Source organism: Trachinotus anak, unplaced genomic scaffold (genome assembly GCF_046630095.1).
Source record: "Trachinotus anak isolate AG129_WGS33_773 ecotype Australia unplaced genomic scaffold, CSIRO_AGI_Tana_v1 ptg000032l, whole genome shotgun sequence".
Taxonomy (NCBI): domain Eukaryota; kingdom Metazoa; phylum Chordata; class Actinopteri; order Carangiformes; family Carangidae; genus Trachinotus; species Trachinotus anak.
Window position 1 is genome coordinate 16754712 of NW_027273883.1, and position 62566 is coordinate 16817277.

At 41.9% G+C, this 62566-nt stretch overlaps 2 protein-coding genes across 3 annotated transcripts; both read left to right on the forward strand.

Annotated features, from left to right (window-relative positions):
* Positions 1-2163: 2163 nt before the first annotated feature.
* lars2 (leucyl-tRNA synthetase 2, mitochondrial) lies at positions 2164-31616 on the forward strand. 2 transcript variants are annotated; one of them, XM_071470060.1, is made up of 21 exons: positions 2164-2222; positions 5462-5706; positions 7154-7285; positions 11605-11696; positions 11781-11841; positions 11958-12047; positions 12395-12538; positions 15919-16026; positions 17746-17905; positions 18492-18596; positions 19134-19249; positions 19404-19687; positions 23272-23370; positions 25297-25434; positions 25522-25625; positions 26237-26416; positions 26608-26777; positions 27904-27981; positions 28089-28200; positions 29463-29590; positions 31318-31616. In XM_071470060.1, exons 2-21 carry the CDS (start codon positions 5473-5475, stop codon positions 31495-31497), a joined length of 2715 nt encoding a protein of 904 aa, XP_071326161.1. In that variant the 5' UTR covers positions 2164-2222; positions 5462-5472; the 3' UTR covers positions 31498-31616. The 2 variants fall into 2 exon arrangements, with proteins under 2 accessions (XP_071326161.1, XP_071326160.1); XM_071470059.1 differs by having other exon boundaries at positions 2171-2333.
* A 6258-nt stretch (positions 31617-37874) lies between these two features.
* LOC139613209 (Wilms tumor protein 1-interacting protein) lies at positions 37875-55845 on the forward strand. Its single transcript, XM_071469643.1, has 8 exons — positions 37875-39709; positions 44422-44523; positions 48601-48668; positions 49812-49874; positions 50671-50801; positions 51855-51906; positions 53657-53725; positions 54371-55845. The coding sequence occupies exons 1-8, from the start codon at positions 38470-38472 to the stop codon at positions 54503-54505; spliced, it is 1860 nt and encodes a 619-aa protein (XP_071325744.1). The 5' UTR covers positions 37875-38469; the 3' UTR covers positions 54506-55845.
* The last annotated feature ends 6721 nt before the right edge of the window (positions 55846-62566 follow it).

Consider the following 62566-nt stretch of genomic DNA (forward strand, 5'->3'; position numbering starts at 1 on the left):
ATAAAAAGGAGTCGTTCTTGTACAGATAGAGTTGAATATCAAAATGAAGTTGAACTGGAGAAGCATATTTTCCAAATTTGTCAGCATTTCTGTCCTTGGATTGCAGTAAGGTTCAGTTTTGAACAAACTGATAAAACACAGTTCACCAGCACCTGCAGTCCTCCATGAAATACAGTAATGATGAGGAAGTGAGTATCAGATTCATTCATTAGGCTTTATGTGGAGAGTTATGGTCTCAGCTGTATCAAAAACCCATTTCCCTGTCTCATTCCTCCTTCTCAGCCACATCCTGTTGTGCCCAGGGTGGAGGCGCCCATTTAACTCTGATATACGACGGCAGGCCAGATCAGAGCCCCAGGTTTAGCTCACTGACGTCAGACTGAGGAACTCTCTCTATCTCCTGCTAATGACACCCCACCCTCCTTTCTCTCCTCCCTCACCGGCTCTGACTGACTCCTCTCCTCTTTCTCTGCTTCTGTCTGCACATGAGATCAAAGGTGAGAGCCACAGGGAGAGCTCATAGAGAGGAAAGGACTGATGAGACGCTGCTCCTCCTCATCTTCCTCCTCAGTGTCTCTCTGCTCTGTGATGAAGATGAAGTGAGTGGATGTGCGCTTTCAGTCAGCAATCACTTTACACTGGAAGTTGGCGTCAAAGAAATAGTGCACCTCCAGAAATCAAATGAAAGCACCTCCTGAGGATACTTGTAGAGCTGCTGGCAGTAAATTTGTGTCATGGAATTACTTCAGTCATGTTTTATGGTAATTCTTCTTGTGAGGGACTTTGCTTTGGTTTGGGCTGCATTTGACCCTGGAAAATAAGTGAAACCTTAAAACAACAAAAGAAAGTTAAACTTGAAAAAAAATTAGTTTAAATCTACTTTATCTATGGTCCTCAATGAAAGATAAAGGCAACACTTATAAGGGGATTATAGTTGGTAACCAACAGCTTTATGAATAGTTAATAAGCAATGTATACTGTTTAAATATCAATAATAAGTAATAAAAACAACAGTTGGGTCAACAGGTTGTGAAACATCTCTTCTCCTGCAAGACACTTTGTCTTTTTGAAAAGCTTTATGTAGCCTAATGATTGACCACTTACCATCGGACCAAAACTTATTAGATTTAACTGCCACCTTGATGACTTGTTGGAAAGATAAACACTATCCCACAATGGAATTTTTCACAACCTGATAATTGTTAATTATTGATCTATAAATCATTAATGAATAATTTATTTACCATTAATAAAAGACAGTAATTAAATTCTGTAAACTCTATTTAAAGGCCGCCTTATTCAAAAGTGGTACTATGAAACAGAATTGCAAATAAAGCAGAGGCTCTTGATGCTGAATATCATCTGACCTGTCAAATTTGGATATTTCAGTGATTATGTGTTATGGTGATGGCTGGTCACATGGTGGTGCAGTGGTTAGCACTGTTGCCTCACAGCAAGAAGGTGCTGGGACCTTCCTCTGCGGAGGTTGTGGGTTTCCTCTGGGTAGAGGCAGATTAGGTTAACTGGCAACTCTACATTGCCTGTAGGTGTGAATGTGCATGTGAAAAGTTGATTATCTCCATATGTCAGCCCTATGATAGACTGGTGACCTGTCCAGGGTGAAACCCACCTCTGCCCCTCCCTTGTGACCCAAGGATAAGCAGTATAGCTAATGGATGGAGGTTATTTCAGCAGTCGACAATTTTCTGTGTCTGTGGGCAGTAATTTTATGGAATAAAAAATAGATTGGATTTTTTTTTTCTAAATGAAAAATAAAAATAAAAGGAGGATATTACAGGGTTGCTAGGGTAACGGGCAGAGCCATCACTCGCTCAAGTCACTAAAATCAACTGTGAAGCTCAGGCAAGCAGACATTTAAACACACACACACACACACATATATTATGGTCTTTAGATTCATGTAAAGACACTCATTAATATGATGCATTCTCTAGGAAATAACCCTAACTTTAACCATCACAACTTAATGCCTAATTCAACACTTACCCAAACCCCAACCTAAACTCAATTCTAGCCTTAACACTAAAACCAAGTCCACACACACATATATATATATTTCTATAGGAATTATAGGAATATCAAAGCACTTAATTTTTTTCTAACCCATGCGGGTTTGTCGTTGTCGCCCTACGACGTGTTGATAAAGTTTATTGAAAGCAAGATGGCGGCGCCTATGGAGGAGTCGTGATCCAGGAAAACAGGTCATTTACAGCGTGTATAAAGGCTGGATGTAATCATTTTAGTATGGATTATTGTTTTTATGTCATTTGGACCATAACGCGGAAACACAGGACCTGGAACTAAAACAGGAGGTATCTTTAAATACATTTTATCTGTCGCTAACAGGCGACTGGTCGGTCTTGTGTGGGCAGACCAGGAGGTTACATTTCTTATGAAAAATAATGCCATGCTTATACGAAGAATATTTTTTAAAATATTGGTACCCTGTAACTAAAGACAGCATGTAGATAATTTATGCAATTTCAAATATTGATAAGTTACATTTGCGTTTCGTTTGATCCTCACTGTGTTTGACTGAAGGGTGATTTCACCTTATACACCTGACACAGACCTGTCATGAAGTCCCCACATAAGACAGTAGCTCTAGGGCTGCAACGATAAGGTAACAATATAATAAGAATTGATGAATGTGAGAACATGTGAAAAATATAAGTTACAAATGTCCAAATGCTTTTTTATAAAAATTCAGATAGTTTTGTCCGACCAACAGCTCAAAACCTCGAGTATATTCATTTTACATGGATTTTTGTCTGACTAACTACTTAAACCATAGTTTATTATCGAAATTGTTTCCACTTCATTTTCTGTCAGTCAACTGATTGATTAATAATTTCGGTTCCGTTATTTATTCACCGTGAACAGATTGTTTGTACTGTGGATATTATGACCAGATGGAGAGAAACATTTAACATCTGTCACACTATCAGAAGAACAGAAATCCTACATCTGTTTAACCACAGAATTGATACTTCATCAATAATATATTATCAATCATGGATGAATTGGACATGAGTCTGGTTCTGGGTACCAAGAGTTTTTGAATTCAGTACCAATATGATACCTAAATTTGTTTTTTATATACATATTTAAATTATACCACTGTTTTTGATTGTTTTACAAAGATATATCTTAAGGTTACATTTTATTTAACAGAATACAACTTCTTAAAGCCAGACTTCAAGAACCTTTTCCAGAAGAAGATAAATTAAAATGAGTGGGTAAAAGAGGGGTAAAATTTTTTAAAAAGGCAAAGAACCTGAGCTGTTAATGTTATAAATCAGTGCTTGAAAAGTTTCTTGGTCTGTACCGAAAAAGTAAAGCAATGCCACAAATCTCCAGATGAAGCCTCATTTCCCTCTGAGCCAGCGTGCTGTTTGCAGAAGTTTTCAGTCACTCTTTACAGGAGACACCCGGACAGATGAGCCCAGTCACCATAGAAACATTTTCTCAGTCTCTCGCCTCAGCCCACTCACTTGCACCATCAGAGATGCACACAACCTTGAGTGCTCGGCTCTCCCAGCCTCAGCCTGAGGGAGGAGCGTTGGCTGCTGCGATGCTTAGGTTATACTAAAAACGCATTCCCACAAGCAGGTGGGTGGTGGAGAGGACGAGAGAGGAGAGAGCACTTTTCGCTGGTTTACACTCATTTGCTTGAACAACCTCAGCGTTATCCCTCAAAGATTTGTCCACCCTCGTCAGTCAATCCTCGAGGCTGGTCAGAGTCTTACTGAATGATGTGGAGGCTGGTAGTTTCTTGCACTTGAGTGATACTCTCTTCATTCAAAAAGTCTTGCTTTCTTAAAGTCTGAACTCAAAAATGTACTTATTGTGGCTAAAAGTGTCTTTCACGGTGCGTCTTTTGATCTGCCCATGAAAATTATTATAAGGATCTACCTTTATGTCCCCACTTCTGCTCTTACTGTTTATGCTATTTCTCTCCTGTAATCGTCTGTTTTCATAACATTATAGAATCACCTTTTCACTGGGTTCTCTGTGGCTTTAAGATAACCAGTCAGAATTTTTGTTTACCTCATTTGCATCATTATCTCAGTCTGGTGTCGGGGCGTGCAGATTATCACTTCTTCCATTCAGCAGCTATAAAGGTCTCGCTGTCTGAGGTCCAGATGCGTCACGGATGTGAAAATATTCTCTTGACAGGTTAGGTTAGCAGCATGTTGTCCTCTGCTACAGACTGTACAGATATCTTAGGTTACCTTGGAAACTGTGTTTATATACATGTCTATGTATCTGTGTGTGTGTGTGTGGTGTGAAGAGGACAAATCTAGGTCAAATGTTTGTTTTTCTTTCTGGCATGCAATTGACTGTTTGACCAACATCATATGAAAGTCTAGCCTAACTGTAGTCTCTATAAAGAAGAGAGTAAAACTAGCCTAAATAAACCATTTTTTTCAAGTTGTTAGTTGTAGGACTGATTAACATTTATCATTTATTATCCAGTAATCTGAATAATCATATGATGCAGTAGTTCACAGCTAGTTACAAAACATAAAGGACATACTCTGGCAGCAGGGACTTCCATCCAGGTTAACGCAAAAAAAAATAAATTAAAACTGCAGGGCAGGTTTGCAGCAGAGAGATGAGTGAACAATTGAAAATCGTTTGATTGAAAATGTCATTCTCACATCTGAGCAGGCAGACGGTGTGATAAGAACAGGCTGTCCAGAGCCTCACTGCGAGGCAGAGCATAATCACATCACGCTGAATAAACCTCTTATTTCACAAAATCAGGCTGTTGTGTGAGTGACGTGGTGCAAAGACACAGACTTTGAAATGGTGGTGGGAGAAAAAAAAAAAAAGATCACACGGAGAGCTGCAGAGCAGAGCCATCAGGACACATGTACTGTAAATTAAATCGCCTGGACGCAGATGTGCTGACTGACTGAGTGAATGAGCGCAATGGCCTTGCTGCATTTGTATGGCACGAGGGCTCTGCATTAAAACTATTGTGAGTTATCATCCCATTGAGACACATTTGTGTGGATAAGATGGTGACCATGGCCATATCTGCCTTGCAGTCAGCAGTGTTGTTGTTGTCCATTTTGTATGTTCACGTTTCACTTGAGCTCTTAACTTGTTCAAGAGTAGTTTTCCTGGTCTCTTAAAGGCTGAAAAGCTATTAAACCCTGTCAAAATGTTGTTAAAGTTTTTGTTTTTACATGTTTTTTGAGATGATAGATATGGCACTGGAACACAGTCAATTTTGGACTACAACAAACAATTATTTTGAAATCCAACAACAATCCAAGACCCAAAGATAGTCAGTTGACAGCGATTCAGAAAAAGAGAAAAACATTTTTCTACCAACTTGCCAACACCACCAGCACGCTGCCCCCCCCCCCCCCACCACCACCACCACCACCTCCGCCTGCTCTGATTCAAGTGTCTGTCTCTGTTTCAGGTGACAGAACCATGCAGGTGTCAGTGAGAAGGCTGGCTCTGTATCCGCTGGCTGTAGCCAGGTCTGGCCGAATCAGGGCTCCTATCCTGAGTCCAGTACCTCGCCTCTTGTCCCCCAGCACCCGCACCCTGTTCAGTGAGACAGGAGTGTGGGAGAGAGACTATCGGACAGAAACCCGACGCAGGGTGGAAGAATGGTGGCAACCACGCATCATGGCGCAGTGGCGGAAGGATGCACTGGAGGAGGTAAGAAGGCCTTTGTTACTATTCACACAGGCCTGCTATATGATCATTAGCATGTTGACATCAGGCCAATGGAGACACACTAATATCTAATCACTAATCTAACAGGTCAAATTACTGTGAGAGTGTTGACCTGTGCAGTAGAGTCCAGGTGTGTGTAAACATCATATCCTGGTTTTAGAAACCAGGATGAGCCCTTAACCAGGTTTTGAGAAACTTAGATCAACTAAGAGTACTTCAAGAGAAAAAAATCGACCGTACATTTGGTCTAAATGTAAAGTCTTCAGACGCCTGGATTTATCTGAAAAACAAGATCAAAACCAAAAGATATTTAGTTTACAATAATGTGAAACAGAGAAAATCAGCTAATGCTCATGTTTGAGAAGCTAAATATTTAGCATTAGTGACAAAAAAAAAAGAATGATTATTTGATTATCAAAATATTAGTCAATGAATTTTCCCTCGATCAGTTAATTAGCTAATTGTTTTAGGTCAACCTGCAGCAGAGGTTAGGCAGCCATGAAAAAAAAAAATCAGAAACGTGAATATTGTTATAATGGGTTCCCATGTTCAATGTAAATGTCACATCCCAAATATGATCTGGATACTAATGTGTGTGTGTAAATGTACAATGTAAGACTTTTAGGTTTTCAGAAATTCTGTCATGTAATGAACAGAAGTGCTGGCCTTTCCCTTTTTGACATCAGTGAAAAGAGTTGACAGCACTGTTGAGTGAAAATGGAAACTGAAGTAAAACCAGGGTTCCGCAGGTGTTCTCTTACCTCGGTGAAAAAATAGAGTGTAGAGAGTCTAAATCTGTTGGACAAATCTATTTATGTATACGTGTGAAAAACCTTTAGCCTTTTTTAAGATTAATTGATTAATAGGTCATTAAGCATCCTGCCAAATGACTGTCCCTGGCTGTTGAAGTTGATCTCAGACCCGGAGATCAGGCTGATTATATATCCTAATGGTCGGAGCGTGCGACTGTCTAGGACAGGCCGACAGTGATTAAGTGCATTCATGACAGCCCTGGTCCTAATTAATTTATTGAAAAATTCATGACTCAGGTTTCCTGTAATCATGTATAGCTGGATGTAACCGGTACTTACTGTGCTGCCATGGTAACTGTTGCGACCGTAAACCATCCATAATCAGTACGGCCAGCGTTCAGATTCTGACACTATAATCAGATGCTGATAGAGCTTCATAACAGTAATACACCAGAAGTCATCAGTGCGCTCGCCCTGCATGTGATGAGTTATTATTTTTTTCCTTATCTCATCACATTTATGTAGTGTCTTTTATATAAGACTCATTCAAAAGAGAAAAAAAAAGTGATAATGGAGAGAAGAACTACACTGTTATATGAGTCTCTAAGCATTCAAGTTTTAAGATCTTTTCCTACAACGTTATCTCTCAGCCCTGTACATTATTTTGTTTCTCTCAGGGTTCCAACAGGAAGAAGTTTTATGTCCTCTCCATGTTTCCGTACCCATCGGGGCGACTGCACATGGGCCACGTGCGAGTGTACACCATCAGTGACACCATCGGTCACTTCCAGAGAATGAGAGGCCATCAGGTATGTCTGCTGTCCGGCCTGAAACAAGCCACATCAAGACACTCTGTGCTGGTGATAAAAGTAAAATAAGCCATCAAAGTTTGTTTTTTAACTTAAGAACTTAGAAAGCAAAGTACACAGGTTATTATTCTGTAAATATACAACAAGTTACTGCTGCTTTCTTCTTTATTATATTTCACATTCCACTTTTTTCCTTGACAGAATATTGATCATGTTACAATAATGTAATATGACATAAAAAAAAAACAACTAAAGGCTGGTTTTAAGAATTTGTTCAAGAATTCACAAACATGGCACAGATCAATGGAATCAATTCCTGACTCATTGTTTATGGATATTGGAAATAAACTAAACTAAATCTAATCACAATATGAAAGCTATATTGAGCCAGTTATGACTATGCTTTTAACTTGTAATATGTGCTTGGGTTTACTTTATTGTTCATTTTCTGCCCCTCACCACAAGTCTGCAGGTTTTTCTGTAGAAAAACTATTGCCTCTCTGTCTCCTCCTGCTCTGCATCATCATATATATTTAACACATTACAAAGAATATCTGTTTACACTCCCTCTCTGATCTGTGATGCTTCATTTTTCTTTGCTCGTCTTCTTCTTACACAGTGTACTGTATATAATAAAGTGTACTAACGATAGCCTTGATGTAAGTTCCATCAGCAGCATAATAATATGTCCTTGTGTCACTATCTTTCAGTTGCACATCCAGAGTTTACACTCTCTCCTGGGAGCATGCAATTAGATTTTTCTCTTTGTTGTACATGCTGTATTGATCATGCTTGTATTGATTTCAAACAATGTACATTTGCATGTCATGCACATTAGTTTAATAGGTTCATTGTTTTACTTGCACTTTTCTAATTGTTCATATTGGTTCATATAGCTGACACTCTGTTGTCCTCATTAACATGCTTTTTCTGCTACACTGACTTAATACTCAAATGTGTCATCCTTTTGTTTTGCTGTGTTTTTGCTGAGATTGAAGGATCCGTGAGCATAGAAATGTTTATGACTCCTTAGACCTATTGAACTTTTTTATACAGAAGTATTGAACATAAAAGCAAGGAAATGTTTTCCTCTTTCTTGTGAGCTGACAATAGGAGAAAATAGAAGATTTTAAACCTGTTGTGATGATCTTGAACCTTCGCATGAGGTCTCCTTTCATGGTTAAAATTAGGTGTAAATAAGGTAAAGGTAAAATCCATACTCTCGATCTCAAGCACTCCAGTGTGTTATTGACTCGACTCTGTTTCAGATCAAAGCGCTGCGATCGATATTCAGCACTCTGTTTGGGTCCAGTAAACGGTGACTGTAGATGAAGCTGTAACCAGCGTGCAGTCACACACACACGCCATCTGACATGACGGGGACCATCCATCCTTGTATTTATCCTGACAAAAAGTTGGTGTGAGATGAAGCTCGCCTTTCTTTCTTTTTCTTTTCCCGGTGGATTTTACACTAGATGGTGCGTAACTTCTCCCTCACCTGCAGAGAGAATCCCTTCTGCGTCTGCCTGGTTTCCCCTGAACAGAAACATGGTTTCACATGACTGGCACCTACTTCCTGCCCAGGAGTTTACTCTCTCTCGGCATCTGTCAGAATGCGAACCTCGTTCTGCTGTTTGCACACAGTCTGCTCTATTCACTAGTTAATTAAGGAGGGTACACTCTGTCGATGGTCTCACCATAAAAGTATTTCATCTGTGAGACACTGAGAAACCTTTTATCATAAAGTTCTTGTTGTTCTACGTATCAATAGATCATCAAGAGTAATGAGAACTCTTCAAATTAAAATTGAAATTTCAGTTCTGGAACTAAAAGCCATTGACATCCATTGTAATGTGATGGAGGCAGAAATCAGACACATTCTTTTGGGCATATATGATGAAAAAATGAATGGCTCAACAAACATTTTGGGAAATGCATTTATTTGCTTTCCTGCCGAAAAGTCGATACCACTCCCGTCTCTAGCATCAGCAGTGTAGTTAGCTTAGCTTATCATAAAGATGGAGACTGGGAAACAGTTAGCCTCTGTCCAAGGGTAACAAAAATCTACCAACCAGCACCTCAAAAATTCATTTAAAACTATGTTTAATTCATCAAAAGAAGCCACTGCACCCAGACAAGAAATTAATCTGACATGCAACCCCACAACAAGCAACAACCACAATGTGATTTTCTTACACTTTGGTTTTTGTATATATTAAACAAACAAGATACAACAGTTTTAGAGGCACCACCTCTTGGCAAGAAAGCAAACGAGCATATTTACATTTACGCTTATTTATTTGGCCGATTCTTTTCTCCAAAGTGATGTACAAAGGAGCCACAGTAAACCAAGCAGGTATTTTGCTAAATGTCAAAGTGTTCCTTTGAACCAAATAATTTTCTTTGTAATATTGACTTGAAATGACCCTTGTAAACAAAAACAAAAAAAAGTTTTGTTACTATCAGTTAGCGCTATAAGAGAGCAGACAAGTGTCGGAGTTGTATTTCAAAGCTGCTACAGATGGAGAGAAGCTTCTAGCTGGAACTGTGTAGGTGGACATTTGCACATAGCTGAGTGGCTCCACATTCACAAAACCAGACTCCCAGCACTTGTGTCCTTCTTGTTGTCAGCGTGAGGAGCCCGGAGCTGTGGAGGGATGTGTCTGTCTTCGGCTGGCGCTGATTTGCTCCACATTACAGCGGACAGATTGTCATAAAATCAGCCTCCACTCACTCCCACGTCTATCTTCCATTGCTTCTTGTCACTCACGCTCTGAAATGTGCTGTAAGTCTCCGTGATAACAAGTCGGATTAGTCTTCACATTTTCTGTGGACATTAGGATAAGTGGAGCTGAGGCTATTAGCGGTGAAAAGATAATGGGCCTCTGTTGCTCTCCTTGAACTTTGAGGATGGAGCTCACTAACGCAGCCTGTCCATCACAGCCGGTCCCTGTAATAGCATCTCTTGAATACTGTCTTGGTTTAATGGGGTATTTACACTGAATAAACAAAATAGTGGTGTATCCATCCTAATGAGGTGCATGTTTTTTTTCTGCTTTGTTATTTACTATCTTTGGCTTGCTCCTCACTCTCAGTGTGCCTGTATTCCTCCTGAGCAGTCACAGTGGTCTACTGCGCTCAGCTCTCTTAGCCTAATACCATCCAGCACTCGGCTTTACAAATGAGGCCCATGCAGTTACCAAGGATACCAATTCGTCTGAAACATCAGACCCGTTAGAGTCCATACAATGATCCTCTCCGGTCCTCGACTCCTTGTCACTCTGCTTCTCCTCTACTTCACTCACGCCTTCCACTCCTGTGCTTTCATCTCGTTTCTCTCTCAGTGAGCAGAAAAACACAGACGAGAAGCTGAAGGGAAAAAGAGATGAGTGAAAGAGACATAGTCTCGAGTCGAAAACGATTCATCTCAAGGAGAGTGTGGGTTACAGGGGGCCAATAAAATAGATGTGGATACAAAGTACAGAGGGATGGAGGGAGAGAGCAGACCTACAGCAGAGAAAATGACAACAGATTTTGATGTTGTTTAGGAAATTATGAGAAAAACAACTTATTAAGTAATTTGCCTCACGCTGGTAAATACAAAGCTGTCACACCCTGATCTTCCTTCCTTCCAGGCTTAACTTTGTTTTCCATTTGCTTTTTATTATATAACAGCTGCTGTTACATGAAAATTGTCTGTCTGCATGTATTAACCACAGTGTGTAATGGAGTTGAGCTTTCAGCAGGGAACAGCACATTAGCAAATACAGGTCAACGTGTGATGTAGAACCCAGCGTTATTTTGCTGAATACATTACCTCTTACAGTAAATATTTTTGATTTAACTGGTATGATTTGCATTAATGCTGCAGTCACACAGCAAATAAAATAAGCAAAGGCCAAACCCTGGAAATGTCAGTCATTCAAAAATGTGTTTTTCTTATTCTTACTTCACTGTCATGTCTGAGCTTCACGTAGCAGAATGATGTGTGAGCAGAGTTTGACACTAGCAGGCTGTTTTCATCCACTGAAGGTGGTGTATGTGATTTACTGACATCACCACTAGTTGGGAAACCAATTGTAACCAGAAGATAATCTCATATATTTTGGATTTTTCAATGAGAGAGAAGCAGATTTGATTATAAGAATTTTTAATAGGATAAATGTTTTTTTTGTGAAGTGTCTTGTTAGGTCTATATCTTTCAACAGTGTGGAGGTGTAAGATTGGACTTGATACATACCCAATCAGTTGTCAAAATTATTGCTGATTAATTTATTGTTGACTCACTAATGATTTCCCCACTAATACTCCATCCACAGGTGCTGAATCCGATGGGTTGGGATGCTTTTGGACTTCCAGCTGAGAACGCAGCCATTGAGAGAGGTCTAGACCCAGAGGAGTGGACTAAAAGGTACATTATATACCACATCTGTTCTTATAAGCGCTCATTGTTTATACATACCCTAATGTGCCCTGTTGTGTCTCCTCTCCTCAGTAATATTAAGTCCATGCGGGAGCAGCTGGACAGCCTCGGCCTTTGCTTCAGCTGGGACCGGGTGAGTAGATACGAGACCTGAGCATCAAACAGAGCGCTGTGCAGCTTTTAGGACTGGGTGACACACTTCTGCATAACACCTCACACTGCAGACCTGACTCTGGCTTTTCCTCACAGGAAGTGACCACTTGTCTTCCAGAGTACTACAGGTGGACACAGCATCTGTTTATCAAGCTCTTCGAAGCAGGACTGGCGTATCAGAAAGAGGTAGGAATGGCCTTTGCACCAAAGTGCTAATCCTGGATTTCTTCTGAAAGGAATAATATGAGTGGTGAAGTTAGAGGTCCCTGACAGTTCCAGAAATGACTGAGGCAGCTGACTTTTGGAAGAAAATGAAATAAATTGCAAAGCTGAAATGAATTGAGAGCTTGGTAGAAGCCCTTTGATTATGTTTAATGAAATGGGACGACATTGAAATAAGCCTTTGGTCTGTCTATTAGCTACTTCCTAAGCTCTCCTTTTTCATTTTAACTGTGTGTGTGTGTGTGTGTGTGTGTGTGTGTGTGTGTGTGTGTGTGTGTGTGTGTGTGTGTGTGTGTGTGTGTGTTTTCCAGGCTGTGGTGAACTGGGACCCTGTTGATCAGACAGTGTTGGCTGATGAGCAGGTGGATGAAAATGGTCGCTCCTGGAGGTCTGGTGCTGTGGTGGAGCAGAAGCTGCTCACACAATGGTTCATCAAGACCACAAACTATGCCAAGGTACAGCTCTGAGGTGTGTGTGTGAGTGAGTGAGTGAGTGAGTGAGTGAGTGAGTGAGTGAGTGAGTGAGTGAGCAAGCGAGCGAGCCCTGTATATGTGTGTAGTATGTGACAAGTGGCGTCTGAATGGCTGGCTAGCGGCGTCATGCGGGCCAAAATGATCAGCGGCCCCCTCTGGTAACAATCATGGCTGACACTTCTGTAGCAGCAGCTGCAGCCCTGCCTCTTCAGTTCTGCAATCAGACCACAGGAGACCTTCATTTGTAGCCTGGCTTCTCCAACCAAGGAGGGAGAGACTGGTGGAGTCAGGGTAATACCATCAGGTGGCCTGGCTGGCTGATGAGAAGCCTCCACCTATTCAGCTCAGAAGTGAACCGGCTTGCTGCAGGTCGGAGTGACCCCCTCTGGACTTAAACGTGAATAATCCACTGGAACGACGGTTCATGCATTATACATGTAGCACATGCATGTGCATTGTTAGAAATGAAGGCCAGCATGTGCAGACACAGAGAGGTCCTTGTGGAGAAAAGTGTGGCTGTAGAAAACTTTTATTAGTTTGGCACAATTGATCAGACCTTTGACTAGAAGACAGTGAACAGACATCCATCATTTAAACTTGACTTTGTCATTTTCTAAGTTGAGAATATTTGGGTACAGTTGTCTAAATGTCTTGTTTCTAGGGCGGAAACTAAAGATTATTTTAACTATCAATTCATCTATTGTATATTTTTTCAATTAACTGTTCGGTCTACAAACTTGGAAAAAGGACAAAATCTTCAGATGTCTTGTTTTAACCAACAGTCTAAAAACCAAACACATTCAGTTTACGGTCATATAAAACAGAGAGAAGCAGCAAATCATTGTCTTTGAGGAGCTAAAACCAGCTCAGAAAATAACTTGAATGAATTCAAAATAGTTTGAAAATTACTTCTCTACCTAATTAATGAACAAATCATCTACTTGTTCCCATCAAAATAATGAGGCAAACTGATGCCATGAGGCAGAGCAATAGCACTGGCAGGTTTTAAGTTTCTGTGAGTCTTTTATAGTGTATTGAAATAAAACAGAAATCAGTGCCTAGGAAGTGTGAAATTAATCTAAAAACTTCTTTTATGTGAGCACTAGTTTATCCTCTGAGGGTTTGTTAATTCCTTTGTCAGTTTTGTCATTTTGATTTAAAAAAAAAAAAAAAAAATGTATTCTGCAGTCAGGCATCACCCAGTTTTAGCCACAGTGCTGAAGTCGCCCATGCTTGTCCATGTCAGAGGTGTGAGTGGAGGTGGAATCAGCCTACGGTGACAATGTGTTCCTGCATGTCTAATTTTCTCTTGATGAACAGAGAAGTGGGAAGGAAGGAAGAGGAAGGTGTTAAGGAAAAGAAGTGAGAAAGACAGATGGAGAGAAAGGAGGGCAGTGTCAAACCGGAGCGGCCCAAATTAAAAAGTGCTGTAATTGGACTGTGATTTCCAGCGTTTCTCTGCTCGCCTGTACACGTGTTCGAGTCCGTTAGACAACATTAACTTCAGACAATATTTCCTCAGCGGTCATCAGTTCAGCTGTCAGGTTGTTCCGCGTTGCACTGACAGAGTTCGCTTATGAACTGTAACCATATTGTTTCGTCCAGGACACAGATGACTACATATTATTACCTAAGATGGATTTTTAGATGTGGAGCTTGCAGGATGCTAAATTACCACGTGGCAGTTGCAGAGTTTTCAATTTCATGCATAATCACGCTTGTTGCACTCAGGCACACATGCCGGCTGCCTGTTACATCGACTGACATCTAAATGATTCACAAACTGAGAGCTCAGTTTATTCTACTACAATAAGACTGTGCAAATATGAGCATGGCTTGTGGAAATGTTTTGTGTCATTTAGGTACATTTACCAAACAAACAACTTGTGACGAGGAGTTTCAATGTGCAGATCCCTGGACCAGCTCAGGAAATGCCTGTACTTGCATTGAGTGACATTTTTGTCAGAAATGTACTTGATGTCTTTCATTCTGTCTCTCTCTCTCTCTCTCTCTCTCTCTCTCACACACACACACACACACACACACACACACACAATCACAATCACAAATCTTGGTTATTGCTATATGATGCTTTTTCTCTCAAGCTTTTCTTGGTTGCCATGGAGACTCCTTCACTTGCTCTACATCTTCCAGTTACCCCTGCCTCTGTGCCAAACTATATTTTCTTCTCCAGTAAAGTAAAAACATTAACTGCCTCTTGCTTTAAAGCCATCATTAATTATCCATCAATACTTTTTCTGTTTGTTTTTTTTTTTTTTCTTCATTGCTGGTGTCATCTTTGTTATTGATGTGTCTCCCCTCAGAGTCTCTCAGTCATGCTGACACAGATTCACTAGGATTTACATTACAGATCAAAAGTTTTTGTTTTTAATTGAAATTTCTGCAGTCAAAGCCCAGTGAATAACCTAAAATTGTACAAATAATGTAAAAAACATTTTTTTCAGTGTTTAAGAAATGTGTTGACTAACAGTTTTCCGAAGCAAACAATTCCTTCACATGCCCCCATCGTCATTGATGACTATCAAACTCTCTGTCTGTACAAAAGATAGTGTTGGAACAAGCTGCGTTACTGCATCCTCTGATGCATGATTAGGACAACACTGTACTACAGGAAGTAGTACAGTACATTGCTCTATGCTTTAATTTCAGAAACACTGAGACATTGAATTATGTAAATAAACAGCTGGAAAAATGGATGACGTGTGCTCAAACTTTTTACCCGTGGTGTGTGCCTCTTCTCTCTCCCACTCTGGACCAAATCCATAGCTGACACATTCTGAGTCATGCTAGTGGTGACTATAGCTGGTGTTTATGTTTGTATTGATATCACGATGATGAGGTACTGCATGCTGAGTGGCACAGTGAGGGGGATTGTGGGTAATAGATTGTGACAGACTGAAAGGGAAATGGAGAGTTTTAACATCTCTGGCTCCAGCCCAGCAGTGACTTTTTAGCCTGAGCCTCGTTGATATGCATAGCTTTCCTTTAATCACGCAGAATAACTGTTGTTGTCGTGTGTGTGAGTGTGGGAGAAAGAGTGTGTGTGCACTTCATAGGCGATTGCTTTGTGATATCAAGGAAAATAGGGCGAGTGGAGGTCAGGATTTTTGAAAATCCCACTTTGTCTGCATAATGTGACCTGGTCGGCACTGCTGCTTTGTCAAAATAAATTGGCTGGGTTTTGAAGGAGTCCACACTGAGCTGGAGTCAATTGCATTATCCTAGACAGCCACGTACTTATGAGGAACTGGTGGCAGCCTCACAAAGAAGTGAGGTGGAAAACTTGCTCTTTTCAAACTTGTACAACAAAGCAAGCTTGAGTCTTTGTCTTCCTCTTCCAGCCTCTCCTGGACGCCCTGGCAGACCTTCCAGAGTGGTATGGTGTCAAAGCCATGCAGGCAAACTGGATTGGAGACTGCACCGGCTGCTACTTCGATTTCAAACTCAAGGTGAATCTCAGCTGCCTTTTCCTCCTGCTCTCTCTTTATTCATTCGTCTTCCTTGCTTTCTTTCAATCTCTTTTTCCACTGAGTGTTTCCCTGTGGTTTCTTCCTCCCAGTCTCTCTTTTTCATCTCGTTCTCCACAAGCGCTGATTGCTTTCTTTATATTTTAGATTCTTAGACGCCTCTGTTTATTTGTATGTTTCTATTAAAAATCATGTACCAAAACAGAAAAATCTTCACTTTGTTCTTCACATTCAGGCAATTTACCCAAACAGATGACGTCACAAATGAGTTCTTATTGAGTTTTGAGAGAGCCGTATTTACAGTTCTTCATGTGTCTGACGTTTCATGCAGAGTGGTAGCAAAAAGCTCATTGAGAGTCTTATGAGCATCCTTATTAATCCACTCGCTTTTAAAAAATGTTGCTCAATTCAGTCGCTTGATTTAAAAAGTCTAAAAAGACTTTTACAAGATGTTACTACAAGATTACATTTGTGTGTCTTTCTGTGTATAAATGGGAGGGGGATTCTCTGTCAGACAGCATGGCTGCTTGTCTTATGTTACATCATCATACATTGTCACGGGAGCTCTTCACTGAATTATCTCCCCAGGGGGCTGAAGATATGTATTAGTATGTCTTTTGTAACATGACCAACAATAATTACCCCAGACCCCCTCGACAACAAGTGTGTCATCTCTAAATAATTATAGGATTAAAGACACTGTTGCCTTATTATGTGTCAAAGAGCTACATACAGCACGTTACACATCTCACAGTCCCAAGATGTTATTTGTTGACTTAGGGCTCCAGCTCACAATGGATCTGTTAATTTGTCAATAATTTCTTATTTATAATTTTAAAAAATCATACCTTGGAGCCCACAATTGATGTCTTAAAACGAGATACAGAGTCATGCAGCCACGCTAGCAGCTATGTGTGGCTGGTTTATCATTCTCTCACAATAATCAGTAGACACAGGAAGTGCCCACGAGGAGAACAGATAAGTAGTCAGGCTCAAGTAGTATTCAACTGCATTTCGTATGTATGGATGTGCTTTGTTTCCATTAAACATAAATCTTACTAGTGCAGTGCTCTGAGCTATATGCTAACATCAGCATGCTAACAGGTTTAGGTGATAAGAATGCTGGCGTGCTGATGTTTAGCAGGTAAAATATTTACCATGTTCAGCATCAAAAACCAAAGTAATTTTGGGCAAATTTGCACTTGTTGATGGTAACAAAGGAAAAGTTACTACAATTCATCATGAGCATGTGTGCCAAGTTTATTGGCAGTCAATCCAAAATTCACTCAAAACCACAAATGTCAACCTCATGTCAGCACTGAAAATTGGCACTGAAAGTCATTAGGGTGGTGGTACAAGAAGTATTCAGTAGCAAAAAGAAAGCCGCTCTGTGAATTTAAGATGGTGAATCTGGCAAATATGTGAGGTTTTTACCTAATAAACTTTTTAAATTAATAAACCATCATTTCTATTGTGTGTCCACCAACTAATTGATGACTGTGTTATTTCACCGCTGGAATGCTTCAGTCCATATTACAAAACCAAAGAGGCTTCTGTGCCTGAAACTGTGAGACATGACATTAAAATAAATAGGTGACAGGCTGAGGAGACAGACAGTTCTCCTCATTAACTCAGCTCCGGTGCAGCTGTTTGCTTATGGACGCTGAGAAATTCCCACATGCTTCTTCTCTAATCTCACAGGTGAACGGGGAGGAGACAGGGGAGACTCTGTCGGCCTACAGCTCCTCCCCAGAGGCGGTGTTCGGAGCGGCCTACCTGGCCATCCTGCCCTCCCACAGACTGCTGCATGGAAGCAGCCCAGTGCGCTCTGGCCTGGAGAAGGCCTTTCAGCCGGGCAGAGGTGAGCTTCTCTCTACACTGGCCCCAGCCTGAGTGTGGGTCGTCTGTCAAGGTGTATGATGATCTCCTGCTTTTTGAGGACTTTTTTTAAAGACACGCATTTAGACTTTATCTTAGCAGCAGCATAATGAATTACTCTTTCAGGGGTGAAGTGGCTCTACACCTGCATGCTGTCAGAACTTGAAAAGGTTATTTGCAAAGGTTATGATCCTTTGCATATTATGTGTGTTCATTATTGAGAAGTGCCTAATTAACAACAGCAGTGCAACAATGAAAAATCAGTCCTCAAATGAAAGAACTATATGTTTTTTTGGCATCTCAATAAACATTTGTAAAGTGTTTATCTACATATATTCCATTTCCATAGCACCTTGATGGATGCATGTTTGGGACTGTACTGTCTGTACTCATGTAAATATTATTTAACCACACTGTCAAGGTATGGCTGCAGTGGTTGTAGTTCACTGAGTGTATGTTAATTGGGATTCCCTTGAGGTTTTCTATCTCAGTGGTTAATGATTGTTGATAATGAGCTAGCAGGGGAAGCAGCGCTGCTTCTCTCATGTCCCCTGTCCTCTGCTCTCCAGACTCCCTCACAGAGGTCACCGCTCACAGCCTGTTCACCGGCCATGAGGTTCCCCTGGTCATCTCACACAAAGAGGCGTTTGATGGCTATCTGGACACTGTGATCGGTGAGTTATTGATGGTGTATGTTTGTGGGTGTGGGTGGGTGGGTTTCACAACCATCCACAAACTAATTACTAAGTATTCTTGCAGCCTATACTCATGTCATTGATAGTATTGACATGAACTATGCAGTCATGTGATTAAGTGAAACCATATAAAAGTCATTATCCCAAAAATGAGGAGCTGTATATAAAGATCAAGCACAGAAAGATGTTTGAAATTTTAACAGACCTTGCATTTGAAAAGGTACTACCCCAATTTTCTTAACATTTAGATAATTCATTCAATGCTGTATGTCTGCATCACACAGTATTATTGTTGCTGTGATGATGTGAAACCAGTGGGTGTTTGTCTCGTAGAGTGTGGAGGTGGAACCCAGGGGACTGTTAACGGTTTAGTAGCATCACAACATGCTTAACATCACCACAGGGTTTTGTTCTCCCTCATGAGATCAGTTATATATATGTGTGTGTGTGTGTGTGTGTGTGTGTGTGTGTGTGCTTGTATGTTCACATTTGTGTTTTTTTTACTGTGTCTGACAGGTATCCCAGACTGTAGTGAGGAGGATCTGTCTGTGGCCAGAGCTCTGAACCTGAGGTGGACGACAGTGCTGAAAAGTGACCAAGATGAGACACAAACTTTGATTAACTCTGATGAGGTTGGCACCAGTGATGATGACCACCCCATCAATAATAGACAAAGGACTCATGATTATTAAACTATGATGAATTGATTAGTCTAGTACACCTACTCTCTTTAAAATGAAGAAAATAATGCTCTTGGCCTCCTTTTTTGTCTCCCTCTTTTTGTAGTTTTCTGGCCTCAGCAGAGAGGAGGCCTTTGACTCCATTACCCAGAAGGCCATAGAGCTCAAGGTCGGTGGCCACCTTACCAGCTCTAAGCTCAGGGACTGGTTGATATCAAGACAGCGGTACTGGGGCACCCCCATCCCTGTGGTGCATTGTGGGTCTTGTGGTCCAGTTGCAGTGCCTGAGGACGAGTTACCAGTTACATTACCAAAGCTGCCGTCTCTCACAGGAAAGGGGGCGTCGCCTCTGGAGGCTGCTCATGACTGGGTCAACTGTAAATGTCCCAGGTAAGAATATTGTGATGCATAAAATTTTTTGTTTTTATGTTTTATTGGAGCATTACAACTAAACTCATCTGTTCACTTCACCTGTATGGTTCTCCTTTAAGTTATCATCAGTGTGTTACATCCCAAGGAAAACCCTGTTTTATTTATGAATCTGTGTCAATTCTCTTTCATTATCATATGAGAATACAACATTTGATTTTTTTTTTTGGGGGAGGGGGTTACACATTTTTTCAGTGGCACTTTTTGCAGTACTTTTTTTGACCACTTGTACTTACTTGTGAAATGTTTGTCGATTTATAATTATTGATGCGCTATAACAGCTAGTTCTGCTTGTCGGCTGCAGCTCAATAGCCGAGAACAAAATAGTGTATTTTTCTTCAAGCTGGAGGTCACCTTGGCTCAAAGTCAACAAAAGTATGAGATGATGATACAACCAGAAGATTTACCAGCCGCAAGCTAATGAACAACAATTAAAGTAGACAGTGCGCTGATCGGTAGTTCAATTCCTTTTGAGAAGACTGTCATGTGTCGGCTTGTCACCTTCCACAGCTGACTACCCTTCAAAATAAATCACTCTGGAATATGAATTATGAAAACACTTTAAATGTAACTACAAGTCTATGCGAGTGTTGCCAAATCCATCAGAGAGACAATCTTCAAGATTAGTCTTAGTTTTCTTTGTGACACACAAGATGAAATGGAAGGGTTGTGAGAGAACTAATAGGACAGCAAAGAAAAAAATGCACTCTGAATTTTTATTTATACTTTTTCATGCCCGTAACAATAACTTAAATCTTTAGTTAGACTGTGAAATTACTCTTTGGTGGATCTGGTCACAGCTCACTGGTATGAGCCAAAAATACTGGGAAGCACTGACTTAAACAGATGATTTTGAAATGCATTTAAAATAGTGACCTCTGTGTTGTCTAATTTTGAGTATTTACATCTCACCAAACATGACCCTAAAATTTGAAACGCCTGGCCCAAGTGAATATGGAAACCCCACAATAATGTCTTTTACTCACATGGATGAAGCCTTTGCTCAGGTGTGGATCTTAGACACCATTTGCACAGTAAGCAAACCATCCTGTTGAAGTGCCCTTTAGCCGGACACTGAGTCACCATCACCTCTGTAAGCACTGTGACCTTAGCAGATCAGCTGCCGCTCTCAGCTATGTGATGTTGTAAATAGGAAGCAGAAAGGGTGGAAGAAGTGTTATTTCTTTTTGGCACAACATAAGCGAATGGGGAAATGATCCTGTCCATTACGGTGTTGGCAGAGTGAGAATTGAATTATGTGTAAACCCTCTCCAGTGACAGCCGCTCCTCCGTACTTCCTGTATTTCCTCAGGAGACCAGCACTGACATAAATGAGCTGGCTGTCATGCAGGCTGAGAGGACTGACAGCTTTACAAGAACACAGAGAGCACTGAGAGCGGGCCTGTGAATTGTGTGATTAATACTTTTGTTCTGACGGGGTTATGTAATGAGTGGCATCTGTGACGGGAGCAGCATGAGATGATGATGACGGAGGTTACATAAACCAGCTGTGCCTCGAGAGACGCACACAAATGCTGCACACGTGCACACACACACACACACACACACACACACGTACGTTTACCTTTTGTAAGTGTAATCTCTCTCACACACACATACACACACGCACACCTCTCACCAGTAAGTCGTCTCAGAGAATGTGTTTGAAAATGTTTCTGACTGCAGAATGCACACTCAGCCGGCGTCTCCAGAGTCCCTCACTCACATGGGAATTCCTCTCTGAATAAGACTAATCACCATCATGGCACCATGTTGATTAAAACAATGGCCCACTCAGTCGCAGATGGCACAAGTCATCAGATTGTGTTCACTCACTTCCACAAAGCTACTATAATTCCTCCCATCAGCGGTGATTGATGGCTATAATCAGAAAGACGCTGTTATCACTCGTCTTCCCATCTCCCCTCTGTTGTTAAGTGTCTGCGAAATTTGTTCTCTTCACTCGTCGACCATGTCCAATTAAAGTTTGAGTGGAACACAGACGTGCAGAGTGATGAGGGATGGGCGACAGAAATGGAGTTTTATCTGTCCTTGAGGAAGTCATTTCCTGTGCGCTCGTCTCGTCTCTGACCCTCCGCACCACTGGAAATTGGCCTGCCAACTGAACCCTGCCTCAGCTTAGCCTGGCAAGGAAGATGTGCATGCACGTGTGTGTTGTTCCATGAATTTGCAGGTAAAGTGCGAGATCACCTAGTTAGCACAGCACACACACACACACATTTGCAGGCAGTGACGCCGACACACAGCAGATGGAGGGCTATTTTCCATGGGAATAGAGCCTTCGTGGAGTGGGCAGCTGCCTCTCTTGCCTCATCTGTTTGAGAGCCTTTTGGCTCTTTCTGGCTCATCCTGCGAACACACACTCACAAACACACACTCATGCGCACAGGTTGCTTCAGATCTAGTCACTTAGTTTAGTTGTTAGGCTCTTTTCATGGTTTCAAGAAGGGCCATCTCCACAGACACACCTGTGTTTGTCATCTGCAGCTGGTATCAGCTGTCTGTCAAATTAGCCTCTGATCCAGCCTCTGATTGGCCAGACTGGTGCGAGAGATGAGGTGAGAAATCTCACTTGCCCAATTTTCCATATTTTGTGAGATTTCTATATTTGTATTCTTTTGTGGTGTAAACGGCTTCATTGTACTGTTGGGTTTTCATTGTATGAAATAACACCTGGCTTCCAAATATTAACCTTGCTACACCTTAGCCTTGTTGCTAGGCAACGTTCAGCTCTTACTTCATCATCACAGCCTTATTATAGACTGGTCTATTAGGTGATCGAGGAGTTTTGCCTCTTGATGTGTGTGTCTGTATTAGAGAGTTGAGATGAAAAATTTGACTATGATATAAATGTTTGTTGTGAATGAAAACGTTAGACAGAGAGACAGAAAGACAAAGTAGAGACATCCCCTAAGGTCCAGGAAACGATACCTGCTCTGTTGCACATGCTGTAGCAAAGCTCAGAGCTCCTTTTCTGTTTATCTTTCTGGGACACTGATTTTAACTCTACTGAGACTCATTATAAAGTAAAAGGCAGACGCTTTCACTGTTCCATTAAGTGCTTTAAATCTGAAAGAAAAAACTCTTTCCAAAAGCTCTTTTCCCGTGTCTTTGCGGACGTCCTCTCTCCACTGTGAAAGTGATGTTGGCAGATTCGCATCACGTACCCAAGTGCTGTTTGGCTTGGATAGAAAGGGGCGCGAGGTGGCATTTCCAACACAAACACATGATCATGTGCTCGGCCTGCCAGTTTGTTCCCTGTTAGCACAGCCTGTTAGTCAGGGCACAGGAACACAGCTCTGGTGCCAGTCTGGCTTCAGCTTTGCTTCTCTGCAGGGACATGACCCCCACAGCCAGATGGAGCCAGCTTTACACTCGCACACACACGCACGCAAATCACATAATGTGCCATTTCTCTAAGCATACAAACAGGCGTCGTTCATTTGTTCGCTTTCTAGTTTGTCAGCCTAATATTGATTTTTGTGCGGCCTCTCCCAACTCTCTTTGTCTCTCTCTCCTGTCAGATGTAAAGGCCCAGCGAGGAGGGAGACGGACACCATGGACACATTTGTGGACTCAGCGTGGTATTACTTTAGATACACAGACCCTCATAACACAGACAGGTATGTACATGCCCTTAGATTTGACTTATTTATTTGCTTTGCCTCTGACATCTTTTAAAAATAGAAATTAAATGAAAAGGAAGTTGAGGAAAGAGTTGGGTGGAGAAGATACTGAAAAATACATTTTTCTTTATATAATCTTTGCTAAATAATACAAACTTGATTTTCTCTCATGCCTCACACCCACACTTCTACACTGCCACGCACACACGCGCACACACACACACACACACACACTTTGTTCTGTATGTGCTCTTGGAAAGTTACACTGTAACACATAATTAGGCTCACTGCAAGTTCAGCCGCTCTCCCCCCCTTACCCATTTCAAACGTGCACATATGGCCTTTGTGCACTCTCTTTTACACACTCTCACACATGCGAACACACACACACGCCTGAAAGTTGCATTCCCTGCCAGTAGAGATTATAGAGCTACGGCTGTCACCTGCTGGGATGGTGGCGATACCCTGAGCTTAACAAAAGAGATTAATTTCCCAGTGCCCTGACCTAGCTGTAAAGCTGCTTTACAGGGGAGGGGCGCTGCTCTCCCCATCACTTTTCGTAGCGGGACAGATTATGGCACAACAGAAAAAGCAATTACACTATTTGTGCATTTCAGTTGGCCTGCTGAGACTTATGTGCGCAAGAGATGCTGAAAGTAGCAAGTAAGAGGGAGGAAATGGGAACAGGGTGTAAAGTGTGTGCGTCTCTCTCTGTGTTTGTGTGTATGTGGTTATGTATTAGACTTCCCTTGGCCTGATGCCAACTAACAGGCTAAATTATTTTCAGCCTTGTGAGTTCATAACTCTTTTTTCCCCCGGTTCAATTATCCGTAGACACCATCAGGCAGAGACGGAGGGCAAGAGGCAGAGAGGTGTGGAGGAGAGTAATGACTGGTGTGAAAGGTGGCACACAGAGATAGCAGTCTGTCCCAAAAAGCATCATTACTATATGTGGAATCCCTGCATCTGCTGACCGCCATGCCAGTCAGGCTAACCACATGCCGCCGCCCTGTTGAAATCTTTACTGAACTGTTACCATGAGACGCTGAGCACAGAGGAAGTCTTCAGAGCTAAACTTAAAACACACAGTGCTTTTTTTTTTTTTTCTGTAAGCGGGAAGCCAGTGAGATAGAGGAGGCTTCAGGATGCTTCTGTGAGCATCATCTCTGGATGCTTGTGTGTCAGATTCAGGCTGCCCCCTAGAGGAAGTGTGTGTGTGTGTGCACATCTAACAAAGCACACAACGGCCGCTGCCATCTGGTAAAATGATTTTGAAGTCTGCTTTGCTGCCTTCAGTTGCTGGTTAATCCAATAATAACAATGATGGTAATAATAAACTTTATACATTACCTTTCAAACCAAAGTTACAATGAGCTCAACACTAGAAAATCTATATTAAACATTTCAGCACCGCAAATAGAAAAAAAATCAGGCAAATATTCCAGATATTGAAATGGAGTATGATGCATCAACAAAACAGAGTGAAATCAATGAATAATACATCCTAGAACTGGAAAAATAAAACTCGAATAAAGCTCTTATTCTTGCTGTTTTAATCATGTAGTGTTTCCTCAAAGGATATAATCCCTATGGAACAGGAAGTCATGCATTTAAATTTACAGAAGTAGCAACAGCAGTTTTCTTTGAATAAATCAAAGAAGAATAAAGCAGTTACCGTGAGCAGTGAAAGCCTCCGTGGATGAATAAAAAGGGAGGGAAAAAAGACGTCACAGTACTTAACACACATAAATGATGTCAGGGAAGTGCAGACTGCAGAAATGACTCCCTCCCACACTGACGCTTTAATTTTTTCACACTTTTATTGTTACTTTTTAACTCAACACTGTTCTTGATAACAGCTTACCTCCCAAGAATTCGGTGATCCCAGTTCACCGCCTCCCTAAACCTGTGTTTCCTCTCCAGGCCTTTTGAGCGCCACCTAGCCGATCACTGGCTGCCTGTGGACGTGTACATCGGAGGGAAGGAGCACGCCGTCATGCACTTGTACTATGCTCGTTTCCTCTGTCACTTCTGCAAGGACCAGAGTCTCGTGGCTCACAGGTGGAGTTACACTGTGGATTATCTGCTCTTGCCGTGCACGGGCATTTTTGTGTATGTATGCTAATGAGCCCTCTTTCTGTCCATCAGGGAGCCTTTTCAGAAGCTGCTGGTCCAGGGTCTGATAAAGGGCCAGACTTTCAAACTGGCTGACAGCGGCCAGTACCTAAAGAGGGAAGAAATAGACTTCACAGGTACTGCCTGTGACCCCCCCATGTGGGTCTGCCAGATAAAACCGCTCACAAAGGCAGAAGAATCATTTGAGGCACTGTTAAAGGAAAAATCGTGTCATGACAACATTTTTCCTTTTTTTAATGTAGCATGTAGTGGCACCAGTATCTCACCTTATCTTTTGTGCTGCTGATAGCGACCCCTTTCTGTTTTGTGCTTTATAGCTTTGCCTAAATGAATGGCATATTAACCAGCTCCTCTTGACAAAAGTCAAATCACAAGAAATCCTTTAAAGAATCCTCTTAAAATTGACTTCATGCCCAAGGATTTCCAGCTTCTCTCTATTGCTTGGTAACAGAATAAACACAAGATATTGGCTTCTTACAGAGAAAAGAAAGTCTCTTGATCCCAGTGTTACAGGATCAGATTGACTGGGCCTCATATTTTTCTTTCTTCTGTCTTTGACTAAATCTGATCAAGCAGGAGCTAAAAATGACAGATTTTAATTAAGATAGGGTTACAATGTAATTTAGTTACCAAATTAAAATGAGCTGATAAAGCTAGGAGAGGACTGTAAGAGTACGCAACTTTGTCCGGCTAACTCTGACATCCGGCTCTCCTAACCTGCCTCTAGATGAGGAGCCAGTGGCATTGGGCGGTGGTCGTGTTGAGGTGACATGGGAGAAGATGAGCAAGTCTAAACACAACGGTCTGGACCCCCAAGAGGTGGTGCAGCAGTACGGCGTGGACACAGTTCGCCTCTACATACTTTACGCTGCACCGCCTGAACAGGACATCCTCTGGAATGTCAAGAGTGAGGCTTAAGCCATTACTTTTTCAATTTATGTGTTATGCAGAAAGTTAGTTTTGTGAAAAGTGACAAATTTCTTCCTCGAAGAAATCAGTTGTTGTCAAATGAAGGTGATTTAATTTTAAAAAGCTTTTTCTCCCACAGTATGTCAAAATATCCTTTTCCTCTGTGTCTGTGTGTGTTCACCACCTCAGCGGACGCCCTTCCTGGGGTTCTGCGGTGGCAGTCTCGACTGTGGCAGCTGGTGACCAAGCTGCGCGGGGCTCGGCAACTCGGAGATGTCCCCAACCCCTCCCTGCTGAAGAAGAAAGAACTGGCAGAGACTAAAAAGATCTGGGAGAACAAGAACTACGCTATCAAAGAGGTGGCAACTCCATAGCCTCAGACTGGCTTTGATTTTGAATGACTGGCTGAAAATGTGTCATGGTGTTATTATTGAGCAGTGAGATATTGCAGCAGGCCTGACCATTAGGGGTCACTAATGGGCCCATTTTCTAAATCTCAGCTTTTCACAGCAGTTAAGTGTTCACCTTCACTGAATATGATACCGTACAGCATCTGCCAGCTTGGTCTATTTTGAATTTAATTCCTCTGCAAGCACCAATTACTTGTGCTTGTTGTTTTAATGGTGCAGTCGAAAATATTTCATTTCCTTTATCCATTTAACGCTGCGCTAGATTGTGCAGTTGGAAGGTACTGTGTGATACCTTGACTTCAAGGTAATATGTCACTCATCACAAGGTCCAGCAGTGCATAGTCCCAAGTTCCAGCCTTTCAATCGAATGCTGAACATCCACCAACCTGAAACCCCCGGAAGAAAGAGTAAAAGAAGGGGATGGAAATTGATTTTAAATCCACTCCGTCTCCTTTCACACTTTATAAATAGCATCCTTTGGCTGCCAGGTTTGATTCTTTCTCTCCACCCCTAAGGGATAGAGCTTTTAAAGGACCTCAGGCTGTTTGCCATAAGCCCCCAAAGCCGAGGCCGTCCTTTGATCCGTCCCTCAGAAAAGCCTCGGCCATCGACCTCCTCCTCCCTCAGGCCCTTCCCAAATGGGTTTTTCTTCCCAGAGGGCTAAGCGGGGGAATGCTGACACGGTGTGTGCCTTCAGCTGGTACACATGGTGATAACAGGGAGGAGGCCACAGTTATTGTTTTCTTTTTTTATTATTGTTATTTTTCAGGCATTTGAAGCCTTTATTTTATAGCCACAGCTGAGACAGACAGGAAATGTGGGGAAAGAGTGAAGGGGGGTGACATGAAGGCAAACAGCATTTGCACCCATGTGACATGCGTCCCAACCATTCAGTTGCGGGGTCAACCCTGTCATTTGTTTTCTAATAATTCTTCAGAGGCAGGCTCAAAGTTTTTTTCCATGACACAGTCAGTCTGTCAGGACACATCTGTATGTCCAGTTACCCAAACAGAACAAAAATCCTCAGACTTTCTGATTTTTTTTTCCCTAATTGAGTGTTTTTTTGTATTTTCAGGTGACATCTTACTTCACAGAGGACTTCCTTTTCAACGCAGCCATTTCTCGTCTGATGGGATTTACCAATACACTGGGTGTGAGTGTGCCCTCTGGAACCTAGAAATAAAGAATCGCTCTTATCTTTTATTGCTAAACTCACATCACATTTTTTCCCACTGTGTGTGTGTGTGTGTGTGTGTTCAGAGTGCGACAGTCAGGGTGGTGCAGCACAGCTTGGAGTTTGAGGAGGCTCTGGCGACGCTGGTGATGATGACAGCACCCATGGCCCCTCACCTGGCTTCTGAACTTTGGGCAGGTGGGAGACATGCAAACGATTCACAAATGATAAATTATTTCCTCATGCACGTGCACGCATGGTATGCACTCAGGGTAAAATAGTTTGCAGGAGGAAACGTTGACTCCGGAGACTGGGGACTAAATGCCCAAATGTCCAATGATAATTTAACATACTTTTATTTTATCAATTGATTTTAGACTTAGAATCTCAATGGAATCACCTCATTGTGTCATGAAGGCAAAAATATGTGAAGTTTGCGGTAAGATAAGTTGTTGTTTTTTTTTTAAATGAATGTAAGAGGAAGTTGCCTCAGATAAACGTAATGTTGACTCTACTGCTTATCTAATACCAGTGAACACCCAGCGGTGATGTAATCCACAGTTAAGTCAGTGAGTGAAACAATTCCTTTTACCTGAAACAAACTCCACACTCACTGTCCATCAAATGAAACTGAAAGCAGTATCAAGAGGTCTTGACCAATAGTAGAAAACAAACAATAGAAAGGAAGATCTAGCGTCACTTTTCATGCCTCGTATGGAAACTTGCCCCCGCACTGGCCTGGAGGACATCCCCTTATTGTTGATGACACACGTACACAGAGTTTCTGCACACAGCTGAGAGAAAAGAGGTTCCAGTAAAACACATGGTCCAGCTGATTGCCAGAGTCAGGAAAACCTGACAGATCATCGCTGAGAGGAAGAGTTGTGTGTGTGTGTGTGTGTGAGTGTGTGAGTGTGTGAGTGTGTGAGAGTGAGTGTGTGTGTGTGTTTGTGTGTGTTTTTAATAAGTGGCTTGTGTGCATTTTGGCTGTATATGTAGTTTTAAAACTGCCTTATAAACAGGACATACTAGTGAGGGACATGTGACCCCTGCTGCACTCAGTCATGTTGTTCTTTTTCTAACTCTCACTTGTTTGTAATTTTACACACACACACACACACACACACACACACACAGGGCAGGAGAGAGGAAGTTCACATCCTTCCTTTGTGCCTCCAGTGGGATGTGCACTCGCTGGTTTAACTGAGAGTCAGGACAAGGGGTGGTGGGATAGCTTGGCTGGTGTTTGACCCTTCTTCAAGATATTTTTCTCAACATGAAGGGAAATAAATTGGGTAAAAAGCAACAAAAAAGTCATCCTATCCCCAGTTATTCCAAACATTTTCCTTCCTCGGCTGAGGTGTAATGGCTTTTTCTCTGTACCTCAGCATATGAGACCATCTCCTTAGTGTGTCAGTGTATTATATTGTCAGTGATAGCCCTCTGTGTTCCCCCCTCAGGTCTTTGCCAGGTAAAAAACCCCCTCAGCACCCTCCTCCAGCGGGGAGGAGACGTCCTGCAACAGTCATGGCCAAATGTGGACCCTGAGTACCTGAAGGTCCCTGACTTTGTGGAGCTGTCCGTGCTGGTAGGATCACTCTCACTCTCCGACATGAACACACAGCTGTTATCAGTCGACGAATGACATCTTCAGTCCTTTGGGATCTTTTTCTTTGGTATTGTGGTGTTTTGAATATAAAAACCTCTTTAAAAAGCTCCTAAACAAAGCTCTCATTTTTCTTCTTTTTTAATTTTGAAGATAAAAGGTTTCGCTCAGCAACAGCTCTTGGCTCATTATTTATACATAACTTTATTAATAGGTATATACACACACATTTGCGCTTGCATCCGCTGGCATTTTTCACTCAAACTCTCTTGAACCCAAAGTCTTAAGTCGATGATTGCATTCATAGTCTGTAATTTTCAAGAGAGCCTATGATTAGCCTGTTTGTGCGTGTGTGCGTGTGCGCGTGCATGTGTGCGTGTGTGTGTGTTTATGCATCCCCATGTCGAGTGGTAGGCTTTAAGCTAAATAGACAAGTGGGTCAATAATTAAAAGTCAGGAGCAGAGATACAGTGTTATTCCTGACTTTCATTTCTCATGCTTTTTTTCTGCCTGGGAGCCTCAATCACACAAATGGTGAAAGCCCTCAGTTTGACAGTGTATGTCATCATCAGGAATGAAAGTGTGTGCATGGGTGTTGTGCTTGTGTGAGAGCACTTTCAAAGGCATACAGACAATCAGAGGGAATATCCAGAAGGTTCAGAAAATCAACTTGGATCAGATCCAAGCCTCTTGCACTGTCACATGAACGCACACATACGTGTCAGTCGCCACACTGGCATAAACATTGACTCAGTTAATAGATAAAAGCTAAAACTGATTTAATCTGACTGTTTTCTCCCGAGCAGGTCAGATCTCCTGAGATAAGCCTTAATCCCCTCACACACACACACACACACACACACACACACATATATAAACACACACACGTGATATGTGATGACAGCAAACACGGTCAGCTGACTAACAGTACCTGTCTTTCACTGGTTAGATCTAAACCAGACAAGACAAGATATAAAGGAAAGAAAACCCAGAGAGTGTTGTGTGTGTGTGTGTATGTGTGTGTATGTGTGTATGTGTGCGTGTGTGGGGGTGTGTATTTCCCTCCCAACCCATATATGCTTTGCCTGTGAGTGAAAATAACACTTCTTTACACATTCTCATTTCTGCATTCTTGTTTACTTCTTGTTCATCTCTCATGCTCAAAATCCCATACACACCCACTCCACTAACACAAACACACACATACACACACACACACAGTACATATATTTGAGCTCCCACTGCTCAGTGATGATGATGATGTTGGTTTTTCTTCAGACTGAGCTCTCTGTTGTGGGCGTCCTCAGCCCTGTGGAGGCAACCTCACTCCCTCTGTCCTCTAATCACGGACTTGGGTTTGTCCCAGAAGGGAGGCCAAGGCTGAGCAACCTCAGGAACACACACACAAACACACGCACATAAACACACACACACACCATTAATTTTCAACCACTTCCAGAGGCATGATCACATTCGCTTCGTGCACACGTACACTTGTTTCTAAACATACCAGACGTGAGTGCCCTTCCCATACCTACCACTAACTATGTGTATATGTGGAAGGAGAGGTGGAGTCTGTTATTTTGGGATTTTTATGTCAGCAGGGACGACTTTGGTTACAGACATGGCAGAACCTTTTGTCAGATGGAGACTCAACAGTTTCTTTCTATACTTCTCCCAGATATTTACCTCTTAATTCTCACCCACAGATAAACAACAAGGCCTGTGGGACAGTGACTGTGCCTCTGCAGGCGTCCAAAGATACAGAGCGGGTGCAGCAGCTGATACTGGAGAGCCCGCTCGGACAGAAGCTTCTCAGCAAGCGAAGCATCAAGAGAGCCATCCTCTCCCCGAGGACAGCCCTCATCAACTTCCTCATTGATGAGTGATGTTTGGGCCTTTACCACTACTGTCAAGCAGTGATTCAGCACGGGGACACTTCAGTGTAAATATGCCGAATGACATTTTATTTATATTTTCCTGTTTTTAATAAAATACTCAAGGAGCAGTGAGTTTCTCTCTTTTCTTCCTTAGTGTCTTTTATAAATTGCCAAGAGAGATTTAGCACCTGTCTCTTTCAGATCACCCCCCCCCCCCCCATTTAGTTAGACCCTCTTGGCAATCTCACATGAGCCCAAACACCACTTCAAATTCCAGTCAGCGTTCTCATTCCCCCCTTTCTGCCCTGACACCACCTCTAGCATTGCACCCAGAACCACAACTTCACACCTCTATGTCTGCCATATGCCTGTCCGCCCGGTGTCTGGGCTGAGTCACGCACTCATGATCTGCCTTATCAGTGTTTGCCTCCACCTCTGGTGCCGCTTTTAGCCACAGATCTCGTCCGAACACCATACATGGACCACTGTTTGGCTTCTGGAACCCTGTCACCATCAGAAGGTCTGTTAGAGATATCTGACCACATCACGGTCGTCCGTTGCTGCACTGTGCCTATTCATCAGCTCAGTGTCTCTGTGTCAACATTGGGGCAACATGACTCAGCCATTAGCACCGTCCTGGCGGAGCACATGAGCCAGCGGCAGTGAAATGTATCCGTGCGTGTACGCCCACCGACCTCGATCTCTTTAAAGGCTGTGTGAGTAGGCAGTTTTTGGATATGTACAAGCATTCGTCTTTTTCACGACTTGCCGTGCCCACGTCTCCACATGATCCAAGAGTTTCAGAAGCTGCACAATAAAAGTCCCATATTTTGTCTGGCATCAGTGTGAATGAACAAGAAAGAATGTGATCTCTCTGAAAAGTGAGATGCACATGTCAATTTTGCAAGGTCAGCTTCTGCTTGAGGAAGTGCTTTTATTTTAATAGCATAAGATGGTCGGCTTGTGACTGATAAAATCATGCTGTATCTTATTATTTGAGTAATGGAAGGCTGGTTTGCTTTTTTATTAAAACATGATGAATTGAAAAAATGTGTGGACAAAAGGGAAAACAGCTGACTGCTCCCCTGAACCTTTTTTTTTTCCATATTTCTAGGCTGTATCTCTGACCATCAGGTGACAGGAAAAGGTTCTCAAGAGAGACAGAATAACAGGAAGAGAAACCAGAAATAAGAGAAGGGGAGAACAGAGCCATAGCTGTGTTAGTTATTCACTGCATTGTCTCAGATTCTTTGAATTTTATTTCAATTAGCTGCTGTCACAGCACAAAACATCAAATGGTTTTGTGAGTACAAGACAAAGATAGAGGGCATTATTTCTCTTCTGTCACCTCCTCTTCCTGTGTGATATTTTTTCTTCCACACATTCAGACCAGATGTATGAAAGAAGTTAAAATACTGTTTAACTCCTGATCTCTTCTCTTTTTGTTATCACATGATCGTTTTCACTTTGCTGCCTGGTAACACCAGCTAATAAACAGGTCTGAACTTGAACTGACCTGAACAATAAGCTGAAGTTGCTGTGTCATTGAAAAGAGCCATTTTTAGGTGGCTCAGAAATGCCAAGGAATTCTTCCCAGGCTGAACTCACCACATGTTTGAATAAATAGATAAGTAGGATATTTCTGAACAGTGTTCCTTTGTCAAATGAGGTTTGAGCTGTACTGATGCATTTCTTCTAATAATTAATTTTGTCACTGACAGCCCCTGAAGTCATTTAACACTTTTCGTCAGCTCTGCAGTTTCCATGACAACTAGGGTTATTGAATAGGAAACAGTATTCCACTGTGACTCACTTTCTCTTCAGACCACATTTGAAGTCTTACACATTAGATGTACAGCATGATTCGTCTTTGAGGAGGTAAAGAAAATCACTCCCCTTCCTCTTGAGAAACTCTGCTAGTGGAAAAAAAGAAAGGGTGGGGTGCACAGTGCAGTCACAGTCACAGTCACAGTCACCCTTGGCTGCACCAGTCCAGTCCCTGGACTGGGTTGTGTATTCTCACAGGACGACAGTAATGCCACAGCTCATTATCTTGGAGGCTGACCTCAAAGCTGGTAATTTGGTCATCTGTGGATGTTTTTTGCATGAGCTCATTGTATAAGCAGATTTCCACTAGTCCTTTAATTGTGTTGAGGATAAAGCTAAACTCTTGGCATGTATGTGAAGGCCACACACTTGCCAAAGTTATTCATTTATTGACTGTACTGCTCCATAGTAACAGTCTTTTTTTCAGTCATTTTGGCATTTTCTGACTATAAAATAGGTCAGTGCTACGCAAAAGAACACACACAGGTGTGACATGTTTTCTCCTCAAAGGGATCTATCTACAGTATATATTGTGTCTGCATAACTGTATGTAGTCTTTACTGCATGTAAAACTCAATAGCTGAGGGCAGCTATTATTTTTTCATTCACTTTTCTTGTCTCTCAGAGGTTTATTACAGTTTTTCAAACAAATCTTCTAAATAAAAAAACAAACAAAATCTTTTGCACCCATCCAGAACAGCTGCTGCCAAGCACTAATCACACAGTGGCCATTTATTCCTCAATGCTTTATCTGCTTCAAAATAAAAGCCTAACAAAGTAAAAACCAATAATTGCTGCTCTGTTTGAATTTTTTCTGTTGGATATGCTTTTATGCAAATGTATTTGCTTCACAGTAAAACAAACAGTTTGAGTCCTAATCAGCAGTACAGAGAGTGTTGTATATTGTATATTTAGGTGGGATTACTGCTAACTCAATCCCACTATATGTTCTTCTGCAGGTTCAAAAACTCTTTTTTTTATTCCACCATTTTTTGATTTGTATCTCCTTCTAGATGGTTCAACATAGAAACTCTATTCAAACTAAGATGTTTTCTGTTTTATTTAAATATATTTCATTCTTTCCAAAATGTTCAATGTTTTTCTGACATTTTCTCACATTAGGCATGTTCAAAATCTCTAGTTTCCACAACTTTTCATTCATTTTTCAACCTCTTCTATTCATTCATAATTTCAGCCAGAAACTCCATTCAAAAGTCAAAATGTTCAGACACTTTCCCTCATTTTTGGCTGTATTCAACCTTGAAATCTCATTCATACTTTTTACACAGTGACAGTTAAAGATTCATGAGCGTTTCTGGACCTTTCAGATTTTTACATTAGTGTGTATGTGGTTGAATGTTCACAGCTAGAGCGAGTAACAAATTGTGAGTGAAAAATTTCTGTTCAACCCGTCCTCATGGCCACAAATTTCACTCTACACACGCCATTTTTTGTCAGAATGTAGTCAAATTTGTCTTCTTTCGCACAATGTGACTACAACAGCACAATGACTCACAGAGTTTGAACTATGAGCCTCTGAGCAACAGTACCTTCCATCTGTCCTATTGGCTCTATTGTTAACTGAGACCAGAGAATACAGAGGAAATCAGAGAGACCAGAGAAAACAACCCCCACATGTTTGACACCACAAACACATACTTTATATCACTGCGCTCCGCAGAGTCTCCTCTCTCGGAAAATATAAAGTTTAAGGTGATAGGAATCAATATTCTTTGACTGACAAACCAGAGTTTTAGAGCTGCGTTCGTCATAATCCCTCTTTTAACCAGGTGTAACTAAGCAGTTACCATCACTATGGGAACCATTGACTGCAGCTGGGCACACAAAACTGATTCAGATCAGCATGCAGACACACAGATAAACAGGTACACAGTGAGACAATGGTCTAATGAGTGTAATGAGGCACTGACGGAGTGTTTTGACTCAAGCAACTGGGATGGTCTCTGTGAGCCTCACGGTGAGGACATCAACAATCTCACACATCATCAGCTTCTGTGAGGAGAACACTGTGCCCGCCAAGACAACATGACTGTTTTCTAATAAAGAGCCCTGGGTAACTCCAGATCTAAAGGTCCTGCCGAATGAGATGGAAAGTGCATTGAGGTAAAGGAATAAGGAGGAGCTGCAGAGGGAGCAGAATGAGCTGAGGAGCAGGATCAGGGAGGCTTAAACCTACTACAGGTAGAGGATGGCATTGTACAATACCACACTTCATGAAAACAATGTGAAAGTCAATGTACAATTGTATTAATTCTTCTTCTTGTTTTTTGTCATTATCTCTGCCTCACGCAAAAATAGACAAAAAATGATATTCTGTTGTTATTCTATTGTTGTTGAAAATGTCATTCACAAATTTCTCCGGCGAAGTCAATATGCCGAGCACAACTCATTCAATAGTGATTACTTTGTTTGGTACTTTGTTATCTCACCATCCCACAGATAGTGGAAAAGGAAATATTCTGACATAATTGTATAAAATCTGGGGAGTTTTAAACAGTAAACATAATCTGCAGCCTTGGATCAATGTAAAGCTTAATGTTGCTTCTGAGACTAGGATAGATTTAGCATAATTCTGTATATTGGTCGCTCTGTCATGAATGCAGCATCAGTGAATGGGAGTACTTCAGGCATATGTACATGATTAATTAATAAAATGAAAGATGTTTCACGTATAATGTCAGCATGTTATAAAGTAACTAGCACACATTAAATCTTCAATTATTGACATCATCAAAGTTTGAGAAAATTTTGCGAACGTGATGTTTGATACTGCCTCTGTAGCCCGCCCCTTAGGATCGATAAGTAAAAATGCACATGTGGAGTGGTTAAAGACTGGAAAATTCTATTCGGTATAGTGCTTTTTTTTTTTTTTTATTGTTCTTTAATGACGCGCTTAACTCATAAATAGGCCAATTAATGTAACTGGTAAAACCCAGTGATCTAAAGTTTTCCAAAACCCCTGCTGTTGTTAGCACGTTTGAATTCACCTCACTAGATATTGCAAGAGGTAACTATAAAAGACACAAGCATTTTAATGTGGAATATGATGGGTCAGCATCTTGGGTACAAAGGTACCTGGGTAACAGCTTTCTGTCACATGTATGTTAGTTTTATAATAATTTACAAATATATTCCATCTTCTTGGCTTCTGCTCCATTCTTTCAAATATTGACTCACACATTTTATAACCATCTCTGTGAATAACGTCAGATTGCATGTGATCACGTGGCAAAAACTCCCAGAGAACAATAATACCCTCAGCTGTTTTAGTGCATGTGTGTGAGAAAGGAGTAAAGCAAGTTAAGCTTGTTGCTTGAAGAGAAGGTTGCACTGTGACTGTTTCCTGAACATACAGATGGCTGTGCCCTATAAACCCTCTGTTTTAATTAAAGCACCAACAGCAGCCTAGAGGCCCCCTCAACATACTGTCTCCATATTTTTCACATCAACAGGGTCTGTCAGACAATATATATGCACACTCAGGCTTAAAATAAACACAAATAAAATGTGTTCCTGTGTGCTTGCTGGGAGGTGGAGTCTTTTTTTTCCATTCACATTATATGTGTTCATCCCACTGTGCCCTAACTCAGTCTCAAATACTCCAGTCAGGGTCAGGACACAGTGTGGAAGGGTCACAGTGTGTGTGTGTGTGTGTGTGTGTGTGTGTGTGTGTGTGTGTGTGTTCGTGCCATGAGCAGGAATGTGTGACGTCATTCAACCAAAACAGAGGGGGCACAGGCACTGTAAATAGCCCCCCTTCACCACAAGTAAAACACACCCATAGGCAGTAGTTATAATATGGCTATATGGGTTTGTCCCACTACACAGATTTCTTATGAGATGTGGGAAAACTTTTAATCACAGAGCTTATCTACCCATGCTGGTGAATCATACTCAAATGATATGTATCTACAATATGTAGGCTAACTGCATCAAAGTAAGGCATGATAACATGTTTCCTTCCCAAATGTATCCCAAAATAATTTCCCATTTACTTTACTGTACTCTTCCCTGTTTATAACCATAACTAAACCCATAAGCAGTGGTAGATGAAATAATCAGATAATTTATTTAAGTTAAAATATCAATATCCATTGCATTTAAAAGTCCTGAGTTGGAAGTGTTAGTTATGTAAAAGTATGTAATTCGTCCTATTATTAGCAAAATGTACTGAAAATGTGCTGTAGCCCATATGTTGCTGAGTAGTTGAATATTTTTTAAGCAGTTCAAATATTTTGTGGGCTAGGTGAAGTCTCAGTAGCTGTCCCATAGATGAAGTATGGCTGGATGAAGTAAAAAAGTACCAGTAAATACAAGTTCATTCTGCTGATTCAAAGGACAGCGACTGAGTCAACTTGCTCTCGATATTTTTACAGATGACACAGGATGTGACGGTCCGTTTTTAACTGTGGGACACGATTCAGCCCCCGGATTCCGCTAGTTTTAACTATTCATGCAGCCCTGGTGCTCAGCGTCACTGTGTGATCAACGAGCTCTGCCCTCAGCCGCGCTTTGACTTGTCGCTTAATTTGAGCGCTGCGCCTTTAAAAACAAACCGCTCCATGTTCTCGGTCCCGGCGGGCGAGTCGACCGGTGGCCACGTACGGGTCCGTGTTATCCCCCGGTCAGCTGTGAACCACCTCTATCAGATAACCGTGGCGGTATTAATGAGCTGTTTTAACTACTTCGAAGTAGTTCATGTCATGACAGAGGTGCGGAGGACAGGGTTTTGAATGAAGGCTCCCCGCTGGGACTGTGAAGCGGGAGGAGGGGGCGGCTGGTAGCGGGGTCGTCCGGGATCTGCTCACATTTAAAACCAGACAGACGGAGGCTTGTTCGGGCCAGAGCTGAGCTGGACCGACGGACACTTCTCACCGAGGAGGACGCGGAGTTTTAAACTTTTTATTTATTCACCGCGGACGATTTAAGGGACGGAAAAGCTGGAAATAACAGAGAAAAGTTAGACTCTGGATCTGGACGCTTCTCCTGTCAGGACTGCGAGCTGCTGGGCTGTAAGCTAATAATTAACTCTGGAAGTTATCACTGTTACAGACGGCTAGCTAGGCGTTAGCATTTAAATTGAAGTGGTTGTAACTTAACTTTATTGAAGCGGACGCACAAAGTATCTTCAGAATGGATAAATACGAGGATTTAGGATTAGAGGCGAGTAAGTTCATCGAGGACCTCAACATGTATGAAGCATCCAGAGATGGTTTGTTTCGAATGAGGAGGGACGCGGGAAATAACCCCGACTTTGAGGAGACACGAAGAGTTTTTGCCTCCAAAATGAGTAAAATACACATGCAGAAACAGCAAGAGGAGATGGCGAAAAACAACCAAGCCATTAGAATGAATGGGGGCCACAACAGCACGTACTACACCAAGGACAGACCGCCCATCAATAGTTACAGACAGCCGGGTGAAGCGGCGGCGAAGCCCCCGATACTGTCTGGTCCTGTGCCGGGCACCACCACCGGTGGTCAGTACGCACAGTTTGACGGCCAGAAACAACACACAGGCTTTCAGTCTGAACTTCCGAGCGGCAGGGCATATGGCCTCGGAAACAGTTACGATAATAAGGAGCGCTTAGAGCCACATTCATACCAGCACAACACCCCTACTCCCCCCAGCCCAGGAAACGCGTCTCACAGCGCGCCCACACATGCTCGTCACCCGGTCATCCAGCCGGCTGCCTGGGCCCCATCCAGAGAGAGCCAGCTTTCCCCGACTTTGTCTGGCTCTGGGGGCAGCAGTGCATGTCTGCAGCAGCCCCAGCGCCTCCCCGCACCTCCCACCGTCAACAGTCTTCTACCCCACCATAATCAGGCTGGCACCCCCTCTGCAAACCGGAGTCCACCCTCCTCTGCTGGGCCAGCCAGGGGATGGGCTGGAGAGCCTTCTGGATCAGCAAAACCAGACCTCATCCCAGCCCTGCCTCTGAGTGCCTTCACAGGAGGAGCTGATTTCCATGTTCAGCAGCCCACCATACAGCCTGCAGCCCATTATGCACCACCGTCTCCAACTTCAAGACCATCCACAAGCCATAATGGTCCTGTGCCAGCATCCCCTATCGTGCCTGCACCTTCTGAAACACCTCACCTCAAAGCCCAGGTGACATCTGCTACCTTGAGCCATGGCAATGTCTCCAAAAGCAGCAGTCAGGGTCAAGGTCAGAACCAAATACCTAGCTGTGGACAGGCCACCCTAGCTGAGGCTGAAGTCCCGTGTTCCTCCAAGCCTGTCCAGTTAACCTGCCAGTCTCTCCTCACACCGCCCCCTGAACAGGGGCCTTGTGCTGCTGAAATAAAATTAGAAGCTCTCACTAAACGCCTGGAAAAAGAGATGGATGCCCAACCAAAGGCAGACTACTTTGGTAAGCCTTTTCAGACTACCAACAAGGGGGCTTCTGTCTTTCTGTTAGACCACTGCTGTAAGGCCCATTGAATGACAGAAACACCCACCCACAGATCAGAACATAAATCCACTTGTTTTTGACTTCTTATTTACACATGCACACTGTCTCTCTGTCATATTCTTGTTCTATCTTTCCCTCAAACAGAGACAAACACACAATATGTATGTGTGGCTTAATCAGGAGGGCATCCCAGTTGTCTTATTTCTTTGTTTGATGTCATTCTCGATGGTCTTTGCAGATAAAATAGTTGAACTCATTAGGCAGAAGTTGTAGGAGGTCTCCTTCTTTTCTTCTGTGGAATGCAGACAGAATAATTTTCTAATTTGTTTCATGTCTTTTTTTAAATGATTCATTGTCTGCCCTTGTGGCAGCTGCAACAAACCCTAGAGCAGTAAAAGGTGGGGCCAAGGACAGAAAGAAGAATGTTTCCCTTTTATCTCCTCCCAGAAATGTAATGAGTTACTTTTGAGTCAACATTGATGACTTAACTCATTAGCTAGATCTTGATCACTTCTGTCAGGGTCTGTGCTCCATTAAGTCTGTGATTGTTTTAATGTCCCATCTACTGTTGAGTGACTGACAGTCGCATTCACTGTTTCCCAAATGACGTAATTGCTGCAGATCTGCCCTTGCACATTTATTATTTTTCTTTTTATAAGCATGCCATGCATGCTGGTGCATGTGATGAGCACATGCACACAATGAAAATGACAATGAGTAACATCAACTGTGACGGTTAGTTTTAGATTTTGAGGTCACGTTAGGAACAAGTAACCATGGCTCACGTCAGCAGAGCACTACCACTCATGTTAGTGCCTGTCGAACTTCAGCTGCTCTGTCTTCACTATAATAGAGGCTCTATCAAGAAATTAATGCAACATGGAAAAACACACATGCTTTGTTGTGACATCAGCTGACAGATGCGGATGCAGTAAATATGCAAGATATGCTGTATCCTGCCAGGAGTGTGTTTGTTGCAAAGAGGGCTGGTGCTCACGTGTCAGCCAGGTGTTTGGAGCCAAGGCCATTCATGAAAACAGGTTGTCCCGCTTCACGAACAAAGCATAGTGGGAGGGGAGAGAGCACGAGATGGGTGATATCGGGTTTGAAGCCATGAAGCACCCCCATTACTCACACACACATACACACACAGCCCACCCTCGCCTCCTCGCAGGAGGAATTTCCTGCTGAAATGTCACGATTGTAATGTAATTCTCAGCCTTCCTCAGCCCCCCTGTATGCTTATATTGGTGTGTAAGGGAAGATGTTCTGGCATACGTCACTTTCATGACAAGGCTCAGAAATAGCACAGTGATGTGAATATTACAGAGTTGTGGGAGAGCATCGTACGCAATCAGCATAAGTGTAGGTTGTGTATGTCTTTTTTCACACGCACGTTCCCACATATCCCACACACTGTTCCTGTGAGGAGTTTTCCACCAGAACATGGCTCATCCTCTGAGTCATGCTTTTATGCCAGAAAAAAACTTGTGTAGGCAAGCTTTGTTCACAAAACTTTGGTGTCTTCATGATTCTGCATAGAAAAACATGAAGAAGACACTTTTAGTGTGATGTCACATTTGTAAATCCCCTTTATGTTTGAATGAGGTGAGGTTATCGAAAGTTAACATATCTTTACATTAGGTCTAAATGTAATGTTCTTTTAAAAGTCTCTGCCATTGCCATGGCAGTATTAAACTTACCCAGTGAGCTGTATTTACACACAGGGCCTTGATCCATCAGAGTTCTCAACTGTACATTGAGTGCTGATTGGCATAACTGCAGCTGGAGGTTCTGGGAAAATGAGTCCGGTGCCAAATGGCTGCACCGGGGGAACACTGAGGAATGTCTGAAGGAAGAGAGCAAGGAATTTTAGAAATGAGGTTTTAAGATGAAAAGGGGAGGGGCGTCCCAGACAAGTTTAGAGGTGCCTGCGGTGTAGCTGAATGGTTGAGTGGACAAATGGAGAGATTTAAGGACAAGTTTCTGGATGTTTCTTTGTCCTTGGCCACAAGAGCCTGAGAGGATGTGAGATTTATAGACAAGTTCATCCAAGAGGGAAGGAGTGGCGGGACATCCCAGTGTTCTGCCCACCCCCCTTCCTCTGACTTTCACACACACACACACACACACACATACACACACACACACACACACACATTCAGTGGAGCGTTCAGTTTTGCGTTAAGATGGAGGATTAATTTATCCCATCTGGCTGCGGAGTGGAAAGCTTCGTCTTAACTCTTCCCAGGGATTCTTGGCTTCTGCTTTGGCGGGCTTTTGGAGGCTAACTTTTATGTGTGTGTGTCAGTGTGATATAATCTAATGTATGTCTCCATGGCTGTTTGTGTATGAATATATGGCCTGCAGTATTTGACTGAATTTAATATGCTATGTCACGTCGTGGTGTGGTGTCTGACTGTGTGTGCTGTGGTGTAAGTAAGAAAAATGATGCCACAGATGACACAGCATACAGCACATTTTAATGAATGAGCACGTAATATGCACAGTTTTGCTATATTCAAAGTTCTATCATGTTATGGATGCATTATAGATGGATTTCAGTCTAATTTTTAGTGATGTACATATGTTTTCTACTTTTAAAGTCAGTGTTTTTTCATTTGGTCAGTGTTTAATAAATCTGAAGTCTTGGGGCTAATTGAAAAACTGAAAACAGTCAGTAGCAGATGTGTGACAAGGGTTTAGTTTTCAGTCAGTGGCATTTTGGCCAGCAAGCAGCCATCTACTGGGAGTTTTGACAGCTGGGAAAGGTAAGGGGGGGGGGGGGGGGGGGGGGGTGAAGATTTGGGTGTGTGTTTTGCTTCCCCTCCCCCTTGCAGCCAGGCCCCGGAATAATCACACTGTTTTGGAATATGGGACTCTGGCCAAAAGCAAATTTGTAGTGGCCCAACCGGCGAGGAGGTTATTGCAAAAACAAGGAATTTTTGGTCCAGAAGAGAAAATGGACTTTTACTGCATTTTTGTTCTCATGGGGCGTACAAATCAAAGCTATAAAGATTTAAAGGAAAAATGTCCCTGGCCCAGTGTCAGGTCCTGAAAAAGTACTGTGTTCTGTACTGTACATATAGTGTTTTCCTCCTAAGTTGTTTGTTCTCAGACATGGACTGTTTACAGTAAACATTTACAGAAGAAAAGCTTGGAAATAATGTCATGTAAAGAACCTTCACTCACTCATTTCAGTAATTCGAGGGCATGACAACTTTTTTGTGTTTTCATGTAAACAAAATAGCTTACATAAGAGCTACATTCTTTTGCTCTCTAATAATATCCCCCTATTATCTCTAAATCTTCTTTCCAGTCGTTGGGGCCCCTGATGATGTGTCCTCTGTTGTGGTATTAGGAGAGGCTTTAGCTGAATTATATATAGCCCGATTGTATATTGTCTTTCTGACCATCTTTGAGGAGAAACAGTTGAAGAAGGTTATAAAAATGTAACAGTGTGTGTGTTTTTGGAGGAGGGAGCCGCGTGATGTGTGTTGGATAAAGTGGAAACAGAAGTTTCTTTGTCAGTGTTTGAGGAGGACCTGGGCTGGGCTGGGCTGGGCTGGGCCAGGCTCTTTTGCTGAGCTCCATTTCTCTGTCTCCAGGGAGTTTTTCTATAAAAACATACACACACAAATAGCCTCATGCACGCACACAGACATAAGAGACACTCATGGTCTTGCTTTTTAACCTCCAGTAATGCTGTCGCCCCTTCAGTAGCTGTGACTTTACATAATACTTCCTGACTGGATGGTCATATCATACCATATCTGATTGATTTAGTCGCTAGCTGACTACCCATGAGGGTCAGCAGTGATGGGGCTTGTCACTTGTCACAGTCCATATGTCAATTATCATATCACGTCATGTCACATAGTGCATGCTCAGAGGGAGAGGCGTGATTGACAGGGACGTAGAGAGATGAAAGATGTGAGGTGTCAGGAAAGTAGCGTTCATCTTAAGTGGATCCAGATTTTAAAAAAAGTTATGAATTGATCACATGGAAACCCTGTGTTGTTCATGAGCTGTCCAAAGTCAAAGGATGGATTATGTAATTCATTTCAAGGTATGAAGTGGTATTCTTCACCCAACACAAGAGAGAAAGAAAACTCTCTGTGTTTTCTATTTCTTTTTTTTATATTTATTTCTTTCCACATCTGTTGCAAATCTATTTGGTTTGGATAAGTGAATTGATTAATATTAAGCAGACTCCCAGTGTCTCAGTATGAAGCCACACTTATGGTGTGTGTTGTTAGGGTATGAACACATTGATTTTTATAAAAGTCTTTATTAACAGACTCCTCAGTCTCTGAGCCAAGTCAAATAAGCAAATAGGGATATGTTTCCCCTTTCGATGATATATCCCACTAACTACTTTCCTGACTTCTGTGGTGTTTTTTCTCCATCTCCATCGTTTTTGTCTGGTTTAATCTCAGTCAGAGCCTCAACAACTCTTTACTGTCCTTTAACCTGCTATATAATAATCTGACTTTGTATCAGACTTTGTGTCTTACAATTAGTCTGTGATTCAGTATGTGTTGATATAGTGTGTCACAACATCAGTACATGTGCTGACAGGAAGTCAATCCATGAATCGTATTGGTGTAACTGAATGACTGACAGATTACTTACTTTCTGCCTCAGTGATATTCTATGTTGTGTTGCAGGAGTCTGTGCGAAGTGTAACAAGGCCGTGTATGGAGCCAACCAGGCCTGCCAGGCTATGGGTAGCCTCTACCATGACAGCTGCTTCACCTGCAGTGCCTGTAGTAAGTACACACATACACGCCTCTCTAAGTCCATTCAAACACTTTCACCTTTTTTCCTCGGTGGATTGACATGTAAAGCTCATGTCACCTCCTGACTAATGGGCTGCCAAAGACCCTGTCCTCTTAAATGAAAGTGGTGCCCTCTTCTTCAGTCATTCATTGCCCTGAGCAAAAACACAATCATTTAGGGATTACTGTCCTTTACTGCTGGTGTTTGGTTTCTGGGTGTGCCAGTCACTCCCCCAGCCCACACAAAACACACAGTGCAAGACTTCTTGCAGACCTAATTCATCCATCAGTCAACTCATAAGTATGTTGTGTATCCAAATCCTGTGCAGAGCTTGAAACAGAAAAAGGTTGACTTTTAAAACCACAGATCATGCTTAGGTGAGGTGGGACTTCAGCTTTTAACTTGCAACTTACACCTTTTACAACATCTTCAAAAACAATATCTGTTTGTTCTTTGTGTTTTAATTCCCAGAGGTAGAAACTATTTAAACTTTGAAGAGAGAATGAGGAAGTTAAAACAAACTGCACATTTGGTGGAACAGCTAACCATTACATGTCTCATGAGATGGTCCTCTAATATAAAATATAATACAGGTCAAGTTACATAAAGTTTTCATTGCTCCAAAGTGAAATGTTTGCTGTGACCTGTGTATTGTGTTTCATTTTAGCATGTTTCACTGGACTGCTCATTCAGCGCTGTACTGTCCAGGTTTTTGGTTTCACTTTGTCAGTTCAGACAGTTTACCTGACCAATTAGTTCTAGCCAGACATGATGCCAGAGGTTCATCACCCTGGCTGTACTGTCCAATGTATGACTGACCTGTAGCTTCCTGGCTGGGAAGCAGTATGTTTCTATAGCTGAAGCATGACCTGGCTCTCCAACTAATTAAAATCTCTGTCCCAGTTATTGGGGGTATGTGGAGTGTTTGTGGCACTGTGGTGACCTCTACTCAGACCCTTCATTCTACTGCACCTTTGACCTTACTGAGTATGCCCTCAAATGTATGATTAACATCTCTTTGTTTTGTTTTACTCTTCCTCCTCTGTGTTTGTGTGTGTCTGTGTGTGTGTGTTTGTGTGTGTGTGTGTGTGTGTGTGAGTGAGTGTGTGTGTGAGAGGAGATGGGAAAGAGGAGACACACTTTGGCTCAGACTGAAACTGATGTCTAAACAGGGGAGAAGACAGGGGGGCTACACACCACATGCCTCTCATACCTTGCTCCATGTGAGGGCATAAGGGTTGTGTTTGCTGTGAGTGGCCCCAGGGAAAAGCATCTCAGCTGGGGAGGAATGCAGGCATAGGGGCCTCTCTGTAGGTCGGGCACCAGGAGCACACTGGGCGCTGTTATGTCAGCTGGGTGCAATGAGACGGGAGTACAGTATGGGATAGAGAGACCATTCAGGGATAGCACAAAGCCCACTGCATCCAGCCAGCATGCAGAGGCATACTTACATTTACATTCACATGTACTTGTGCTTGTGCCCTCACAGTAAACATGGTGCAGTCAAATATTTAGTGCTTTAATATTAATCATCCCTTGCCATTCTTCTCCAAAATGCTTGGATGAGTTGTATAACAAGTCTTTATGTCTTTGAACTTCCCTCCATGCCCTGACTCAAACAGTTCCCCCAAGGTGACTGAGAGGCAGGAGAACATTCCTGGTGGCTAGGGGAGTCCAGGCTGCGTGTCTGGGATTCAGCACTCGGCTGCAGGGGAGGGCTTCCTTCCAGGCTAGTCACTGAATGTTTACAAACAGTTTACTGTACAACCCAATTCCAGTTGGAGATTAATTCCTGTTTGTGGGAATAGGGTTTCACAGTCAACAAATCTCTGAAAGGGGGAAAGAGAAGGAAGAAAAGAAGAGAAGAAGAAATATTCTCTAAAATTTCCCTCTAGTATATTTATGTGTAAAATGAAATGCAGGTAGAATTGACTTCATGGTCAGTATAATGTAAGTGTTTGAGTTTTTGAGTGTTTGAGTTTTTTTTTTTTTTTCACACAGCAGCAATACAAGCGAAAAGAGTGATATACAATCCCCATCTCAGTTTCTGCTTTCATAATATCGGCCCCTTATCCCAGCCAGTCTGCAGTCTTTAGAGAACACAAACAAGGATCTGATTGGTCCTGAATCCACCACTATGTTAACATCTGGTGTGTAGAATGTCAGAGCCTTGACCAAACGTCCCAGGTGCTGTTCACAGTCAAAAAAATGCATTCAGACCACTAGAAAGAATTCCTGTAAGTGCACAGAGGTTTTTCATTTCGTCAATTAAACATACATACATATTTTTAGCAGGACATCAAATGACTTTAGATTAGATTAGAATGTCAGAGTATGCATTGTGCAAACATGAAATTGGTAGAAAGAGATAAAGCTCTTTTGCTGAGATGTCTCACTTGACTAATTTACAGACAGGAAAGAGCAGGGTTAAGGCTTGACTACGAAGTCATGGCAGGGTCATTGTGAATTGCTTATTTTCTGAATGGGATTACACAAGGGAATCCATAGAATGTTTTAATTAGAAAATGGCTCTGTGTTTTGTTCTGTCCCCCAGGTATTTTACATTTTTATGAAAGTGCAGTAGTCACACTTTGTTCTGGTGCTTTTCAAACAGTTAGCCCTGACTCCTGACTTTAATTAAGCTGTTATCTTTCTGCAAAGCTCAGAGCTTTCCCTCTCTGACTCACTGGGAAAAAAAAGACAGGAATGCAAAGAAGAGGAATGCCCCATATCTCACTGTCATCCTCTTCATCCTTCCCTTTTTCCTTAAGGGACATAGTTCCAAGACTGGCTGTCAGTAATTAGCCAAGGCCAGTTCAACACCTCAGCCCGATCAAAATAACTTCTCCTCTTGAGGTATTTGTTGTGCAAGCCTTGATTGCCATGTGACCATTATTATTCTCTTAATGTGAGATAATGTAATCGTGAATAACCGGTTCAGTGACTTTCATGTGACATTTATTTAAAAGCATGAATCATGGGGTTTCTTTTTCTGTTTTTCTTTCTTTGTTGTTATGTCCATATTTAACATAAAACTCAAGTGTGTTGTTAAAGAACTGTTTATTGCCTTCTTTCTAACCCTAACCCTAATAGTGAGGGATCTCTGCTGTCCTAAGAATAAAATAGCATGAGCTGTGTTTCCTTGTGGCTAAGTTTTTGCATGACTCTATCTGGATAAAAGCAATCAGGTAAACAGAGCGTGAGATGGGAGATAAAGAGGGCTCCTGTTCACCAAGGTTAACCCCTCCTCCCCCCTGCTTTCCCCCCTTTCACCTCCCCACTCAGAAAATGTGAGGAATGTTCCCTCTTCCTGTGGGACCTGGGCAAGAATAGCTGTGTGTGTGTGTGTGTGTCTGTGCGTGTGTGTGTGTCTGTATGTGTGTGTGTCTGTGTCTGTGTGTGTGCATGTGCGCAGCTATAAGAAGCCAGATCCAGACCATAGAACGATTAAAACACACAGACAGACAGGAAGCACACCCAGCTTGTGGAAAGACACCAGAAAGGAACAAAGAAGAAGAATAGTGGGTCGTTGTAGGTCTTGGCCTGTGGTTGCCATGAAATCCAATAGAGCAGTGTTTAATCTGTTGCACCTGTCTACTAATTGGATTTAATCAGCATTTTCCCCACATGTGTTTGATCCAGATGTGTTCCTTGTCCTACTGAAGCCTGCTCTGTGTCCCAGCAATATTATATTAAGACACTAGCACACCATAGATCCGTTTATTTGATTTATCTCCCTGGGATTCGGCAGGATATAATGAATATTGCAAGAGGGTCCATTACCTTCGAATGACTGTAATTAATCACCACGGTCTTTATGCATTAGTGCTGTAACTATTTTCTGAGACTGGGTTCATGGCTTTGCAAGATTTTTCATTAAGACATTTTACCATCATATTATTGACATACCTTTTCTTGTCTGTTGTAATCCACTTATCACATCTCAATAATAACAAAAATGTTTCCTCTCTTTCTGATAGGCAGTTTTTGAGAGTTCCAGGTGCAGATCTTGCTTTGTATTGTTCAAATAAAATGATACAAATGGACTTTTGTGTCTGTTTCTGCAGGTCGAAGGCTGAGAGGGAAGGCTTTCTATTATGTTGGAGGGAAGGTTTTCTGTGAAGAGGACTTTCTGGTGAGTTTGTCAGTACACCATAAATATTTAGTTTACCTCAAATTTTTTTTGTGACTTCACCCAATCCACATCTCTGTTGTCAAAAGTTTTACAAATCTCTAATTGTGATTAACAAGGAGTCGTTGCTTTAAATCACTATTATCAGGTTCAATAAGGTTTCTTACTTACTCAAATGCAACCTATAATATGTCACAACTATATCAACTTAAATATACAATCTAGGTTAGAGACTTTCACCTCAGTTACTAGCATCTAATGCAGCTGATTCATATCAGTTTCCTCCCCTGGGTGGGACTGGAGAGAGGTCAGTAACTGGAGAAGCTGCTTTGCCAAGGTTTATAGGGTGGAGGGCAGTCAGGCCATTCACACCAGCGCAGTATGACTGTATGTACTTTGAATATGTCTAATCACAGGATACATACAGCACAGTTGAAACCCCCTGGTAAAATGTGTTGTAATTTCCAGTGCACATTTTGCAGCCAGCCTGAACATTGTGTTGTCATAGGAAATTCACCCTTTTTGTTTTGTTGTAAGTACTTTCCCAACTCATCCTCTTATTTACACTGTCTGTAGCTCTGTGCGTGTTTAGCTCAAGAGCCCTCTCTGTATAAAACCTTATCTAATCGCCCTTCCACCAAAAGCTTTCAGTTGCTCAATTAAAATCAAAATTTATACTGAATTTAATTTGCTCTGGCTCTGCTCCCTCTATGTGCTGTTAATTACGTCTGCTCTTCTGCCTGGTCTGTTAGTGTGGCCATTCCACACTGACACTGCTCATATATAATAACAGATAATGAAGCTAAGCTGACTGATTCAAATACTGTATCACTTTATGCCAGTCTCAGGAACCACATCATATTCACTCCTAAAGGCCTTGTTCATGTCTTTGTTGTTATGATTATTTATTTATAGACTGTAGATATGCTGCTCTCAAAGAGGGAAAGCGGTGGTTTTATGTTGTTTTAAAGAGGTATTTTAGTACAACTACACAAGCTAAACCAAATAGGCTACTGGGGTTATGTCTAAGAGACACAGTGGAGTTGTGCAGTGCTCAGTCTGAAACAGAGAGTCACAGATTTCAGTCATCCATTGAAAAACCAAATTCCAATGACATCACCGCCGTCTTGTCTCTGTCTGTTAAAGTACTCTGGTTTCCAGCAGTCTGCGGACAAGTGCAACGCATGTGGACATCTGATTATGGACATGGTGAGTGTCTGTTACCTCTCTCCAGTTGTGTGTGTGTGTTTAAGTGTGTGGGTCAGAGCCATGTGATCTCAGCAGAAGCTTAGTGTTAATTCTCTAAAAGAGCTTTCTGTGGGCACATCTGGATAAGGACTCAGGAGGACTTATTGGCTCCGTATGTGCATCTCTTGTGCTCTCCTATATTCATACATTCACACACACACACACACAAACATACAGCCTCATGGGTAAAAACAAATACAGACACACACAAAGCATTTGATCAAGTCAGGAAGTGTTGCATCATTTGCAGGATTGTTCTTGACATGACTCCACACATGTTCTCCATCGAGCAGACAGAGATGAAGGAGAGCTCTCAGTTTTTACTGCACTGCCTTATCCTCACATCTGCACATTTAGCATGCTGTATGTCAAATCTGCTGGGCATGATCACTGAGAGCACTTTTATATTATGTACATGTTCCTGTATTTCACTTACAAACATACTGTCTGCCTCTGTTTTAAATCTGCCGGAGAAGACAGATTTTTTTTTGTTTTACTTAATTCCTGTGGTTTTCTTTCAGTTTCATTTGGTCGGTGTGATTACTTGTTGCTCTTGGCGAGCTTATTCTTACCTTTTTCCTTTTCTTGTTGGCTGTGATGACTCAAAATCCCCACAGGAATCATTAAAAATTAATCTAATCTCAAGGCAAAGACTATTTTAATTCTTTTGGATACAAACAGTGAGGAAATGGGAAATAGCGGAATTAAACAAGAGGATTGATTTCCTGATATTCTTCCCTCATTTGTTTCTCTGTAGATCCTGCAGGCCCTCGGGAAGTCCTACCACCCTGGCTGTTTCCGCTGTGTTGTCTGTAATGAGAGCCTTGATGGAGTGCCCTTCACTGTGGACACTGAAAATAAGATCTACTGTGTCAAAGACTACCACAAGTGAGTGTCAGTTGTTACCCAGTAGTTCAAAGTAACATGAGCGCATGACCCGAGTTTATCTGTGTTAAATCAGTTTAGCATGACACTGGGAAAAATGTCTTAGTTTCATATTCCAAGTTAAATCACAGCACAGCCCCTTAACTTTCCTTTGCTACTGCAGGATCAAGTTGAGAAGGTCTGTACGGGCTGACAAGGTTTCTCTGACACGTGTGGCAGACACATGAGAAGTGTAGTCAGGGATCAAAGCAGAGTCAGGGGGAGGGAGAAAAGATCACTGTCCAGTTAGAGGTGCGAAGAGTGTTGTGCGGCCGCGGCTCCTCTCATCTAAGCTCAACAGCAAAATGCTCTGAAAGGACAAATACAGAGTTTCTAACGTCTGACTGAAAAATCAAGGATTTCTGTGTGTGAGGAAAATTGATAGTGGGCCTGATAGACACTTTAAGAGGCTGCACTTAAATGCGAATCACCAACAGTAGCACCTGTAGTGCCTCAGCGTCTTCAGCAGCTCTACAGTTACAGCCGTTCTTCTCTCCGCTGGGACAGCATGTACCACACAGCCGAGCACATGGCTGATCATTGTCTGGCAGCTCCCACATGTTCTCTGCGCTGATTAAATCAGACAAACCTTATTGTGTATACAGTATGTGTTTGACTTTAGCCACAGTCATGCCCAACCACACTGAGAGGCCCTTTGTTATTTCCTCAGACATCCAGGTGCCAGCCATGTGTGTGGAAATAATGAATTCATTTTGCTTTTTGTTTTTCTTTTCCTTCTTGGATTTGGGGAATCACGTGTGTGAGGGAAAGCCAGCACATCTGCAAACCTGGCATCTCCTGAGTTGAACCAGGATCTTGCATCTAGTCAGAGTCAGGAGAGAAAGAGAGGGAGGCTAAATGGGTGTAAAGGGAGAGAGGGACATCAGCTGTGAACTGTAACCCATAGTCTTGGTTAGATTGAATTTGAATTCAGTTTGTTCAGTGTACTTCAGTTAATTGAGCACAGATCAAACAAATTCATAAAAAATGGTCTCTGTTTCCTTCTCACTCTCCCAGGGTCCTGGCCCCTAAATGTGCAGCCTGTAACCAGCCCATCCTGCCCTCAGAGGTAAGACAACATCAACCTGTGTTTAGGACTAGGTTATAATTAAATATTATTCCTATTCTTATATACAGGTATCGTTGATCACATGTCTAAATCAATTAGATCAATCAGTTATTTGCGAAAGCTTAAGATCTTAATCCTTAAACAAGACATATATATGTCTTTTGAAATGTATATATCTATATATCATTTTGTGTCAGGATTAAGTTTTAATCATGTGGTTTGGAAAACTTAAGTGGTTATTGTAGCACACTAATGTGAAGATAATGCTCTGATAAGTATTACAGCACTAATATTGTCCACATATCGCCTACCCATTGGTGTATTGTGTACTTTGTGTGAGTGTGCTTCTGGCAGGGCAGGTTATAGTGTCATGTCATAGCAGCAGAATGTGTTATGCCTTTATTAGTGAGGTGACAAAAGAGCAATGACATTAAATCAGGGGAGAGAGATGGAGAATGACGTCCAGTAAAGAGCTTTAGTCAAAGCAGGGATGTTGTTGTTCATGGTCAGTGGTTTAACCGCTAGGCCAACCCAAGTCCTGTTAGCCAGCCACAAATGCCATACATCTCAGTTTACAAGCGTATAATCCATAGTTCACTCTGATATCTTAAAATATAAAGTGAGTATAAACTCAGTATAAACTTAAAATACACTCAGTTCCAGATGATCCGTTCTCTTGTGAAGTTGAGTAACATCCAGGTTTGAGCATAGACCAGCAGTGATGGCATATACAGTATCAGTGGTAGTGTTTTAGAGGGAGTGGATAATGAATTCCAGCATGGTGTGAATCATCCAGAGGCTATTCACCTTTACCTGTGGACCTCCAGCTAGTAGGAACTCAGCAGATCATAAATTGTAATGTCCTCATTATTACTCACTTATGACACATTCACAGAATTTAGTTGAAAAAGCAGATAGTTCAGTACAACCATATTTCCCACTGAACTACAGGTCAGCACCGTGAGGCCAAAAATCTCTGTGCTGTGATTTGATGTGGTGTAAAGGAAGAACAGTGCAGTGGTAGGGAGTATGTTGAAGTATGATTCCTACACACATGCAGGACATGCTGGCAAAAGCAAGGAAATGTCCAAAATTAGAGTCGACTCTGCTGGAATGTCCCTTACCCTCCCCTTTTAGTAAGCAGTGAAGCCGGTATGTAGAGGAGAGGTACTGCATGTGTGTGTGTGTGTGTGTGTGTTTGCAGGGTTAAGGGGCTTAGTCTGTCTTGTGCAGTTATGCTGTTGTGCGGATGTTCAGGGGAGGTCCCTCTCAGGCTGATATTGTAACCAAATACAGATAACTGGAAAAAAAACTGCTATCTGTGTGGACATGGAAAATCAGGAGGACAAAGAGCACACTGTTCAGATTAAGATACAAGACCTTTGTACATATTTGTAAATGATTTGCTACAATCTTTGACTCCCAGTGGTGATATTTTTTGTGTCTATATTAGGCCAGTCAGATTTATAAGTGCTATTTTGTCACAAAGGTTTTGAGTTTTTTTTTCCAGTGATAAATTCAGAAATATAAAACCTTATTTGATAATGCAGCAACAGAGTGGGTCTATGCTTAAAGGGATGATTGTAACACAGAGGAGTAGTTTAAAGGACAGAAAATTGGCTTACTCAAGTGTGCTGTGTGATGTTTTGAAGCTTTTGTCAGACTGAGAAGTTGAACAGAATAAGACAGTGGGACTGTCTCCTAGCGAGACTGGCTTCAGTTGTGTTTGTCTGTCTGAATTTCTTTCCAGGGGTCTGATGAAACCATTCGAGTTGTATCCATGGACAAAGACTATCATGTGGAATGCTATCACTGTGAGGTGGGTAAAAACATGTCTCTGAAAACATGCATTCTCAGTGGCACTGAGCCAGGGACCCTCTAAATGGCTCATTAAGCCAAATCATAATGAGTAGATCCCCAGGCTTAATTACAGTCTTGCCGATAATTACGTACTGAGGAGAGCAGGTATGCGACACCTTATCATCACTATCTCATCATTTTACTGAAGTGCCTCTTCTTCTTTGCCAAAGGCTGATTGACAACTGCTGTTCTTCCACTTAATGTAAATAAAAATCAGTGAGCTGTGAGAGCAGCTCCCTGTTAAAGTAGAGTTTAACTATTTAGAGGCTGTGCCCTCCAGGTGGGCTTTTGTTAATCTTTCAAGTTGTTCAAAGAGGAGCATCTGCATGTTTCTTGAAACTGTAAACCATGAGGCAGATAAAGGGATCTTTGATCAACTGGAGATGTACTAATGATGAGAAGTTTAAATCTCTTTGTAAATGTAGAGATAAACCTCTTGTAAATGTCTGTATTTGTACAATTCTGAGGTTGCTGTCCAATTTTTTGGGGGGAGGATGAGGTCAACACAGAGCAGAGTTGGAAACCAACTGTCCTCTTTTCTGTGTATTCGGACTCTTTCAGTGGGGTCATCTCTCTCATCCCTCTCACGCTCTGTGTCTTTTAGGACTGTAAGATGGAGCTGAATGACGAGGAGGGTCACCGGTGCTACCCTCTGAACGGCCACCTTCTCTGCCACTCCTGCCACCTGAAGCACATTGAGCCTGGCTGCTCCCCTTCCATCACAGCGGCCTCCTACTGACACTGCTGTAGGTGAAGAGAGACACCTGGTGGACTCAAGTAGGAACTGCCAAAGAGTGACTTGAACTGCAGAAGTGGATATGTACAATTCTTGTTGTAGAGGATTGATTGATTGATTTAGTGCCTGTGGTTTGATGTGTATTTTGACAGGGATGTTAATGAAGTCTCCATTATGCAGAACCTTAAAAGGTTATTACCCAGTAATGAAGTATTGTAATACACCAAAGCCCTACTTTGAGTGCAGTGATGCATTGCACTGTACCTGCTACATACTGACTTTGCAGAAGTGTTGCCTTATGATTATTTTCATGTAAATATCAGTTGCATTGACTGTGTAAATATCTTATAGTCAATTTGTTTTAGATACAGTGTGCCTTCAACTTCACATTCACACCTCTGCTGTGAAATTACGGTTCAAAATGTATCTGTAAATCTTCTGTTCTGTTCTACTCATGATGATCATTTACAAAAAAAATATGTATAGGTCAACTCCACACAAATCACAGGTACCTTATGTTTCATTCACAGAAGGAGCTCACTCAGAAGTTTGAAAATAATAGTTCAGTCATATGACACTCTGTGGGTTTAGGATGCCTACTAGGATGCCTACTGTTCCTCCACTCTGGAGGGAGGAAGAGAGATACAGAGTGGCTGTGTCAGGGGATTAGATAACGCAGACATTCTGTGAAAGGCCTCAGTATGTTGACCTGCACATAGAGCCAACATTGTTCATTTTTCATATGCAAGTACTGGTATGCAATAAATTACTTATAATAACTATTGAACACAACCAATTCATAGAAGTTTTAAACAAAGTCATTATACTGCAGGTTGCTCTGAATTTAAAAACTCAGAACATTTTTATGACTTTTTGTTAAGTCAGAGTAAGAATGCTGAGGATATCCAGGTTATACTGTTTTCTAGTGAAGCAACAGCCGTTGTCACATGCAGCCCGTTCTAAGCACTTAGAGATAGATGTGTGTTTTCTGTGCACCAATGAAGAGGTTGGTATTAGACCTATAAATCTATGTATTTTATTACATTTGCAAACATTGTATATTTAAAAAAAAGATCTATATTGTAGGCCAATATTCATTTACTTTTGTTTCGTTGACTTTTGTGTAAAACCCCTTCAATACTAATTTGATTTGCAGTGGGAAGTTCAGTTTTGCCTACCTTTGCCATCCAAATGTTAGTCATGTCTTCAGTTTACTAACTTAATACTTTTTCATTTGAGGTCCTTATTTCATAGCCAACTGAAAATGAAGATGAAGAGCAAACATATTCATATGTGCTGTATGATTGTTGTAAAGAAATATTTAATAAATGCATTGCAATAGACCAACTTTTGTTTTTGATTTGACATCAATTTTCTTTTTTTTCTTTTTTTTTTTTTGGGTGGAGGTGTGGGGGGATTAACAGGAGAAAACAATAAATTCTTTAGCAAACTACATCAAATCCTGTTGCAGTCAAGCCAGTGTTACTTTTTCAAATAAAACTGCTTGGTATTTATTAACATGAATGCATTGTTTCATCAAAGGGTCCGCACTTCATCGCTGTCAGTGTCCATTCAGTAGTGGTTGATTATGTAAGTATTACCAGAGGAGCCCTGCATGCTGGCTCTGCAGCCCCTTGAGCTGCCATGTTGATGGTGAGCGAACAAAAAAGTCCTCATCTTGCAGACGTGGGCTGATAGCACCCACTTTTTCAACTTTCCAATACGTGCCCTTAAACTGGGGAACATTGCTGGTTGTTTGTCTGCAGATTACACACTTGGATCCCGAAGTGGCTGCTGAAGTGATGCTGTTTGGAGGTTTGAGCTCTGCCTCTGGTAAACAAGCAACCACTTTTCAAGAAACATAAAAGCATATGGGAGAACCAGAGGGTGAGCCTAGACATTACTGATATACTGCCAGAAGGCAGAACAAACAAAACACTGGTCTAAATTGTACGCAGCTGTACTGAACACAAGGAATACTTAATATGTGGCAAAAATATTCATAGAAAATAAGACCACGTTAAAAATCAGGTGTTTGAAAGGCCAGGAGTCAAATATCCTGATAACAGTAAATTGTAGGTAGAAACTACAAACTCTCACTATATGAAGTTGCAGCTGTAGTATGTTAACAGGGATACAGCTCTGTTAGGTCAGACTGAGTCAGTTTCCTGGAGCCAGCTAGGGACCTAGAACCTTCTGACCTGTAGTTAGATGTGTTATTCATTGTGAAACAAATAATAAAATAATAAAAAACATTGCAGAAATAAAATCTGTAAAATCAGTGGACATGAATTTCAATCAAATAAATGTATGTCAATAATAAATCGACAGGAATATAATGTAATGGAACAGAGTAGAACAGGACTGAATATCTTATATATAATAATATAATTTAATAGATAGATTATTATTACTATAACTATCATTAGAATATAATATATATAATAGCCTCTCCCTCACTTCGCTGTGTTCCTGCTGTTTTCCTTTTCCTTATGTTTCCTCTTTTTCCCCAGTTTGTGTGACTTCCAAAATCCTGCAAGCCAGCTGCTTCAGATCAGCTCATCAACTCAACCAGCCTCCTGCAGTATTTAAACCTGGCTCTTAACTCTGCACCTCACTCATGTGGTACCACGCTATGGCTGAAATTCCAGTTTTTGAGCTCATGTTTCCTTGTGTTGCTTTTGACTTCAGTCTAAGTGTTGCTTGCCGGTGCTTCAGGTTCACCTCCTCCTGCTCGCCAACACCCTGCCTCACCCAGCTCCTCGTTGTGTCCACAAGCCCCAAGTCTGAGTTCCAGCGCCCACCCAGCTCTGTGTTCGTTCTCCAGTCCAGCTCGGTCTTCTGCTTCGCCGCCCGTCCCACTCTCCAGCGATCCCAGCCCCAGCCCCAAGCCATCATTATGAAATTCTACATTAAACTGCTGTTGTTAGACCACTCAGCTGCTGGACTACATCAGGGGGTCAGGCAGGTGAGTACCTTTGGGTCCAAATACAAAGCTTGATTCAAAACACAATATAATAATTGTCAGGATGAAGCATCTTTCTTTTTCCTTTTAAAATAACCTTTATTAAATATTACAAAGGGAAACATTACATAACTGTGAAAGGGGAACATTCTATAAGCAACAATAACAATACAAGAATCATCAATCTTAAATCATAATAATACATAGTAAACAATAATACATTGTAGTGTTCAGTAAAATACAGCTTTTAAACTTACAATGTTAGCAAGTGCCAAGGTGTGTAGTCCTCCACTCAGCCAGAGTCATGGTGGCTGTGGCCTGAGAGGTGCTGCTGGTGGGCTGCAGGGCCCAGCTCCCTCTGAGACTGCTTGCAGGTGATGGTGTCACTCTTCCTTGCACACCTCCTTTTGCCTTTGTCACTCTGCTCCTCCTCCTGTCTGTCCCTTCCTTGTGACAGTGGTGGGTGGTGTAAGGCACATCTGTCATGGAGCTCCTGCAGGACTGGGACAAACCACAGGAACCAGAGATTGGGTGACAGGCAGGAGAAGTCAGGGAGCTGGTTTGGTGGCTCAGAGACACCTCTTAGAGGTACCAGCAGATGGAGCTACTGGCAGGTCCAATTTCTGTTTCAGCTAAATTAGTGTTTGGGGGCAGAACAAAGTCATGGGGATTTGCCACACTGCTGTGAGGTATACAGGGTCTGCCTTTCCTCTCAGCTGCAGGAGACAGGCTCTTTGGGCTCACGATGGTGGTCTTTCTCCAACACTCAATTCTTTTGTTTTCTTTCACGTTTGCTGTAACTAAAAAGTATTATTTTAAGAGTACAATATACACTGAACAAAAGTTTTTTTGTTTTTACTCCCATTTTTCATGAGTTTAAATTAAAGACCTAAAACTTTTTCTTACCACACAAAAAAGGTCTGTTTCTCAAATTTTCTTCATAAATGTGTTTAACTCCTTGTTAGTGAGCACCAACCTGACAGGAGTAACATATCAAGATGCTGATTACACAGCAGGATTATTGCACAGGTGAGCTGTGGAGTGGTCACAACAATAAAAGACCACTTTAAAATGTGTGGTTACGTTTCGTAAAAAGGCATTTATTAGGTACTGAACTGTGGATTTCACATGACTTGGGCTACTAATGTGCATTTTTTGGGCGGTGGAATCAGAAAACTAGTTAGTATCTGGTGTGACCACCATCTGCCTCATGCGGTGACACATCTCTGCAGAGAGTTGATCAGATTGTTGATTGACTAAAAGCCATGCAAGAACTAAGATGTGTTAAGCTTCCAGGGATTGTGTACATCATGCTGCAACCATTGCTTTTATTTCAACCATTTCCAAATGGGAGTAAAAACAAAAAGTGTTGCATTTATATTTTTGCTCAGTATATCTACACAGAAAATGATACTAGTGATGGTTGCACCATTCATCGCTAGAAGCTGGATAGTGGTCTCTTCCATCACCATGGCATCGTTTGAAACTACTTGCCAGATGCGGGGGAGGCTCAGGTGATGAGGATTGGGTCCACAGTACTGAGTCTCACGTACACAGCTGCAGTCAGGCCATTGTGCTGGGCTTCTCCTTCCTGCAAAGCGTCTGCATCTATATTGAGCAGCATTAGTGTTAGTACAAGAAGTTACAATAGCATGCAGCATTGTCATGCTTGCTCAACAAAACATGCGTGTCATTTTGTACTCTCCACACTAGGCGCAACAATTGTTTTTGTGGCCCTGAAACTCCCCTTGAGGTTCATATGTTTGTGGTATCTTGTGCATCCTTTGTCATATTTGGGCGAAAACTCCTATAGGACAATGATTTGGCCGACCTCCTCTCTTGACCAGGAAAGACTGTGTAGTCTTTTGATTTGAACAAAAAAGTCTATGAAGTCCTGGACTGCATGGAAGCTCAATATTGTCAGGTCCAACATTAAATGAAATAGAGTGACAACATAAGATATGTAAAAGCATGTAATATTGATATTTTATGTTTCCATATAACAACATTTCTCCAGCTAATGTTAATATATTTTCATGATGGATAAAAGCCGAAGGATGTGTTAACTATTTGTTTCAGACTGAGGGCTTTTCTTAGCCCACACAAAACACATTTATACTAACACAAGTGTGTGTGGGAGTTGTTTGTTCATGTAGCGAATGAAACTACAAACAATACTATATCTCTGGGAAGACTAAGCCCTGTTATGTCACAGACAAGGAATATGTGCCTTCATAAGCCAAATTCTCCTCAATCAACTCCTTGAACATGACTTCCATCTCCCTTCCCTGGACGTCCTCCCGCAGTGAAGTGGATTCTCTGCTTTGGTGATGAAGCATGTCACATCTGTTTCTGTGGGATGCATGTGGCCTGCTTCCAGCTCCGCTCACTTTGCTGCCCTGAGTCGCTGCAGGTCACTCTCATCCCACACAAAGACGCAGTGGGTGAGTTGGGTCATGAAGCTAGTGTAGAGAGCCTACAAACTGGTTGTGCATCAGTTGGCAAACCTCCTCATAAGGTTGTGCCAGGCATCGAACTGGAACTTTATGCCCAGCCATGTTGCAAAGATCTTGTATAGGGGAGAGTTCCCACAGCAGTCACAGTCCACATATAGGATCTCTGGGGGTGGCACCCCAGCATCCTTGTAGCAGCTTATACGACCCTCTGCCACTTTCATCAGGCCCCAGCCCTCACTTGCTGTGAGACATGATGACAACCTCTTGCTCATTGCCAATATTGGTGGGCCAAGTAGCTGTAGATGGGCCTAACCCACAAGCTTCCTCACAGTCTTCTAGGTTGAGTCCATCTTGATGACTTGGCCAAACAGTGAGGTGATGGAGGCCTTCACTTCATCCAGCCTGCTGAGGACATCCTGGGCGTATACCTGCATCAGCAGCGATGTTTTGGCACTGCATGCACAGCTGCCAAGTCCCCGAGCAGAACTGGTGAAATCAGCCCAGAGGAGACAGCATGTGCAGCTCCTCTCTAATCAGTGATTGGATTTGTTTCTCAAGCCAGCTCTCTGCATGCTGCTCCTCCAGCTGCTTTTGAAGCTGGCTGCTGCTGTTTCCCCATGTCTCACCGACACATCAGGCACACAACCTGCATGTTGCATCCCAGCTTGTGCGTCAGCATGGTAACTGTATATGTTGGCTAATGACTACTTGGAAGACAATGGTATGGCTCCATCTGATGACCTTACTTTTGCAGCTTTTACTGGGAAGATATTTGGATGCCAAGTAGTAAGAGCTGCTGACACCAACCACCTGCCTGACTCTCTGATGTAGTCCAGGAGACGTAAGCCACAATCTTGATGTGGACAACATAGCCGAATACCAAAGCGTCCTGGGCATCCACAGGAACAGGGGGTGTCCAAAGAACTGCTCTAATGCTAGCATGGCACGAGAGATGAGTGATGGCCGAGGTGGACACCACCACATTCTGTCCACCATTGCATGGTCCAGGGCCTGGGCAATCCAGCACTGGCCAACCTCTAGCAAGGCGGGGATCCAAATTCTGCTCTCTGTTAAACAGATATGACAGAAAGAAGGAATGAATGAAAATCTATAAATCCATAGTCTTTTAATTTGGGAGAGAATACACATGGAAAATTAACTGCACTACTTCATAACACTGGTTTGGGAGATTACATATTCATCTGGAACCTCTAAGCATAGGAGTGATGGGAGAGACACATATGCCCATCTCAGTCACATGATCCTGTCCAGAATTAAAAACCTTTTGGGAAGGTATATAATAAAGAAATTAAGTGTACACACTTTTGGGGAGAAATTCCAAGAGAAATGGTGGGTAAAATAGACAAATATATTAAAGCCCAGCATATTTTCAGCCACCCACTGAAATGCTTGGCCCCTAACGATTCCGATCTGTAACTGATGTTGGCCAAGAAGATGCTGCTCATTAACAGAGTCTCCGCCATGATGCAGAACAACCATCCATGCAGACTCCTGTACCTTTTCTGGTGACAGAGCTCGGGTCCACAGCCTTTTCTCCCCCTTGATTTTCTTGGCATCCTCTGAGTCAAAGAGGCTTGCATGTCCATTCATTTAATTTAAGATGTTCTAAGACTTATTAGGAATATGGTAAATGGAATGGACTGCATTTGTATAGAGCTTCCTTGATTTTCATGGAGAGTTTTTTTTAATAGTATTTCTTCTTTGCTGTATAGATACTTTTAAATGGAATACTGAAATGATTGATTTTATTTTTTTACAGATAAACCACCTGTGCTCACTTGGAGGAGCATCTCTGAATGCTTTCATATGCTGATTGGGCACATGTGACCTTTGGGCCGGATTCAGCCTCATGTTTGGGAAGGCTTGGGAAGCTCCCCTTCCATAAACTGAGGCTATGTGGAGCAATTATAGGTAGGCTGCTACTGCAATAGACTAACTACACTTCATGTCGGTCGAGGCCTGCGCCCATTAGTCTATCAAAGGTTATCAAAAATCCGTGACATGCACCCTGAGTTCGCCGGTTCGAATCCCGTTCATTTCCATCTGATTTTGATCACATACACCAATAAATATGTATGATAGCTACTAAAATAATACATAGATGTGAAGCAGGCCTAATAAAGAACTAAACTAAGGACCATATGTGTTAATGAAAGCACCAAGTATGACAAATATAATCCATAGTTAATTATTTACATCATTTGGATTGAAGTAATCCTGCCTCATTAAGTAGCTGTTAAAATTTAAATCATTAAGAGGAAGAAGACAAGGAAGAAGATGAATGAAAACAAAGATATCTGAACTAATTTTATGTTTTTAATATAGTTATAACGATTTTAAGAGCAATAATAATAATAACAATTATAAGAGCAATAATAATAACATTTATAAGAGCAATAATAATAATAACAATTATAAGAGCAATAATAATAATAATAACAGAAATACTAACAATACAATAATAAATATAGTTACCACAACAATGCCAATATAAGAATAATAGTAAAAATGCTACTGCTGCTACTACTACTACTAATAATAATAATAATAATAATAATAAGAATAATCATGATAATAATAAAAAATAACGACAATGATGATGATGAAGTGTAACATCAATAA

Coding starts and splice junctions, on each gene's coding strand:
- LOC139613209 (XM_071469643.1), top strand. CDS start 38,470: ATGGATAAATACGAGGATTTAGGATTAGAGGCGAGTAAGTTCATCGAG. Junction 39,710..44,421: donor ACCAAAGGCAGACTACTTTG/GTAAGCCTTTTC, acceptor GTTGTGTTGCAG/GAGTCTGTGCGAAGTGTAAC. Junction 51,907..53,656: donor AGCCCATCCTGCCCTCAGAG/GTAAGACAACAT, acceptor ATTTCTTTCCAG/GGGTCTGATGAAACCATTCG.
- lars2 (XM_071470060.1), top strand. CDS start 5,473: ATGCAGGTGTCAGTGAGAAGGCTGGCTCTGTATCCGCTGGCTGTAGCC. Junction 5,707..7,153: donor GGAAGGATGCACTGGAGGAG/GTAAGAAGGCCT, acceptor TGTTTCTCTCAG/GGTTCCAACAGGAAGAAGTT. Junction 16,027..17,745: donor ACTTCGATTTCAAACTCAAG/GTGAATCTCAGC, acceptor CTAATCTCACAG/GTGAACGGGGAGGAGACAGG.